Source organism: Elaeis guineensis, chromosome 11, assembly GCF_000442705.2.
Source record: "Elaeis guineensis isolate ETL-2024a chromosome 11, EG11, whole genome shotgun sequence".
Taxonomy (NCBI): domain Eukaryota; kingdom Viridiplantae; phylum Streptophyta; class Magnoliopsida; order Arecales; family Arecaceae; genus Elaeis; species Elaeis guineensis.
This window is the reverse complement of record NC_026003.2, coordinates 112,667,922-112,720,478: the sequence shown is the minus strand read 5'-3', so window position 1 is coordinate 112,720,478 and position 52,557 is coordinate 112,667,922. Positions and strand designations below refer to the sequence as shown.

The window sequence follows — 52,557 nt, the reverse complement described above, 5'->3', positions numbered from 1 at the left end:
GTGTGCACAACACCGAGCATTCCACATCGATCATGAAACATACAAAATAGCAATTTTGAATTTTATAGACGACATAACATTGATCAGAATATCCATAAGTTTCAACAAGAGAAAAACTAAAAGCTCATATAAAAAAATATCAGCAGCATAAGCCCAACATTGCAGTGCAAGAGTACAGCCAATCATGAGATGATGACAATCCTCTACTTCAGAAGTATACAGGTCACAGTATTGCATGTCCATCGGAATGATTTGTCTTCTGCATAAGAGATCTTTGCATGGAAGTCTTCTCCACGAGAGCTTCCGTAAGAAGTTTTAACTCTCATAGGAATCTCCAATTTTCAGATTCACTGAAATGGTTTTTCAGTATGAGTAACATCCATGTTGTGAGATGTGTGCGATATATCTTTCAAAGACACATGGTTAGCTCTGATTTTTTAGGATAAAATATGAGGCCAACTTCTATGAGCCACCGGCACTTTACAAATAGTTCTGACCAACTCTTCCGAAAACACACTACACAAGATGTTAGTGTTCCAACCATGATCAAGAGACGTTAGCTGACTAACTTTCATATTACTACATTTTTTATTCACATTAATAAATGTAGGCCAGTAACTCAATGGGATAGGAGTGATCCAGGGATCATTTAGGGTGTCAATACCTCCACCCGATCCAATCGAGTAGATAAACTGAAATTGAATTTCATGCCCACAGTTAGTAATTTTTGCCCAAATATCCGAGCATTTTGCAGGTTTCTTGTAAAATTCAAATTAATGATTGGCGGATGGATGGTCGCCTCCATGAGAATAGGAGTTCCGTCGACACAGTTTTCGGTACCTCATCCAATTATACGTTCGTGAAATACTGAAATCTAGAGAGGCTATACTTAATTTGCATCTGAATCTTTATCAGCACTCCTACTAATGATCAAATTTTTTACGTACAATTGTTGTCAGTATGTCATCAAATATATATAAAAACTATTATCTTGCCCCAAAATAGAGTAGCATGGAAAAACTAGAATTTGTGAGTCCTCTCACGACTCATTGTAATAACTTTGTTAGTATGTAATTCAAACAGATATTCTAAGATAGAAATTCAAAAGTTAACATGTTTTTCTTGGAAATTTTCAAGTCTGAGATAGATTCATCCCTTCAATATCCTTATGATATATTTTAAGAGAAAATGAGGGAGACTTACGTTGTAACTATGTAGGGTCAGACTATAGAAATGCAATATTTAAGACTTAAGCCCAGAATCTTTAATTAGATAACATTAAGTAGTTGTCCTATCTTTTAAAAATATTTTAATCTATGCCCCCTCTTTATCTTTTTTTTTTTTTTTTTTTGACAGAGATCAGAAAGACGTTTCAACCTCACCCATTGCTCTATTGAGCTTCTCCTTCACTTGAGTCAAAGTTTAGGTTCGGTGAGTAGACCAAGCTCAATACTTACGAAATTGGAGTGCTAAAATGGAGATCAAATTGAGGATCAAGCACTTATATCCCTTGTCATTTTGGTGAGTGCTTGTACCATCTAGATCAAGCTCTGATCGTACTATTGCGTTGATCTTAATTTGTGCTAGAAAGTCTTTTATACAGACATAGCTAATATCCTGACAATGTATTTATTTTCATATTGTAGGTCACTGGTTCGGATTATATCTTTCGAGTAATTGATATTCTTTAGCGATGTCAACCGTTGGATCATTATTTGTATAATTTTTAAAACTCTTCAATTTTTTTTTTCCATAATCAGCACAGATCATAAAGCAGATTTTATATTTTGAAAATTATATAAAATATAACTAAATAGTTCACACGGACATCAACCATAGTTTTCCGTGAAAGATACAACCCGCACCCACAGGCGACACCTCATATCGGCAGTGTTTGTTAGAAGCCTTTAAGCTTAAGCTACATAAAATTGGTCGGCGACGAGCAATTAATCCCCTGCACCAGATAGGCTTATTTTATTGTATTTTTGGCAAGCTGTGGTTGGTGCCCAACTGCCAACCTTCTCCAGTCGACTTTCGTGTCTACGCGGTTTCGGCCACCCCACCTTTTTTCAGGAGACCAAGTACACAGTAAACTCTTCTTTTGTAAACCTAACTCAGAAAGAACGACTTACTTTTTTTGTCATCAGTATTATTTGCCAACTGGAAAGGACACTTAGCATGCTTTAAACAAACAGGAAAATTCCGTAACATTATATTGGCTGTTATTGTTGCTTTAGAGGAGATTTATTATATTTAATACAATTTTCCAAGCACATGTATGCAGGTACAAGAATCCCGGTATCTTTTTCTTTTTATGACAAAGGTGTGTATTAAGTTTGACTTGCTTGAACTCATTCCGGCTATGTTTGCAGCGTGTCCGCAATATATTACAATAATTCAGATTTTTAGCAGTAAAAAAGAACTACTAAAATTCATAAAATTGATACTAAATAATTATCATGATATATTAATGGTAAAAAAGAAAGTCTCCTCAGCCATTATCATTATAAATTTAGTAACAATATTTGTATTTTGATTTCCTAATAGCTATTTCAGAAGAAATGTTTGACAACTGCATCTTTTGTTGTTGCATGTGCACATAACTTTATAGAGCCAATTATTTTTTCCATTATATATATAAACTATAATTAAGGATATATATATATATATATATATTTTATTGTTGCTATCAAAATTATCATTAATATCTTATTTTCTTGTAGTAAAAAAAATAACTATGGACAAAAAATATGTTTAAAACTATAGGATTGAGATTAAACAAACTTCCATTATTAACACCAATGGATCTATATGATGTATAAATTTTTTCCTCTCTTTTTTAACTATTTTTGAAATATAATAATATGAGAAATAATAAGTTATAATAAATAAAAAATTAATAGCTAATTTTTTTTTGTATATTAAATAATAAACTTTAATGATAATCGAGTACATTAATACCAACATTATTAATATATATTATAATAATAAATTTTAATGATGACTGAGCATATTAATATTGGTATTATTAATATCTATTATATATTAAAAAATAAATTTTAAAAATATCAATATTGATATTAATAATCTTGATATGAATATGACTGATGAAGAGCTATGTATAAGATGTTAGATGTATATAATAGTTAATAAATATGAGTTATGTGCTTAGCTCTTCATAACATCAATTCTAGTATAATATCAAATTTTCAAACAAAAAAATATATATTTAAAAATATATAATAATTATGTAATTTTTTTATCAATTTTATTGTAGTCAATTATCGAAATACTGGAATAACACTTCAATCATATTTTATGATTTTATTTATTTATTTATTTATTTATAAAATACAATGTTATTGAAATGTTTCCGATTTCAACTTCACGCGGAAGTTGTCATTTTAAGCCATTGCCAGAGCTCGATTCTTACAAAGTTTTTCGACCAGAAAAGGAAAGCAGTTTTTATTTCCACAGTACCATAAAGCAACGAAAAAATAAAAAACAAAGAGAACCACCGTCAAACAATGATAGGCTAGCTCGTACTGTGTGAATAGAAACATCCAATCATCGACCGCCTAAAACTTCTCGTACGGCCACCTCCTCCATGATCCAAATCGATCGGGACGTCAAAATATTCATATTTATTTTTATTTTTATTTAATAAATATAAATATAAATATAAGTCATTAATCTGATACGAAACTTTAAATTCATAATTATTTTTAAATAATACAGATATATATTGGATAAGGAAAACACGAACATATATCCAGAAATAAGGTGACAATCTTATGACCTTCAGATCAGATCAAAAAGATAGTACCATATAGGAAACAAATGAAGTCAATAATATATCAATAAATATTATGTAAGATTAAGTAAAATTATAAATAAAATCAAATTTTTAAATACAAATAGTATAAAAATCTATATTTTTCTTAGATATGAATATAAGCACGATGCAGCTGCACGCTCATGTAGATGTCAGTTGGGAACAACGGTTAATTATTTTATTTTATGCTCTCCCAACGGTCAACGTCAAAGACAACCGCACAGGAAATAATATGCGATCCTCCGTTCGTGACGTTTGTCCTTCCACCTCCTCACCGCGTCGACACGGTGTTAGAGAGAACACGGCAAGGTGGAGCGAACCCTACCAGCCCTGAATTAAATTTATTCCTTACGGCAAAAATAAAAAGTTCTCTCCTTTCCTCTCTTCTTCTCCTCGGCTTCTCCTCATCATTCCTCCCAACCGATCCTCTCTTCTTCTTCTCCTCCTCCTCCTCCTTCGAAGCCAAGCAAAAACCTCTACAAGTCTCCCCACCTCCTCCTTCGATAAAGCTATTCGCCTATCTTCTCTTATCGCACTTCTCTGAGATCAGCAGAAGCAGGGCAGCGGCGATGTCCAACGTCGACGTCGAGAGGGGCGGCAGCGGCGCCGCTGGAGGCAAGGGAGGGGGCGCCACGGGGTACTACCATGGTGGCGGAAGAGGCGCGGCTGCTGTGTCTCCGTTCTACTACGACATCGGGTCGTCGGCAGAGCGGGAGTGGACGCCGTGGATCGTCCCCATGATCCTGGTGGCAAACGTGGCGATGTTCGTGGTGACCATGTACGTCAACAATTGCCCCCACCACCCCAACCTTTATGGTTCGTGCGTCGCTGGCTTTCTCCACCGCTTCTCCTTTCAGCCTCTCCGCGAGAATCCCCTCTTGGGTCCTTCCTCCTCCACGTAAGTCTCTTTGACCCTGTCTGCGGTTTTTTCTCGCCAAATTTGTGATAAAGTTGCAGTTTTTATTGCTTGAGATTTTTTTTTTTTGTCACCGAATTTGTGATGAAGTTGCGATTTTTATTGCTTGGGTGCTCGTATGGAGCAGATCTGTGGGAAAGACAGGAGACTGAATGGTTGATTTCATCCAAATCCTCTCCTTATCGTTTCCTACTTTCAGTGCTTTTGGAAAGGCAACTTGGATATTATCGAAGTGTTGGAAATGTGGAGTCCCAATTGACTTTCTTTCAGTACCATTATTTCTTTTGTGATTGATTTTGTTCGTAGAGACTGGAGGTGGCATGGAATTTGAAGTTTTAGTTTTTTTTTTTTTTTTTTCGAGCTTGTGCTGACGTTTATTATTTCTCTAGTTTCATATTTTAGCCTGTTCTTTTGAAGTTTTATTCTAGCTTAGGATGGTAACCCGTATACTTCGTCAATGAAAGTCTTCAAATGTAAGGGTAAGAGAGGAATTCCACACTGAAGAAGTTGAGAGATAGTAATATCCACCTGGTGGTTGGATCAACCACTCTTGCTTCATTTTTAGACAAAGTCAAATCAGCATGACCTTCTACAAACCTGATCTTAGACCCTTTTGTCATGGTACCATAATGTAGAAGAATCTTATTTTGGTCAGTTCTGAACAATTTTTCTATGGAATATTGTGTTATATGATCCTTACTTTTGAACTAAATTGGTTCTATCACTTTACTTGCATTAATTTGGCTTATGAATATCCAGAGCAGGTTTGTTTACAAAGTGTTTATATGCTGTTTTGTTCTTCCAGATTGCAGAAGATGGGGGGTCTTGAATGGGAAAAAGTGGTGCATCAGCATCAAGGATGGAGGCTGCTGACATGTATCTGGTTGCATGCCGGTGTTGTACATCTGCTTGCTAATATGCTGAGCCTTCTTTTTATTGGAATTCGCCTGGAACAGCAATTTGGATTCGGTGAGCTTAATTCCTTTTAGTCAATAGTGTCATTTTATCATTTTACACCTTGGATTTGTCTGAAATCAAATTGTTGGCAAAAGTGTTAATGTTTTTACTGTAATCTTCAGGGATAATTCTTATTTTTTTTGCATACACAATTAATAATGACTGGATCCTGAATGAGAATATTTTTGAATGTAGTTGGTTTCAATTGTCCCTGTTTGTCTCCACAATTTATAACGATTTGGACATTTATACTTCTTCTCAGATGCAATAGCTTGTGATTCTTGGTATCACAAAATTGTGTTGGTTTAAGGATCTTGTGTAAATTGCAATTGGGTATGGCTGAATGATTTCTGCCTTGCCTCTTGCAGTGAGGATTGGGACAGTATACCTTCTATCAGGATTTGGTGGTAGCATCCTCTCATCTCTATTCATTAGAAACAGTATTTCTGTTGGTGCATCCGGTGCTTTGTTTGGACTTCTTGGAGCGATGCTGTCAGAACTCATCACAAACTGGACTATATACGCAAACAAGGTGGACAAATTTTCTGTTCGAGCTTTTGTTTAATTTTTTGGCTTACGAGTCTCATTGCACTGATTTGCTTTTTTCTAGGCTGCGGCTCTGTTAACTCTATTGGTCATCATTGTGATCAATTTAGCTGTGGGGATATTACCACATGTTGATAATTTTGCCCATATCGGAGGATTTCTAACAGGATTTCTCCTAGGCTTTGTACTACTGATCCGGCCTCAGTTTGGTTGGTTGGAACGCCATAATTTGCCCCTGGCAAGCCAGGTCAAGTCAAAGTATAAAGCTTACCAGAAGATATTATGGGTGGTTGCACTGGTTTTGCTGGTAGCTGGGTAAGCACTGCTTGGACTATTTATTTATCAAATTTGATTGCTAATGCAGAATCTTGTGCAATTTATCATTACTTTCAAAGTCATGAACTTGATTGTTTTCTTACCTGTAATTTTTTAAGATCTTGGGTTTCAAGATTTATGTCAAACTTATTTTACATAATACTTGTTTCCATAAAAATAGGCATTCGAAAAACATTGGTGTATGAAAAAAAAAAACAGAGAGAGAGAGAGAGAGAGAGAGAGAGAGAGAGAGAGAGAGAGAGAGGAGCACTATCACATGCTGCTAAATGATTTGGCCCAATAGGTGAGTGTTTGGTGCTTAGATGTGGTTCATGAACGAAGAATGTGGCATCATGTATCATTGAAAAATCCTTCCATATGCAGAATTCCAAATGTCAGACCCTTGATCTCTTGTCTTGTAAGATTTCATGGGGGGAAAAAAAAAATCAAGTATAGCTCACCAGTAGGCATGATAGTTAGCCAATCAAAATATTCTGCTGACGCGAGTAGTATATTTCTTCGTATCCTCTATTTTTGGAGCCTAAATATGATCACTTCACTAGTAGTGCAGCGTAAATTGCCACCTGTTAAATCCATCTTTCCTTTTTCTTGCAGATTTGTTGTTGGCTTGGTAATGCTTTTCCGTGGGGAGAATGGAAATGATCGTTGCCATTGGTGTCACTATCTAAGTTGTGTGCCGACATCCCGATGGAAATGTAGTAATTGAAAACTGGTTTCATCATGCATAGGCTGTGGAGCAGATATTAAGCTTTACTTGGAGGACAGTTTCATATTACACTTGAGTGTTACACTACCTTTTATTCTTCTGTGCATAGCTATAAAGCTGGTTGCTTGTTCAGTGGATCTTAGTGATCTATATCTAGTTTCTTCAATTATTTAGATTTAGGTGCCCTGGTTTTTGCGATATCTACCATTCTTTTAATATATCAATATTTTCATATACTGTCAGCTTTAATAAAACCATAAGATCTATGTTGATGAAAATTTTGGTTTTACTGCTGCTTTCGCTGTTTTATCTTTTACTGTTGTTTTGCTGTTTTAGATTCTAGGGGAACTTTCAGACTTTTCTTCAGGTCCATTGTGGAACATTTTAGAATGCCTTAGATTGCATGGCAAGCTAAGAACAACCTGTTTTGTGGGGAGTCGCATGCTCTGGGTCCTTAATGTTTTTAAGTCGTGGTGACCTGAAAAAAAAGCAAGAGCCGTGGATGTGTGGGGTTTAGGTCGGAGTGGTAGCTGAATTACGTGTTTTCAGGTGGGACAAACAGAATCATGGAAGATGTTCTATTACCTTTTGGCAGGGGTAATTTGAATGATTAGCTATTGATGTTCTGGTGGGTTTGTAATCGACGTCTCGAGATTGGCGTGTTGCTAATCAGCCTTTTCTATGGGTGGTGATCTGAACTATCAACCCTATCCAATATGCAACAAGTAGGTTTGGTATTTGATATATATAAATAGATTTGGATCATAAATAAATTGATCTGTATAGATTTGTTTATTAAGTGGATTGGGTTTAGGTTTATATCTTTGATATGTTTAATCTATTTTTATTTATTTAACAATTGGATCGGATAATGATCCTTAACCTAACTTGTTCATTCGGTTTAACCTATTTAAATACATTCAGTTGGTACAAAATCTATTTAATATGTTGAATCTTTTTAATCTGATTTTGTCTATCTAATAAATAGGTTATGTGGGTTGGATTGGGTTGGATTATTTGTTTATTAAATATATCGGATTAGATTTGAATTTTTGATTTGATTAGTAGACAAGTTGGATTCAAATTGTTGAATTTTTGATCAATTTAGGTCCAAACCGATTCATTTCTGACCGACCGGGCACAAATAGCGGTCTTTTCTTGGCCATGCCGGATTGGAATAATTGACCTTTTCTTTTTCAAGGCCACGTGAGAGGCAATTTTTGCTTTCCCACGTCTTTGATCTCATCATTGAACCATTCCATAGACTGGGTCTCTTAACCAGTTTTTATTGCACTTAGCTATGACTGCATGGTCCAAAGCCACAACCGCATGCAACATGTGCAAGCGATAACAAAATTGCTTGAGGAGATGATCAAATTACAAGTGTATTCTCTTTCATTGAGTGAATGGAGAGTACTGCAAACTAAACAAATTATAAACTAAGGGGCTATTTGATAAGAGATGATATTTCATATCACCCTAATGATGTAAGCTAGATGATGTGATCATCTTATTTGGTGTTGCAAAATCTCATCCAGTGATGAATGATTCGATGATAAATTCAATGCAGTGATGCTATCACTATACATACCCTAGGTGATAGCACATCATCGGATACTGGAGAGAAAATAAAAAACCTCATCGTCTTTTTCTATAGATGTCTATATCTACTAGATGTCAATTTTATTTTTATTAACAGATTTAGTTAAATGACATGGATATCTTTTATTTATTTATTATATATCTATTTTATTTCTATAGGTAAATATGGTTAATTGGCATAGACGGATTATGCTAAATCTTTCGTGCTTTTCTTTTTTTCATTTTATTTTGGTGTGCTAAATCATTCATAATGACAGCCCTGATATTTATGATCAAAATTGGCTAAGCCTAGTCAAAACTGATTATATATAATATTATCACAATATTATTTTAATAACTTCATCAAAATAAATATCTATAATAATAATAAATAAATAAATATTATTAGTATTACTACTGCTATATGTACTAATGTATAAGGCTATTTATGATATTTTATACATTATCACTATTACTATTTGGTGATATATCAAACATAGTGAAATTTTATTTTTAGTGATATTCTAGTGATATACTAAACACGGAGATCACATATCATCTCAGTATTTGCACGTCACCCTAGTATTCATATCATTCCAGTGATTACATCATCGATGATATATCAAACAACACCTAAAGAGTTGATGCAAAGCTACATCATCACAAAAAGAAACAAACTACAAAATGAGTATAGAGTTCTAGAGAGAGAGAGAGAGAAAAGGATAGAGAGAGAGAGTACTGCACCTAAGAGTGTCATCCCAGACCGATCGTGACGACAAATTTAAACATTCGAATGATATTGGACTGTGTGAATTACTCACAACAATAAAAAAATTACTGATTTTGGCAATTATTTCTAAATGCTACTTTATTATTTCTCAACCAAATCACTAGCTTCTTAAGTTCATATTGGATCTTTAGAGAATCCAACACTAATATCCGCTCCCAGCTGTATATGAGATCTCCTGTTTTACCTATCACATCAGATATCTGTAACTCCTGTTCATGAATTCATGGAGTTACTGGGAGAATTTCTAAACATGGTTGAATTACAATGGCTGGATGCCACTTCACACCCAACCACAAACCAAGACATGGTTGATCTGATGAAACTTTTCAGGTGTGCTTGCATTAAGAATATACTTCTTTAACTTGGACTCAAGACTTCAGCATAAATATGTACCCAAGTACACATACTTGGAAATAAACATCAAGCTTTTACTTATAAGAAGAAAATAAACCTCATGTGCAAAAACTTTCTGTTGGGACATACCGACCGATCCCTTTCACACCGACTCACCCTTGGGCCTGCCCGACCGACGTCCAACTCTACCGATCGACGACTGCCGACACCGTCCGACCGAAGGTATGTCGGTCAGGCAGACCCATTCCGTTCCCGACTAGCCGAACGGCGGAGCCCGACTCTACCGACTCCCGTCATGTGCCAGACCAGCCAACAGTGTTCCCGATCTTCGCCCAACGTCCCGCAACCAAATGCCGACGTACGGTCGGTCGGCTCCCCCAAACGTCGTACGATTGCTGTGGGCCGCTGTCTTGACAAGGACGTGCGGCGTAGCCGCCCTGGGGCATTGTCCTGCCAAGGACATAGATTACTCCCAGTGATTTGACAGTCCATGGTGATTTGACAGTCCGCGACGACTCTGACAGTCTCCAGCGATTTGACAACTCTCCCAGTTGTCTGCGCCATTAATGGCGGCACCATGCCGCGCTCTACTATAAAACGGAGAAGGCAACAGTGCTGCAGAGGTTCTTTTCGAAGCCCCTGAACTCACTCTCTCTCTAACTCTCTCTCTCTCTCTAACCCTCTCACTGAGTTCCCCTGATTCTTTTCTACTGTTGCCTAGTCTCCCTTGACCGTCGGAGGGTCTCCGTCGGAGGCATCTTCGGTCAGTGTGGACTTCTCTTGCAGGTGTTCATTCTCGACGACCAGTCGACGAGGGGATTGGCCGCAACAGATTTGGCGCGCCAGGAAGGGGAGGATCACGACCTCCACAGAACTTGAAGAAATCCTTTCGAGATGACAAGAATCAGGGCTCAGCGATTGAGGGCCACCGGATCGGCGAGGCACTCTTCCCATGAGGAAGAGGCCTCTCCTTCACCCTCCATGGCGGAGCCCAGCTCTCCGCATCCTGTGGTAACCACGGAGGTGCAAATCACGGTGATTGTGCAGCAGATAACTGTGCTGACGGATGCAGTCAAGAGCCTTCAACAACAACCAATCCGGTTGCCGTACTCGCCGGTGGGACAACCGACGGCACACCCGATGCCGTCCAGGAGCAGCCGTCGACGCCCGCATTGGTCTCCGTCTCCTCTTCAGGAGCAACCATCACAGTACTCCCACCGAGAGGGGGAGAGGCGGCCACGGTGCGACATCCACCGGTCTCGACGACCTCTCCTTCCCAGTTGGAATGAGCAAGGAAGGAGAAGCGACCGCGGACATCGTCCACCTTCCTCTCAGATTCGTCAGGAGACTCGACCCCCGGGGTCTCTCAGCATCGACGGGCCGACGACTACGAACGTAGGTTCGAAGAAATCGACCGTCGGCTTGCCCAGCTCCAGGTGGACGGGCAGAAGTCTTCGAATGACGTCGACTTTCAGACCGTCCAACCTCTCTCCCGATTCATCCTCGACGAACCGATCCCTAGTCGGTTCAAGATGCCTCATGTGGAGCCCTACGACGGCTCCACTGACCCAGTTGACCATCTGAAGAGCTACAAGGCTCTCATGACGATCCAAGGGACAACCGATGCCCTTCTCTGCATCGGCTTCCCCGCCACACTCCATAAGGCCACCAGGGCCTAGTACTCCGACCTCCGCTCAGGAAGCATCCACTCCTTCGGACAGCTCGAACATACTTTCGTGGCCCATTTCAGCACCAGCTGGAAGCCACCACGAACCTCAGACAGCCTTTTTTTCCTCAAGCAGGGAGAAAATGAGATGCTCCGACACTTCGTGACGCGATTCAACGGGGTCACGCTTGAGGTTCGGGACCTCAACGAAGACATGGCTATCTCAGCCATGAAGAGGGGGCTAAGGGGGTCCCGATTTACATACTCCTTGGACAAGACCCTCCTCCGGACATATGCCGAACTGCTGGAGCGCGCGTACAAATACATACGCGCAAACGAAGGAGATTTCGACCGGCACCTGACCGAGACCAAGGGCCCGAAGGAGAAGCGAAGGAAAGGTCGGGCTTCTGTCGAGCCTAGCAGGCCCCCGACCGACAAACAGGTCTCACCCCGACGGTGGAGCCCGAGATCACCTCGACGGTGAAGTCCGAGGCTGATGCGTCACAGGTATGACTTCTATACTCCTCTCTCTGCTCCTCGTGCGTAGATTTTGATGGAGATCGAAGGAGAGGAATATCTGCGACGGCCTTCGTCTTTGAAGGCAAAGGGCCTCGACCGGCGAAAGTACTGTCGATTTCATCGAGGCCACGGCCACAACACCGAGCAGTGCATCCAACTTAAGGATGAAATCGAGGCCCTCATACGCCGAGGGTATCTCAAAAAATTTCAAAGGAACAAGCCCACTCGACCCATCCCCGACCGACGACCCCAACCGACTGAGGAGGCAGCGAACAATCAGCCCACGGTCGGGGTCATCAACATGATCTCCAAACAACTGGACCGGGGGACGACCGCCGGAGGGGAGTCAACGAAGAAGCTGCGCCAAGATGATGTAATCGCTTTTATAGATGAAGATGCTCGGAGAATCCAAACTCCCCATGATGACGCTGTTGTTGTCTCGACAATAATAGCAAATTATGATGTAAGAAGGATCCTTATTGATAATCGAAGTTCGACTAATATTTTGTTTTACTCGACCTTCTTCCGAATGCGACTGTCGGCTGATCGGCTCGAGAGAGTCTCCACGCCCCTGGTGGGTTTCGCCGGGGAAGCTGTCATAGTGGAAGGAGAAATTACTCTTCCCATAACAACTAAAATTGGACCGCGATAAAGCACTATCCACCTGACCTTTACGGTCGTCCAAGTGCCTTCGACCTACAATGCCATACTTGGAAGACCCGGACTAAACGCCCTCAGAGCAATAGTCTCGACCTACCACCTATTGGTTCGGTTTCCGACCAAAAATGAAGTCGGAGAGATGTGCGGAGATCAACAGCTTGCTCGACGATGCTTCCAAATCTCTGTCCGAAGTAACGAAATGAAGGACTCCCTGACGGTCGACAAGTTGGACTAGCGGGGAGAGGAAGAACGGGGCGAACCGACCGAACAGTTGATTTCCGTCCCGATAGCAGAGAATCCCGAACGAGTGGTCTGGGTCGGATCCCAATTATCCGACCCTGAGCAATGACAGCTAGTAGAGCTGTTGAGGGCCAATGTCGACATATTCGCTTGGTCGGCAGTGGATATGTCCGGCATCCTCCCGGAGATGATGACTCACCGACTCAACATCGACCTTAGAATGAGGTCGGTGAGGCAGAAGAAGCGGTCTTTCGCTCCTGAAAGATAGAAGGCCATCGACGAGGAAGTGGACAGGCTACTCGAGACAAGCTTCATCAGAGAAACCACGTACCCCGATTGGCTCGCCAATGTTGTCATGGTGAAAAAAGTGAACGGGAGGTGGAGGATCTGCATCGACTATACCGACCTAAATCGTGCCTGCCCGAAGGACAGCTTCTCACTCTCAAAAATCGACCAGCTGGTCGACGCGACGTCCGGCCATCGACTGCTCAGCTTCATGGATGCCTTTGCCGGATACAATCAGATTCGGATGGCACCTGAAGACGAGGAGCACACAGCCTTCGTGACCGCCAAGGGCCTTTACTGCTACAGAGTAATGCCCTTCGGACTGAAAAATGTCGGAGCCACCTACCAGCAACTCGTCAATAAGGTCTTTAAAGACCAAATCGGGTACAACATGGAGGTGTACGTGGACGACATGCTGGTGAAGAGCGTGCAGACTTCAGATCATGTCCAAGACCTCAAAAAAACTTTTCACACCCTTTGACGACATCAGATGAGGTTGAATCCGACTAAGTGCACCTTCGGAGTGACTTCGGAAAAGTTTCTCGAGTTCCTCATTTCTCAACGAGGAATTGAGGCTAACCCTGAGAAGATAAAGGTGATCATCGACATGCGGCATTCGGGCACCAAAAAGGAGGTACAACAGCTTAACGAAAGGATCATCGCGCTCAGTCGATTCATCTCTCGATCGGCAGAGAGTGCCTTCCGTTCTTCAAAATCCTGAGGCAGGCGAAGGACTTCTCTTGGCCGGACGAGTGCCGACAGGCCTTCAAGGATCTGAAAAGATATCTGGCCTCCCCGCCACTACTTGTAAAGTCAGAAGTCGGAGAAATGCTGTACCTCTACTTGGCAACCTCCCCAGAGGCGGTTAGCTCGGTGCTCATCCGGGAGAACGAGAGCCGACTTCACCAACCTATATACTACACTAGCAAAGTGCTCCACGAAGCTGAAGCTCGGTACTCAAAGATGGAGAAAATGATATTCACCTTGATCGTGTCTGCACAACGACTCCGTCCGTATTTCCAAGCGCACGCTATCGTGGTCCTCACCGACCAACTCCTGAGGGCGATTTTGCGTCGCCCCGATACATCGGGACGACTGGCGAAATGGGCGGTGAGGCTGAGTGAGTTCGACATTCAGTACCGACCGTGACCTGCCTTGAAAGCCCAGATCTTGGCCGACTTTATTGCGGAGTGCCCGACAACCGACCAAGGATCGGAAGGTGGGAGCTCCAAAGAGGCTGCAATCTCCGAACCCGACCCCGGGTCTACCTGGGTGTTGCATATCGATGGAGCTTCCAATGCTCGAGGGAGCAGGGCCGGATTCCTGCTCACCAACTCGGAGGGAGTGGTTACCGAGTACGCCCTCCGATTCGACTTCAGAGCCTCCAATAATCAAGCCGAGTATGAAGCACTCCTCGCTGGCTTGAGAGTAGTGAAGGAGCTCGGGATCGACAGCCTCAGAGTTTTCTCCGACTCTCAGCTGATCGTGGGACAAGTCAAAGATGAATTCGAGGTGCGAGATCCGACCATGGCAAAATATTTTCGAAAGGTGAGAGACCTCGTGGCACACCTTAAGTACTTCGAGATCTCCCACATTCTCAGGTCGGAGAACGCTCGGGCCGATGCATTCTCTAGGCTTGCGACATCAGCCTACGACACCTTGGGTCGGACATTTGTGGAGAGTCTCGAGCAGCCGAGCATCGACAGGGCCAAGGAGGTGCTACAACTGACGGCCGAGCCGAACTGGATGGATCCGATCGTTCAGTATCTGACCGACGGAACCGGTCCTGAAGACCCCGTGGAAGCCAAACGACTCCGATGGGTGGCCTCCCAATACGTAATGATGGATGGCCGACTCTACAAAAGATCGTTCTCCCTTCCCTTGTTGAGGTGCCTGGGACTGACTGACGCAGATTACGTGCTCAGAGAAGTACATGAAGGGATCTGCGAGAATCACTTGGGGGGTAAATCCTTGGCCTACAAAGTCCTACGGTAGGGTTACTACTGGCCCACCATGAGAAAGGATGTGGCCGAGTTGGTTCGGAGGTGTGAGCCATGTCAGAAGTACGCTAACATACAACACCAACCCGCCAACCAGATCACTCTCATTGTTGCCCCATGGCCCTTCGCCCAGTGGGGAATCGACATACTCGATCCTTTCCCTCCAGCGTCTGGCCAAAGGAAGTTTATAGTCGTCGCAATCGACTACTTCACTAAGTGGGTAGAAGCCGAACCTCTGGCGCAAATCACCAAGTGAAAGATGGAAGACTTCGTTCAGAAGTTCATCATCTTCAGGTTTGGACTACCGCACACCATTATCACCAATAATGGACGACAATTCGACAATCGAGACTTTTGGGAGTTCTGTGCGTGATTTCATATCACGCACAGACTGACCTCGGTCGGGCACCCATAATCCAATGGTGAGGTAAAAGTGACCAACCGAACCATTCTGCATGGACTAAAGACCCGACTGAACAAAGCCAAAGGCCTCTGGGTCGAGGAATTGAATTCCGTCCTGTGGGCGTATCGAACGACACCCCGTGTCCCGACCGGAGAATCTCCTTTCAGCTTGGCCTATGGGACGGAGGTGATGATCCCGCTTGAGATCGGGCTACCATCGACTAGAGTCGAGCAGTACTGCGAGTCGGGCAACTCCGAGTGTCAGAGAGCCGACTTAGACCTCCTACCCGAACTCCGATGGGAGGCTCAACTCCGCATGGCTTCCTACCGACAAAGAGTAGCCCGATACTACAATGCTAAGGTTAAGCCAAAGTTTTTCAGGCTTGGGGACCTGGTCTTAAGAAAGACGGGAGTTTCGAAGCCTCTAGACTAAGGAAAATTGGCTTTGAACTGGGAAGGACCCTACAAGATAGCGGACACCTACAGGTCGGGAGCCTACCGACTGGAGACTCTAGAAGGAATGGCCGTTCTCCAGACTTGGAATGCCGACAACTTGAGATTGTACTACCAATGAACCCTGTGTACCCCGTTCGGAATACAAACTCAGTTTCAAAACCCCAGAGTCTAGAATCTCGGCCCTCCGATTGTGGGCCGACGCTCACCAGTAGTACGAGCCCCGATGCCCCGACCTGGGCCCGACATTCTGTCAGGAATCTGCGACGACATGTCGGACTCTTATGAGGACCGACTTATCTATGCTGGTGGAAGGCCGGCGATGGCGATGAAACCCCCTTAAGTTGAAGCCACGCTCCTTCCATAGTCAACTCTCGAGCAAGACGACTGGCTAACTTACCGACTTGGCTCCGGCCAAGAAAAGCAAAATGCCAATGCGACTAACGTCGCGTTCGCGACATATCGACCAAGTCACGATCGGTTGAAGGGTATTCGGCTTACCACTGTTTATCACATGTCGCGATGCTTACACCCGACAAAGCACCGGGCAACGGATGGCCAACTTGTCATCACCAAATACGTCAGACACTACTCGACTATCAGACTCTACGGGATGATCGGGTCAAAGACGACACCCGACTCGACAAGCATGTCCGACTCAAGTCCGGACGATGGACGCTCGACTTAAACTCTCGACTGTCGGATCGAACGACAGCGGGGACGTCGACTTAAAATCAGAGCTCGCTCTGCCTTTACCATGGCGCGTGCTACCGACTGTCCCGGCTAGCTACTCGGAATCTTACCGAACGTCCTAGCTAGGTACGTCGGGTCTATGACTCATACGCTCGAGGGTGTTTCGGCGAAACATACATTCCGAGATACATTTTAAAATCTATTAAGAAAAAAAAAAGTTGAAAATTTTTTAATTTCATTCAAACATGAACTGAGCTTACAAAATTGGACCGAAGCCCGATTACAAGTACGCTAAATAAAAGCAAAAACAAAAGATGCTCCGACTACTCGCCGGAGTCGGCTTCCTCTACTGGGAGAAGTTCGGGGGCGATCGGCATGTCCACTCAGGTCGAAGTAGCATGGGGGGTCGGAGCCACCTCACCTTCGGCAACCTGGTCTGGGACGGCTTCCTCCACTGCAGTATGATCTCCCGGCAACGGATCGGTCACTTCTTCCGTGACTTGGTCCTTCGACCCTGGGGGAACGACGCTGCTGAGATCAAGCTCCGGATACAGACCCTGGACTGCGCCCCGGGTGTCCTCGTGCCCCACTCGATACGAGATGAAATCGCTCTCCAAGAGCTCCTCTCGATATTCGTCGGAGCCGCGGAAGTCCTCCACGGCCTGACTTATTGCCTCTTTCGCCAACTCTGCCTCCGCCCTCGCTATGTCTGCATCGGCTTGAGCGGAGGACAAATTCTCCTCGACCTTGGCGAGATTTTCCAAACTTACCTGGAGTTGCTCGCATTCGGCTTTGAGTTCACCGACATAGTCATCCCGCTCGCGGTGCAGCCGGTGAACGGTGCAGGACTTTCGTTTGGCTTCCTCGCGAGCCGACTGCAGCTCGGCCCTCGAGGCAGCTAGGGCATCGGTAAGGCGGGAGACCTCCTCGGTAAGGCGAGAGATCTCCTCTTCGAGCCGGGCCTCACGGTCGACCGACTGTTTCAGCTGCTCGACCATTATCGCCTTCTCGACCTCGACGGTCGCAGCCCTATCTTTCTAGGCCACTCGGAGATCACCGAACCTCCGATATCCGGCCTCCAGCTCGGATATATTGTAAATCAGCTGCAAATAATAGGCCGACCGTCAGAAGACCGAACTGATAGAAAGCAATGACGAAAATGAAAAGTGAAGGAGAGAAGCTCACCCGGATCATCGTCGGGTAGAAGGAAGAAAGCATATCAGACACCCGCTGATTCTTCATGATCTCGTGGTCGGCCGGAAGGATAGTCGTCTGGCATAATCTCCTGGCCAAATCATGGTTGGCCAGGGCCGACGCTCCTTCGGGAAGCTGGGCGTCGGACGATGCGCCGCGACTGGCCGACCTTCTGTCATCGCCTGGCGCCATTGGGGCCTTCCCTCGTTCGGACACCCACGCCCTGACGTCAGAAAAAGAAGGGAGGCTCGAGCCCGACTGGGTCCTTCCCGAGGTCGCGACGGCCGCCGACGCAGGTCGTTCGGGCTCGCGTGTCTCTGCCCGAACCTCTTCAGCCAGCTGTGCAGCCAGCACATCTTCGGCTGCTTCCTCGGCCGCCCATTCCTCGAACGGGGCTGCTCCCTCGGTCGCCCGTTCCTCAGACGGGGCTTCGGGAGGCACCGTCGGCACCGACAGCGCAATGATCGGCTCACGGTCCGATGCTCGTTTGGAGTCGGGCTGTGCTCCCATCGCCGTAGGCTCGCTCGACAGTGCTACCTGAGGCCTCTTGGGAGGCCGCGATGGTTCGGCTCCGTGCACTGGTCTCTTCCGCGCCGCATGTTGCTGAACGTCGGCTTCCGTCAGCCTCACCCTCAGCGGCATGCCTGCAATTTCAACAGAGGATCAGCACCAGCCAAAAAAAAAATGAATGACAGACTGAGATGTACCTAGACGAGGAATCGAGCTCAGACCGGCATCGTACAGAGCTTGTTCGGTGACGAGCTCCTTTTGCTTTGGCACCGAGATATCCTTCAGGCGGTGGAAATCCTCTCAGTCCCCGTCGTCCACCCGACTGTTCTCATTCGGTTGAGTTCGGGGGTCCCCCCAGCGGAAAGGGAATCCCCAAGGAAGTGGAGAAGAAGCAAAGAAGAACTGATTCTTCCATCCATAGATTGACGATGGAAGACCAGTGATGAAGGAAAGACCCTTCTGAGGGTTGAAAAATCACCACCCTCGGGCTTTAGGGTGGGGTTGGAGAACAAAGAATGCTCGAAAGAGAAAAATACGAGGATTGGTCGGCAAAAGCCGACACAACAAGACAAAACTGACTATCAGCCAGACTGAGTTCGGCGCCAGTTGCGCCGGACAAAGTCCGTAATAGTCCAAAATATTTCGAACAAACTCCGAAACTGGAAAACGAAGACCGGCCTGGAGGTCCTTAACATAGAAAGCCACTTGGCCCGGGGGCGGGTTGTTAACCCGACCGTCGGCCCCAGGGGTGAACAGCCGAAACTGCTCCGGGATGCTGTACTGCTCCCGGTGTCGATCGACGTTGGATCCCGAAAGTGAAGAAACCTCCACCTCCGGGGTCGACCGAGAATCGTCGGTCGGGTTTTCCGACTGACTTCCTCGTGGGGATGTTCTGGCCATGACGCTAGAACCAAGGTCGAAGGATGAAGAAGAAAAAGAAGGAAGAAAATTTCAAGGAAGCAAAGAAAAAATGAGGAGACAAGACTTTCCAAGGAGGAAGGCGGGGACAACTACCTGAGACAAGAGGGACCACTCGACCAGAGTCTCGGCAACAGGGCTACGAAAAGTGGAGTTTTGGATGCAGGTGACCCTATATATATAGTGCCCCTCGACGGTCGGGATGAGAGCGCGCCCAACGAGGGTGTCTCAGATCGTGACATGTGGCGGCATCTGGGCCTTCCCTCAGTCCGACGATTCGACGCACCTACCCCAGATCAGGCCACGGCGCCTCCATCCGCCTGAACGGATTCGGCCAATGGCCCCCTGTCATGTGGCGAAAAAACTGTGGCGGTTTGCGTTCCTAAGAAGACGATGGAAACGACGATTTCTGTTCCCGATGGGACGTCTGACACCGATAGAACGTCTGACATCGATGGAATGTTTGACGCTGGACCGTTCATTGGTATGGTCGCCGGAGTCGAAGCATGATGCGACGGGTATCCACTTCTTTTGCCCGAAGCCGTCGCCCACGCGAAGATGCTGGCCAGCACGACATCCGACTCAGGAGTGGGGGGGCAACTGTTGGGACATACCGACCGACCCCTTTCACGTTGACTTATCCTTGGGCCTGTCTGACCGGCGTCCGACTCTACCGACCGCACCGACCGATGACTGCCGACACCGTCTGATCGAAGGTATGTCGGTCAGGCAGACCCGTTCCGTTTCCGACTAGCTGAACGGCGGAGCTCGACTCTACCGACTCCCGCCATGCGCCAGACCAGCCGACGGTGTCCCCAGATCTTCGCCCAACATCCCGCAACCAAATGTCGACGTACGGTCGGTCGGCTCCCCCAAACGTCGTACGATTACTGTGGGCCACTGTCCTGACAAGGTCGTACGGCGTAGCCATCCTGGGGCATTATCTTGCCAAGGACATAGATTACTCCCAGTGATTTGACAGCCCACGGCGATTTGACAATCCGCAGTGACTCTGACAGCCTCCGACGATTTGACAACTCTCCCAGTTGTTTGCGCCATTAATGGCGGCACCACGCCGCGCTCTACTATAAAACGGAGAAGGCAACAGTACTGCAGAGGTTCTTTTCGAAGCCCCTGGACTCACTCTCTCTCTAACTCTCTCTCTCTCTAACCCTCTCGTTGAGTCCCCCTGATTCTTTTCTACTATTGCCTAGTCTCTTCTCTGACTTGACCGTCGGAGGGTCCCCACCGGAGGCTTCTTCGGTCAGTGTGGACTTCTCTTGCAGGTGCTCGTTCCCGATGACCAGGCGACGAGGGGATTGACCGCAACACTTCCAATTCTGCAATCAAAAAAAAAATATATCACAGCCTTACCGATGTTAAGCTCATTGGCATATTTACCATTTCCAGGGGAACAGGTGATTCAGGTCCTCATTGAAGTGAAAGGTTTTCAAGATTCAAAGAAATAGATGACTGATTAGCTTAAGGAATGTTTGGTTGCCCGTAATGAGGCATCCAAACTTAGTCATGGCCTGCAGATGCCCACTTCAAGCATTTGGTTAGCACCAATTGGAGATGCAGCAGATTTCCATTTTGACCTAATTCAAAGAGGAGTGACCTGAAATGCCTTTACGGCTTAGGAAGCTCAAGTACTTCAGCGAAATGCCCTCGCTTAACTTACACCAAACCAAATGACCCTTGGACATCAACAAGATCGATGATTTTCATTTGGCCTGGTCTAAAGCCAACCAATACCCTAAACTTGATTATCTAATAACCACAAATGTAGTAAATGTCGAATATATTTTGAGTTTACAAGCTCCAGAGAGATCAAAAAGGATCTTTTTCTGGAGTGAGTGAAATGAGCGAAGTAGAGTGTAGTGCTAAGAGTAACTTGTATCTCAGGTTTTCAAATTTTTTTTAACAAAAAGGGAAACAAAAGAAAAAGAAGGTGATAACGTGCCCGACTTCTAATCAGGCCCAACCGTGCGCAACTTTAAAAGTGTTGCATCTGTGATCCCTCTCACAAATGGTGTCGTGGTGTAGTTGGTTATCACGTCAGTCTAACACACTGAAGGTCTCCGGTTCGAGTCCGGGCGACGCCATTTTAAATTTTTTATCCTTTTTTGAGCCGAAAGCATCCACCTTTTTTGAGCCAAAAGCATCCACCGAATCTGTAAATTGGTACGGAAGCGGACGACGCCATTTTAAATTTTTTATCCTTTTTTGAGCCAAAAGCTCCACCTTTTTAGAGCCAAAATCAGCCACCGAATCTGTAAATTAGTACAAAAGTAATTACGCTAACTCCCACCGTGTCCCAGATCACATTCCGTGAATCGAAAGGGGAAGCCGAAACAGTGGCCGAGAAGAGACGTTTGGACATTTCTGCATGGTTGAATTGAACATACGGTAGGATTCATGAATTACAACATCCATTTAAACATAACTCTACATCAACTAAATAACACCTAGCTCAAAACCTATGGAAAGAAAAAAAAAAAAAAATCTCCATAGACTTTTTCTTCCAGTGATTTAAAGGATAGAATTCGAACTAAATTTGAATAGACTCTTAAAAAATGTATGATAAATAATCTAAAAGATTCAATTTCTATAAGATTTTCAGTCTAATTTTGTAAAATTATCTAAACCGAGTTTAAGAAAAAGTAACACTATTCTTTCTCTTTTTATCAATTCAGTAATACTAATCTTGTGGACGTGCGTGCGTGCGTGTGTTGGGTTGGGGGCCGGCGGAAGGGGGGCTTGGTTGGTAAAATAACATTATGATTGGGTCTGGATGATCACTTTTAGAGGGAATTTTGAGGTGAAGGGAGAGATTTGTGCCTAATACTTATTTTCCACGACACCCCAGAAGAAATTAATTTTCCTGTATTGATGTTTTGAGTACAGATTCAGAGAAAACCAACAATTCAAATCTGCCTCACAAAACACACTGCTTAAAATTCATAAAACTGGTTTGCTTCAGCAAAAAGCTAAGTGCAATAATCAGAAAACACGATATCCTTGTTATGGGATTTGAAAAATGAAAAACAAAAATAAGATGGGCCCTCGCATAGTGGTAAAGAGCTTCCACGTTACAACTTTTCAGACCACCCGGACCCTGACAAGCATAAATCACGACCCTAATATAAAAAATTTACATGGAACTTGAAGTTAATATTTGGTTCTTTTCTTACACTTTCAAGCATATAATAATAATAATAATAATTGAACTAATTGCATTGTTTTAGTTGGCATTACAGCCAGAGAAGACCTGCCCCTAACCCAAGCCTCGCGTGTCAAAAAATTGAAAAAGAGAAGCTATCAATGTAATGTGTCAATAGGAGGCTGACGGCAACTTCCAAAAGGTCTTGGTTGCTACAAGAATCTTCTCTCCACCACGTGTTTCTGGCTCGCTCTCATGCACCCGGGGTGTCCATCGTATTGCATGAGCAATACGTGCCACCTTGTCAATGACTTCTGGTGAGTCTCGTATCACAGTTGTCCCTTCTGGACGTAACATGCGATCCATCTCTAACATCCAATCGAGAAGGTGACACCTGCAACAAAAATAAAAGGAGGATTGGAAGATATCCATCCCAGTTAGGTAACATGGGATGCCGATCAGAAAACAGAAATCATTGTAGTGCTCTGAAGTTTCTTTTCTAGAGGCTTGCTGAAACCTAGACCCACAATGGTCTATTGTTCCATAATTCTAGGAATCTCAATCCTGAAAACACTAATACTGAGTATGATGCAGTTCACTCAACCGTAATTGCATACTGTGTAAGAATAAATAAAAAGGGAAAAAATGGGCAACCCTGCAGGCAATTTATTGCTCTTCCTTGTTACTCTGCATGATCAGACATTGATTGACATGTAAGAACTCCACAACGAACTTAAATGCCATATTAAATATGAGTTTCCCAGATGTCACCATTTCAGTTCAAAACTACCAAACTGAAAACCCTATGAGATTCAGCTACCTCGTGACTATGGCAGCTATAGATGATAATTCATAATAAACAGAGAAAACAAACAATCACTAACGTTCTTAGGAGGGGAGGTTTAGTTGGCAGGAATCAGGTTTATGGGGTGGCAATGGTTAAATTTGCCGACTGACTCTTTGTAGTGTCAACTAATGAATGCTCGGGAAGAGTTCATCTTGAAAAATCTAGCATAAGCAAAATGGCAGTATATACAACAGCTATTCCAAGGTAAAAATGTTCCACATACCTGCTCTTGCCAGAAGTCGGGTCTCTTATCAAGGAATTGATTCCTGCTACATGAATGAGATCGTATGTCCGAGGATATGTAGAGAAAGCCTCACACCTAGCACCATCAAACAAACACCCTTAAGCATCTAGATTTGGTAGCCCAATAATGCTATATCCATTGCCAAAAGATATATGAATAACAGGAAAACAAAAATAAAGGACATTTGGATGCAATACAAGATACTGATAAGTATCATGCCACATAAATTTCAAAATTTTTAACGTGCTTCCACAAATCCAAGTTCATTAATTAATATCAGTGTCATAATACATAAACTCCTTGATGTTAATGGAAGAAAATATTAATCATGATAATATAACGAGGAGTTAGTAATTCTGTATGTTTAATTGTTTTTACATCGAAGGTGGACAGAATCACACAGTATCTTAATCTTAACCCTACAAACCCAATCCCATTTAAACAGCATTTCCTTCAAGGATCAAAATATGATTAACAAAGAGTATAACGATACCTATAAGGACTAGCCTCAACTTGATGCCAAAACCCTCAGAAATGGAAATAGGTTCATAGCCTAAGCATCTTGGAGAAAATAGGAGCTTACCTTAAAACCTAAAAGGCCAATTAGCAGGTGGAGACCCACCGTTTTGGTTCCACAGTTTAAGTCAGTGAAATCAGGGAACAACCCTCTAGAGTTATACTGGACTTTGGAGGAGTTAAGACAGGCAAGATAGATAAGTTCAATATAGAAGTGGAACCACATTCATCTTTAAGGCTCATACTATCAAGCACAATGGAATGCAGGAGTATGGAAATCTAAAAGCTTTACTTCTGAAAGAAAAGTATAATAAATACAAATTGTCTTTAACATGTGCATAATTTGGACATGAAAAGTCCAACCCACAACACTGATTGAGCCATACAAGAGAGTTCCAAAATTTGTCAAGAAATGAAAACCCAGCCCAGAAGTCTCATTCCACAAGAAACTCCAGGAGAAAACAACTTTAATCAACAACTATGCCTGCTTTCACTCTGTGGTTACAAGAAGTAAATAACCAGAAAGCAACATTACAAAAATCTATGAAATTATTTTATAAAGCATTTAGTTCCTTTCAAGTCAAAGTGTCATCAAATCACATTAAGTATTGCATCATCTATGTGACTGTCCTGGATATGTGTTTGAATTGGTTAATTAACACTCACCAAATCTTTGCTTCTATAGTGTCATCCATAAGAACAAACCTGAGCAACCTTCCAAAACCTTCCCACCAGCCTCTTATTGCCTAAGAAAAGGATATGGTATTAAATTTCTGCTGTTTGCTTGCAAAATTACGAAGTAATTACTGCCTTTCACTCTTCTCCTCTTTAAATCATCCTAGTAATTCTCTTGCACAATACCATCTGGTGAGGACCTAAACTTTGAAAAGTTGCTTTCCTTTTTTCCTTTTGAGCGTAATGGTGATTTCGTCACCACTATTTGATTAAGTAACGCTTCTTCATTAAGATACTGAAAAGGTAGAAGGAGGAAAACAACTGGGAATAAAGTACTGGCAGCATATATCAGGCTCCTTACCACTTTCCGTCTAACAAAAACACCCCTCACCCTCAAATAATTCACCATATCACCACAAATGCACAGCAGAAGCCAAGAAAAGCTAAATAAGACTACTGACCATCAAGGAAAGCTACAAATAAAAACAAATATGGCTATTGTCACCTGATCTTTGGAGTCTCCATCAGACTCTGCCATTCTAGGGTCACAAGCGGCTAGAACATAGTATGAGACAACTGCCTTGCCCTCTTCTTCAGTGCCCCCCTTGGCCATGGATCCATAATGAAGAAGGCAGATATTGCCTTACTAAGAAAATTCAGGCATTTCTCTCCCATTACGCTACCAAAGCAACTGCTGCAACCAAGGTACAGCGAACCAATACTTGAGGGGTTACCAGCCAGTGACTGTTTGGCATAGTATGAGTCAGTACCACGCCATTAGTACCAACATAGAGAGAGCTAGAGAGAGGGGGAGAGAGAGAGAGAGAAAACAAGGGAGAGACAGAGAGGGAGGAAGCAAGAGAGGGAAGACAGGAGGGAGAGAAGGAGGAGGGGGGGGGGGAGAGAGAGAGAGAGAGATCGAAAGCCTTTGTTATCGGGGGCGGGGGCTCGAAAGAGAGAGAGGGCTTGAAACCCCAATCCTAACCATGTGCGTGTGTGTGTGTGTGTGAGAGAGAGAGAGAGAGAGAGAAGGGAGGGAGAAGAAGAGGGACATGTACCTTTCACACTGGTAAGGGCAGGGGGGAAGTTCTCTATCAGTTCAGTTTGGTACGCCTTAAACTGGATGGTTCTTGACGGTATGATGAACCTTAGTTGCAACCACAGTGGTGTAGTTGCAGTCTAACTCTTGGCCTAGGCTACCATCCTCTCCCACCATAGTCCAAAGAGACCTGATAGACCCTAGAGCATCCGTCACCTTGAAGAGGTGCTTGATTGGGAGATACAAAGGTTAAATACAGAAAAAGTAGAGAAATAAATGTTCTCCAGTCTCATCCACTACCTTGCATAAAATATTTACTTAGCCATTCCCCTACCTCCACTTGTGGTGGCTACCAAATATTCTCCCATTCCACAGTGTTTACCTACCAGACATATAAGCCCATCATCATTAATGAAGCAGTAAAATCTGCAGACAGAATACTCTGCTTCTACTATCAAGCCTCAAAACAGATTACGTGGTATGGGGATGAAGGTTGGGGCTAATAAGAGAGCATCTCCAACAGTTAAGTTCATCTTCATTCAAAATCTTGCTAAATTTGAGCGTCTAACATCATCAACTTCAGAAGCATAGATCTGATAAGATATCGAGGAATCAGAATTTCTTGCTATTTAGTAAAACGATGGGAAGGCCGCAGCTAAGGTTAATGTCCACAACCACCAATCAATTCAGAGATGCCTACCAACATTTCTTTCGGGACACACATTTGAAAGCAGCTCCAACTTTCATAACCCTCCTCCAAAATGGGGAAATCCAATGATTAACTAACAAGCCAGGTACAGCCACTTCTCTGTTCTTCTTTTCTTTCCCTACACAAGGATTAGATCTCACTAAAAGACTAAGATTATGATGGTTAGCCTGCTAACATGTGCAGTGTCCTGCTGCCCACCATATTACCTACAAGAACTACTATGTTCTCACATTAGGCCACTCATATTCAATCAATATTCTATCTATTCAACATATTAACTTCTTTACCTTTAATAACCCCCAAAACTATCCTCTTATAGTTGATATAAGTTATAATCCATATTATCAACATATATTCCGAATATGTACATATACAAATTTAATAACAACAAAAGCTCATAACCTCTAAATCCTACTCGATCCTGGGCATTATTTTTCCCATTATATCAAGAGTACACATTGCTCATGAGTTGCCCCATGCTCATGAGTTGCCCCATGCAAGTCAGCTACCTTCTTTTAAATACAGCATCTGTTGGTGGCACATCTCCCATCAGTATTGCCTACTTGGATATCAGTAACATCAAATCCTATTTCCCTATGGCATTACCTTGCCATCCTTTGCCAGTCCTAATAGTTACACTTAACTTTATAAACTCAGATCCACTGCACCTTTGACGCTCTCAGTCATTGCATTCCACCGCTATTCTACGAAGTTAGCCTCTTAGATTACATTTCACTATTGAGGTGTTCATGCCAGTGCACTGACAACTGCAGCTTAAGGACCTTTGTCTCAATAGAACTATGATTTCCATTGTTATGACTCAGGGTTCGTTTGGTTCATGGGAAAAAAATTCTCTCCGTGGAATATTTTTCCTGAGAACTTGATTCCTCAGAATATGATGCTTGAGAAAGTGGCTTTGGCATGTTTGGCTGATCATGGGAAGGTGGCATATTCTAGAGTGCCATATGTTTGGTTGAGCATCTATTTTCTTACAACAACTGTGCAAAATACTGATTATATCCTTAATAAAGAAAAAGACCTAACTCCATTCTACTCATGGCTTCAAAGATACTTTGGGGGAAAAAAGTATTTCAATTCTCTTCCTATGGGAAAGCCAAAAACATATGTCTCACATGGATTTTTCTTTCCCATAAAACATGAAAAGTTTATTTCCATTGGAATGCCATTTTCCAATCTCTCAACCAAACAAGAAGGGTTCCTTCATTTTCTTGGTGACCACACTTCATCCATCCTATTCCTGTCCACCAAACAAGTCCTCAATGACACTGCTTCTTCCAGTGAAACTCAGCCACTCCATTTTAACCAAATAATTGTCATTCCATCTTCCAATGTCATCTTGGAAAGCTTGTAGTTTTACCATGTCATTAATGTTATACCACCATCACTTTGACCCAGGAGTTATTTTAGTACATTTTTCTTTTGCTCCAACCCCTCCTTCATGATCATTTTGTCCGTCGTGAACATCTAATCTAGCAGCAAACTAAATTCCTTGTTCCAATTTCAACTAAAGCCATTCAATGTCTCTATAAGAATACTTTCAGCTTCTTGTTTCATTTATAAAAAAAGTTTTAATAGGTTCCTTTAGTCAGAGCCATATTAGCTCTGCAGGTGTGCCACTTTTTCTTGGCATCCTTGAAATTTTCTGGACAAAGAAACCAATCACTTGTCCACCGGTATAGCAGGCTAGCTATTTGAAGGCAACAATGGAAAGTGAATATAAGAATAACCAACTGTTATATGAAGTGCTTGGGCCTTGGTGTCTCTTGATAATTTTGTAAATATTTTCTCTGACCAGGGAAAGAGCTGAAAAATTTTATTTATAGATTGATTGAGGAAATATAGGAGTCAATCATATTCAGAGTGGTTTTAAGTGTTTCTAACTTTCTACACATGTGGCTACATGGAATATGAATTGTTACCAAAGTTTTGATTAGTAGCTGTCTTTCTTCCATGGAAATTAAAATGTAACAAAGACCTTCTTAACCTATTTCTTTGATTTTCCTTTTACTTCATAAAGAAATGTCTAAACCAAAACATTGTTATCATGAAAATAAACAAGGATGCAAGCTACAAAACTGAGAAGATACACTTGTCTATCCTTAGAACTACACAGGAAGAAACCACCTAGCCACAAGAAAAGCACTGATTGCTTACATAGTGCAATTTGCAAAATCATAGTTTAGCAGCAAACATGCAAAAACTGATATATGCAACGTGTCAAAAGTTCCTCATATCCACAACAAAAAAAAAGGCAAATGAATGCAACAAAAGCTTACCCATCATGATAGGCTCCAATAAGACCTCCGTCATAAATTATGCCTAGGGTTAATGGCTTTCGAGCAGAAATGACATTCATAACCCAGACTGGGTCAGAATTTAGTGCTGCTGCAAAGCCTCCAAAAAATGCATTCATGTCCATAACATTGCGCATATGTGGCTTCTCTAGCTTCAATCCAAGCGATATCTTGTAATATGCAACTCTTCTAACCCAGCGCCTTGTGTCAGCTTCAAACACATCAAACTCATTCTTAATGAATGAGACCCTTGCAGTTGGTTTGGAGAGTTGATATGGCCACTTAGGAATGGACTCAACAGCTATTTCTCCCGCAAGGGAGGGTCTACTGACACACTTTTTCAACTTGAAGTACCTGGAAAACAAAATCCTAGTTCTAACTTTGAAGCATGAAGTCGAATGCAGAAAAAGATCTTTTTTTTTTTTTTTTTGATTTTGTCCTAATAGAGTGATACACAGGAAAGAAGTTGCACAGTTTACCATGCATCACTAGGATCATCAGTATCACTACATAGCTCAAGGAGAAATTCATTTTGGTTTGGGAGACAAGAAGCCCCAGAAGGCTTCTTCCAGATGGCAGTGTTACCATCTACTGTGATAAGTTCATAACACAAGGCACGTGCCATACCCTGGAGATCACCCCATTCCTTGTCCTGACCAGTCCATTGCACTGGCGGACCAGATATAACCAGAAATCCTCCCAGTCGAAGTAAACGATCCACTTCAATAAGATACGTTCCATCTGTACCCCATTTATCAGATACATACAGATAAAAAGCAATTAGTGAATGCAGATGCAGGTGACACAAGTAAAAGCACATGAAGAAAAGAGCACTGACTATATGCAGTAAAGGGGATCAAACACCGAGAACAATGAACCAGGTCAAATAAATATGCTGGACAAGGAAGACGATGAGTGCCCAGCATGGCAACAAATGCAGGTATTCCCCTTTCTAAAGCAAATTGTATTTGAGCTTTATGTGAGTCCCTTGGAGCAAAAGAAAGTGTCAAGATATTTTCTTTAAGCAAAAATCCCCCAAAGCTGGCAACCTTCATGGAGGGATGAATTGTGCATCAAAATGATTTCAAAATGAAGGGGAAAAAAAAGCACTGAAAGAAACTAAAAACTGCAACACTGATTGACCTCTTACCCCACATCCCATATCCAAAGCCGTCCTTAGAAGACCACTACTTAGAGGGATAAACTATCCAAGCTTTGCAATATATTGTTCAGCTCCATCAGGAACATTGTGCCACCACCTGGGAAGATAAAATATGAGCCTTCTTTTTCATCCAGCCCTGATGACCTTTTCTTTCCGCAGTTTTACCATATGGCATGTTGTCATGCCAAATCTGCATGCGGATATAGAAAAGATATATGAAAATTTAGCATGTGAAAGACCAAGTTTTAACATAATATATGTCGAGCTCAATCAAAAAAAAGCCCCTTTTTATAGTTTTTTTAACTGAAAATGCATAATGTCATATAACGAGATCTGGAACTGTGCAGATGCAAATTTCATATCACTACAAATATTGAGTGATTCCGACGACTCCATACACGTAATTACTCAACTAGAGATACATGAATTACTGAGAGCGAAACTAAAGCATTCAGCCAATAGTTGAGTCATTCCCATGGAGATCGAAGTCAAGACCCAGAAAGACAAAAGTTAACCACAAAGGGGGATACCTTGTGAAGACTCTCGGGCCAGGGGACGGGGATGCGGTAGCTTTGGGGCAGGGGGATGAGGCAGAGCAGGGACTCCTCGGGCGGGGCACAGTGGCGCTCGCGGTAGAAGTTCATGTGGCGGCTGAGCTGGCTGGTGTGGTGGGGATGGGATCCTCGCAGGGCCTGTGGTCGACCTCCTCGGCGAGGCAGGCGTCGACGATGGCAGCGGGCGCCGGATCCCGTGGCCTCCGCGGTCGAGGGGGCCGTCGAGGAGGGCGACGAGACGTTCGCGCAGGCGGGGGTCGGAGGGGAAAGAGCGGGCGAGGACGCGGCGGCCGGAGGTGGCGAGGGTGTCGCCGAGGGAGGTGAAGACGAGGACGAAGAAGACCAGTACGGCGTCGAAGAAGGAGGCGGAGACGAGGTCGAGGAGGGTCCACTGCCGCCCCGGGCTGCGCCTCGACGGCGGGAGGTTCACGTGCTCCATGAAACCTCCACGTCCCCGGATCGGACCAAGAGAGATCTCGGATCCCAAACATCGAGGGAGAACAGGTAACGGATTTTGGAAACTTTCCTTCTTGTTCCTTCTTTGCAGCGAGAGTGAGGAAGAGAAGGATGGGGAGGTTTTTAAGAGCCGCAGTGGAGAGGGTGAAGGGGAACGAGATCTGATACATATCACTCGAACATTAGAATCAGATTTCCTCCAGCCGGGTTGCCTCTTTTATCGGACATATATCCAGTAATTATTTCTTTGTATTTTAAATTATTTTTATAAATAAACAGAAAAGAAAAATCTTTCATGAGTGATTTTATTGGTTCTTTTTCCCGCCATCTATGTTTCTTTTTGTGTAATTATATGATGCTTGTACCAAGAAAAAGCACTTTGCATCAAGCATGATGCATGAAAGGAGGAAATTAGTGCAATTCATAGAATTGTGATGATTCACATGAGATTTTTAGATATAAAGCACCAATAGGATTTCCGGTCTAATTATCCAGATGCACTAGAGATATTTTTGCGATAGGAGAATGGATATACGGCAAAGAAAGCGAAAATAAGAAATGCCGTGGATAGAAATAATAGTTTAGTAAACACAAAAAAATTGGTTAATGATGGCATGATAAATCAATTGGAGTGACAATTTTAACCGACTCATCGAGTATCTGATCCGATCCAATCCAAATGAAATAGATTTTTTCAATTTGATTAGAATCTGAAATGGATGCGAGTTTTTGAAATAATATCCAAAGTGAATTCGGATCGGATATGGATAATGGAATGTCTCGATCCAAATCTGATTCGATATAATTTTAATATACATCATTCTTTCAAAATTATAATAATTTTATATTATTTATATATATTCAATCTGATCTGATTATCTCTTTTTATTTATCAACTTGATTTGATCCGCATGTCTATTTAACTTGACCTGAGATGAGTATGGAATTTTTACTTATGGGATAGGTGTGAAACAGGCTGACCCAACCCATATCTGACCCTCATTGCCGTCCCTACAAACCAAGCCACTTATAGTAGCAATAAATGATTAGTTTTAAGATAATAGGCTTCTTGAATATTTGAGGATTGTGAAGATAAGTTACATGCATATGTACACGCATATGCATATATATATATATATATATATATATATATATATATATATATATATATATATATATATATATATATATATATATATATATATATATATATAATCCTAATAGCTTATAAAAAATCATATTTATGAGCACAAACAACTTTTTTGTCAAAGGTTAAGCAGACAATGAATGACCACAATGCCCAAGAATCAAATTGTTGCAATCTATGAGAATAGGTATTCTATTTTGGTGGCCTTTTATATTTCAATTATGCATGTCATGGCCAATGAAAAGTTTTATGGAAATAGTTGTTGTTATATCATAATGGTTTTGAGGCATCTCTTTATGCTAAAAGATGATTATTAAAAAAATTTATTAATATAATAATTTTATAACAAAAATAATAGTAATTGTTGAAATCCCGATTGTCCCTTGGATCAACTAATATTTTTTAAATCTTCGGAGCAGTAATCATTAGTTAGGTTTTGCTACGGTGCTCCAAAAATATTTTAATCTTTTTATTTTTTATTTATTTTTTATTATTAGATTAAATATAGATCATATAGATTTCAACCAAATGAAGGATGATGCGCATAGTTGGTCTGATAAATATTTCAAAAATTAAAATTATTTCAGCATTGTAAAATTTTTTTTTTATCTTGGCTGCCACCTCGGAAGGTAGAGAAGTTGGAAGAGATGACGGCAGAGGCAGAGAATCTAACGGACGGAGGTGCATCGGGGCCGTCGTGAGCGAAGGGCCGAGCATCGATGGGTGGAGGATCCATCGAGAGTGATGGAGGCACCATGGGCAAGGGAATGGGGCACGATGGCGGAGCCGTACGGGCTGGAGAGCACTGGTTAGGAGGAGAAGAGGGGGCACGACACGAGCAGAGAAGCGTGGTCATGGCACAAGCATGCGGGGCCAAGAGGCGGGGCCATGGGGCACGAGCGCCGATGGATGGGTGCGATGGGAGAGAGGAGAGGGAAGACCACATAGAAGGTGGGGGGGGGAGGGGTGTTGTGGGAGAGTGGGTGGCTGTGGCAGAGAAGAAAAGAAAGAAGACAGGGGAGGGCCACAAGCAAGGAGGCGGCACAGTTAGGGGAGAAAGGGGGGGTCGGCGGCACGAGCATCGGTTGGGGGGAGTACTGCAGCACGAGTAGGCAAGCGGCATTGTTGGGGGGGGAGGATGGGGTGGGGGAGCTGCTGCGGCACGACCAAAGAAGCAGCACCAATCGGGGGCAGGGGGTGCGGATGCGGCAAGAGCAAGAGAGGTGGGGCACAAGTGCGGGAGAGACACCGAGAGGGAAGTGGGGGAAGCGGTGCAAGGGGTGGGGCAGATGAAAGAGGAGAAAAAAAATAAAATATCTAAGATATCTTTTATAATAAAATATTATAAAGAAGTATCCTAGTAATTTTTTTTTTTAATTCAATGCTTTATGCAGCTAGCACTATAATTTTTCCATTATTATTACTGATAATAATGGCTATAATTATCAACAGCTTATTGTCAAATAAAATAAATTCAGATTAAATTGGACGATTGTAACAAGAGATAGTGAAGGGCCAATTAGTTGAAAATAGCAGCATTATTTAAATATTAATCTATGGAGGCATATCACACAAATAAAAATTCAATCTATTATTTATTTTCAACTCCTGTGAAATTATTTCTTTCTAATATTGTAACTATGTTACCGATTCCTTTCACTTTAAGTATTACTCTAAAAATCAGGGAAACTCCTCCGAGAGGAGGTAACCAGTCTCAAATGGTGCACAAAAACTACCAATCCGTTACCTATGAATTTTACCCACACCAGCCGAGAAAGTCAAAGTCACCAGCAAGATTACATGTGAAAACAGCCAGGCTTTGCCGTATATCTTATTCGGGGTAAACTGGGATGCATACCGACAGGTAATAAAAATATTAGAGTAAATTATAATGATCTACTTTGAGATGATTATAAATTTTCATTCAAAATTTTAAAAATATATATTTTATTAAATTTTTACTATATTTATGACACATAACCCACTATTAATATATTTTTATTAAATAAAAAATATATTTAGTTAGTCATTAAAAAAATATTTTTTATTTTTTAATTTGTAAAAAATAAAAATTAAAATAATTATTCTATATGCAAAGCAAAAATTTTTTGCTTTTCAATTTTTTTCATTTTTATATATTTAAAATATCAAATTAAAAAATAAAAAGCTTGAATTTTTCTTCCATCTCCTTCTCCTTCTCTTTCTGAATTCTTCTCTCTTATTGAGCTCTTCACCTGCCGTCTCCAAATATTACTTTTTGCTTTATAGCAACATAGTTATCAAACATATTTATTTTATTTTTTTATTTTTACTCAATAATAAAAATAAAAAAAATATAAAAAATATTTTTTTAAAAATTAAAAATAAAAAAATACAACCAAATGCATCCTAAACTAATGATTTTACTAACACCATCACTATCTAACTTATTTAAATTTTAAAATATCTTATATTTTTTATTTTTTAAATTTTTATTTTTTATATTTGATCAGAAAGTTATTTGTATATTTTTAAAATATCAGATAAAATAATATAATTATCACAAACCTCGAGAAAGACCAGAATAATTTACTCAAAATATTAAAACCGACCCTTGGCACTTGAAGCCAGGAAATGACTCGGAAGCTGTCCAGATGGGAGGTTAAATCCAACATGATCCCGGCCTAGTCCATATTGGCTTCTAGCCCACATATTGGGCCCGAGCCCAAACCATGTATGGATTTGGGATCCAAACACACAAACCATGGCCCTGGATTGAAATTGTTGAGTAAAGATGCATTACCATCCACTCCCCAGCCCACTTGCATTCTCTAGCTAGCCTTAAAATGGTTGGACCAGCTACAACTTAACCTTGAGTTTGTCCAAATAGTTGAGGAAAAAGTTTGTTGGACCCCAAAGCATCCATTTATAACTGGCTGTCTTCTGCATTAAAACAAAAAAAAAAAAAAAACAACACTATTTGCGTGCCTTCAAGGATTCAACTGTAGCTGGACAGAAGCACAAACATTTTGGTCTACCAATATATTCTCAATGTCAAAAGAAAAAAAAAAAAAAAAAAACGGGACCCTCTTGGTCACTTTTTTTTTATAAGAAAAAAAAAGTAATAAATTGCTTGACTTTGGTCACTTTCAAACATTTATGTGGTTGCCGTGTGCAGCATTCCTTGACTTTGGCTTCGAAGGAGTTATCCTCTGCTCGTTCGATAAATTGCAGGATAGGTGGGGATGGGAATTAATGATCTCAGCTATCATGTACCATATCATGTAGAATAACTTTATTCAAACTTAAATAAGAAAAACAAAAAGGCTATATTTGATACCTCTACCATTTTAGTGGGAGAAATTTTCTAAGACCGAACATTTCTTTGTTACCTTCTACGGTTGGGTACTTTAATTAAAAGTATGATTAATAATACTTTAATAGAATCATAATGCAATTAAAAAAAAAAAAGATAAATAAGTCTCAATAAATCTCTTGAGATAATTAGCAAATTAAATAAGAAGAAATTTAAGGATCATATTTTTATCTCTATCTCCAACAAGGAAAACGACAATCATCACACATTTTTGAATTTCTTCTATTTTTAAAAATATTACTTTCGATGTATCTTATCATAAGTAAGTATGGTACGTGCGGGTGGGATTTCGTGGATAAACAACTGGACTTTGGTCATGAAATTTTAATTCCTACCTCGAGTTTGTGCAGTTGAGGAAATTAATTTGGTGGTTGAGTCGGGCGTGGGGATGCAAACCTCCATACGTTATAACTGCGTCATTCGACCTCTGTTACTGGGTAATGATCAGAAATTCCGGTATGCGAACCTTCGTACTCTAATTAACCTTCATCTCCTGTTCCACCAAGCTGTCACAATGCTAGTATGCAATACATAACGACCATATGATAGTCCACAACTTCTACAGTAAGGTCAATTTTTCTTTTTTTTTTTTAATATATAAATAGAGGCTACAGTAAGCCAATATTGTCATCATTATCATCCATCGTTCATCAAGCCAGTTATTTTGATAAGGGAACGGATCTTCTACGATACTCAAAGAGTATTGTGCATGCTTCAGAGACATCATGAGTGACTGTGCGAATACTAAGAAAAGAGAAATGGACAAATTTCAAAAATATTTGAATAATTTAGATAAATATCACATGATCGTTCTTTTTTTGATGGATGTCTCAATATGTGCACAGCACCGTGCGGTATTTTTTGAGTATCATAGAGGATCCCATTTTTTTTGATAAATACATGATTATCAAATCTCATCGGCTTATAATCAGATTCTTCAGATGAAAGAATGATTCACCTTCATTCGTGACATCAATGGTTAGATCGCAAAATGGCTGCTTTGAAAACTTTGTAGACAGAAAGATCTTCCAGCTTTCTCATCTATCTGCATGGATTTTCAAGATAATTTTACAATATAATAGTTGATGTTGTGAAAAAAAAAAGGATTATTCTTCCGTGCAAAAGATACAATCCGAATCCTCGTAACTAGTTAGCTTTAGAAAATTTTATTCAACAATATTTTTTGATAAAAAAAAAAAATGATGACTAGTCCAATACAATGACTATTTTTCACCTTTTGTCATCATCAATTTGTATACGTTCTTTATCAATATCTTTTACAAATCAAGGAGTACTCTACGTATTTGCACAGAGTCATCAAATTTTATTCAAGAAATCTGTATATCCGAGAATTTACGTTCTCCACCAATATAGCTTCCACGGAAATAAGTCAGATTCCATACGATGGATACCAAAGTTTAGCTCATTTCGGGCACACTAATAGACAAGTGAGTCTAGTTGAACTTAGCTCTAGTTTCCTGGGTTAATTAGTGCTACGCACCCTTCTAAATTTCCCCCGTGTGTGGACCTTGTCAAGCTTGAGCTAGCCACAATAGCATGCTAAGCTCGCATGCCACATCCTGATCTCTTTTTTTTTTTTTGGTGCAAATCCTGATCTCTTTTCACATGCAAGCCATTGTACCAACTTTGGGACATTCCTCTGTCCACTTTGTTGCTCCTTATAATAGGTGCAGAAGACTAATCGTCATGGCTAATGGTTTGAACACATTTTACTTTATTCCATGTTCCATGTGAAGCCATCAAGATTAACCCGACCATTAAGAGATGGTAGGTGGAATTATTAATTCTGGGCTACTTGGTTAAAGAGGTCCAGTGACATCACTTGAACAATGAATTGACCCCCTTGCTACAAAGTTGGCCCACCTAATAATAAAGTAATATTAAGCTCGTTATTGGCTTCCTAACTCGGTGGTCCTGCATCTTAGCTTTCATATATAGGTTACATGGTCCAAACAAAAAGAATTCAAGCCCACGGCAACAACCTAAGTTTCAAATGTTAAAGTAGAAATAAATTAAAAGCAGCTTCCTTTCAAAAGTTTCATAGTTTATATGCCTCATATTTGTTCCCACTCTACTCAATGGGGTTTCTAAGCTTCCTCAGGGGATCATGTGCAACCAATCTCCTGCAAGCGCCGTAAAAGTGTAAAGTTTAGGCATTTTGTTTTTGCTGAGTTTGGTAGGACTTCGCCATCAGTTTATACTGTAAAGATACATTATAGTTTTATTCGACTAGTGCTCGGTGTGTGATCTAATAATAACAAATTTAAGCATGGAATCTTAACCTATATAGAGACAGAACGAGAGGTTAAAGAAACAATTATCAGGAATCTTATTATGTAATCATTGACCTAGGGATCTAAATATATAATAGGTAATTAAGGTATGATAAATTATATTATATATAGGTTGCAAGGTTCTGATCATTTATGCCCCTACTTCACCACCATTTTTTATTTTGTTTGAGGATAACGACTTGCATGCAATCCAAGGACAGCTTGCTAATTGCTATAAAATCCATAAGCAAGTTGAACCCCTTTTGTTAATCAATGAGTTTCAGATTGGCTTAGACGCAAGCAATTATTCTCAGGTCATCCTACTGAAACATTTTAATGAGACTCCGACATTATGTTTTCATCTGTGTATGAGGCATCATAAGTCGCTTTCCAAATTAACCATGACATCTTTTATTAGCAATGCCCACCCATGAATGGATAATATATACCACTCACCTAGGTTGTGAGTTTACAGTAGTGCATGCATGGATAGTTTGGTGCGGTATATATCCTTACGTGTAGCATAAGGCTTTTGAATTTCCTATACTTATGCTATCTATATAAATATATATCGAAGATGTTCATCAGATGTCGGTCGTATGAGATCTCATTATGACTAAAGAGAAACAAGCAGTTCAGCGTTTTGATAATCCAGCAGTGGATAAATTCTATTCCAAATATGTGAGACTCTTTGGCACCGGGAAAAGCCTCGTGTTTAATACTTAGCCAAATGCCTACACACCTTGCTCCTCTCTCTCTCTATCTCCCTTGAAATAGTTCTTCTATTCTCATTTGATTGAAGCTTTTTTTCCATCATAACTCTGGAATTCAAGTATTTTGTCTACGTCAAAAAAAAAAAAAAAGAAAAGAAGGAAAAAGAATAAAAGAGAGCCTTATTCTGGAAATAATGTAGTTATTCCAGTCCCTAAACCAATTATGAAACTTGTTTGGCAAAAATAAGATTTATTAAAATTTTATTCACAGTTCATTTTTAAACCCGGATGAAACGAAGAAGTAACATCTCATGGATGAAGCGCGTATGGAACAATGATGTGCTCACCAAAAAAAAATAAAGGAACAAAAAAAACTTCTGGAAGGTAGTACTGTGTCCTGCTTTAATTTAAAGCAAACTTCTCCCTTTTTCTTGGCTTATAATATGAGCATGGCAGCCATAAATACATTACATCGGCCTTTAGGCATGGAGGCAAAGGATCGGTCAGGAAGAAGAAAAGAGAATGGAGAAGAAGCCGCCCCAGCCTGTCCCTCTCTCGTTTATATCCAGCTAAAGCCTCCAGGGGCATGTTTGTTGGGCTCGTCGGGAAACGTGGCATCCACCGAAGAGGCGCATGTGGCTTGCTTTCCAACCTGGCAGCATGGAATCCAATCCCAGATACCCACCCAGGTGCCACCACGTGGCGTCCTGTCACCTGGGTAAACTCCTCCCACGTTGACAAACATGGGCCCACATGATATCCTGTAGAACCGAACTCTTCTCTCGCCAAAAAGATGAGAGATTATTCTATTTGAACCAAAGTTCCGTAGTAATATATATATATATATAAAATATTTTATAAAAGAGTATTGGGATGGTATCAATTCAGTTTTTTAAATAAATTTTGTTGTATCGTTTGAAAAAAAACATCTTTTTATATTAAATTATATTATTAATATATAATTAAAATATAAAAATATATAATAATTTTAAAAATTTAAATAAATATTATTTTATTATTTAAATATAATTTTTTTTAATTTAATAAAATTTAAAAAAATTATTTTTATATATCTGATCCGTATAATTTTGGCTAGTTATATAAAACATTTTGACCCTAAAAACTGAAGAGGGAGAGAGAGAGAAGGGGAGTGGGGGTGATATCATCACCCATCAAAATTTGCCATTTAAAATGTTATATTTGATCTTTGTACAACATGAGAATGGTAGGTACATTTTTGAGCAATACATTAGGTGTCAGGTCTCGTCGCTTCCAGTACCGCCCAGTTTACTAGCTTTGATAAAGACAAGATTTGAACACAGATCTCTGGTACTACAATCCTGTTAACCAGCAATATTCCAGCACCTCTGAAATTTTTGGTTGCAGCATGTAAAAACTTTATCATGAAACGTCTACATTGCTTGTGGAAGTCATTGTTCGTTTGGAGATTTTGCACCCAAGGAACATTGCTTTCTCTATTTACCAAAAAAAAGGAGAGGATTACATTCTTTCCATAACTAGTTTCTCTTGGAACATATTGTCTCGGGATTGCCAGCCAAGAATTAGTCGTCCAAAGCTTTATACAAATCTCACGCACCAGCCATCAACTGGAACTATGAAGAAAAGCATAATTTGTTAAAATGAAAAAAAGTTTTTTTGGTTGTTTATTGTTGTTGCTTCTGCGGCTACCTATCATTATTTTGTTCGTTTTCTCTACACTCATGTTTTAATATACACCATATTAGCCGATCGAGGCCCACAACACATACATGCATGTTTGTGGACGAGAGGCAACTCTGTAATCCGAGTCACCAGACCTCACTGTTGCCTGGATCCTATCTAATCATGTTATAGGATTGAACATTTTCAGTAAGTAGTATACAAACACCATGATGCTCTTCGCCAACATTGCATGGTTGCAGCTAGCACTATTTGTGGCTTAAATTTTTTGATGTGCGATCATATCTGCGTAACTACATAAATGAAGTAATTAGCTATAAACTCACTAAATTGCTTTTATATGAACTATAATTTCCACCCACCCACAAACAAAGCTCGTTGCCTTCAAATTAATAGCATACTCCTGAAATCACCGCTTGCCAATCAAAATACACCCCATTATTTGCATGATCAAACCATTAATTGAATTATTCAAAATAATCATAACATTAAATCACAAATCAAAAAATATAAAGTAAAAAATTAAAACTAACATCAACCACCTTTTTTTTTTTTTGGTGTGGGTGGGGTGGGGGGTCCCAACCACCAACTTCCATACGCATTAGTGCTAAGCTTGTCAGTGTTTTTACCCTCCAACAGTCACCAACAAGCGTCCAATCCTCATCCATGCCGACTCCAGGTGCCAGCCCAGCCTTGTGCGCGTTCTTTTACGGCAGGAGACGACGAATGCTGCCACTAGCAGTCCGGCACATATCCTATTCCTCCTCTTCCTTGCCTGGTCACCACGCAAAGTAGGACCAATCTGATGACGGACCCTACCATATCTCCCAACACAAACACGTCACGGTGTGATAAAAACAGTGGGGAGAATAGCGCAGGAACAGTTGAGATCAGCCGTCGGTTGGGTGATCCATGGTGGGGCCATAGGATCCTTGGATTTGGACACGATAGATTAGGTTCACTCGTTATGCAAGACCCAAACCGGAAGGACCCAAATACACCACAATAATAAGTGCAAGAAAACACCAAACTCCAGCGAAAACCGAGGCCACAGCATTCATTGTCCCTGGATGGTCGACCCAGAACCGTCGCAATGGCCGGCTCCCGCCTACCTACTCTCCTCTCCTCCCTCTCCACCGACAAAAACACCCCATTTCATCGGTCGTCACCCTTCTGTTTCCCAGTTCTCACCCATTCCCTTGTGTTCTTCTCCACGACACCTCCCTCTGAGCAACCCAATGTTCGATAAAACTCTAGCGGTTGTTGACCTTTCTCACCGAATAAGCTATAGAAAAGCTTAAATTTTATCCAATGGATGACACCCAACACTCTACTTAGCTTTAAAATAAGGGAGTTAGATTAGACCAATCAACCATTCAAACAAAGTCAAAAAAAAAAAAAAAAAAAAAGCACACACAAACGCACACCAAAAGTATGATATTCTGATTCCATTGCAAGATTCAAAAAGCAGAACATGACATTGTCGATGACTTGAGAGGCAAACATGACTAAAGACTGACTTGCGGATGGTGGAGGAGGAGGCAAAATGATATTGAAGGAACACAACTATAGGAGAGTACTCCATGTGACCCAAGAACACAAAGTACACAATCCTGCAGTAATTTTTTTTTGGGAGGTCGGTCAAGTTCATCACATTCTAATGGGCATCCCTAGTCTATCCAGCCGGCCGGAGCCTGGGTAGGCCTTGTTGGTGAACTTTGCATGCAGAGAAGATGACCTCTGGGCTGATGTCCCGGAATGGTGCTGCCCGAAACCCTGACCCGAGAGCCTCTTGATCGAGCCCGACTTCTCAAACTCGGGCCTCTGCTTCGGTGCGCTGTGAGACCGCACTTTTGCCCTTGATGACTCCGTGTTTGCCATGTAGTTCGGGTAATCCAAGTACCCGCTAAATAAGCTGCGAGAGCACTCGCTCTTCGAAGGAGTGAAGGACCCCCTCCTCGAGCTTCCAGGCCGAGATGTTGCTGAGTAAAACTGCGGGCTTTCGCCGAAATCCCCGGGTTCGGCGAGGTGGAACCTCAGGGGGCTGAGAGATTGCTGCATGTCGACAGAGGATGGACTGGGAATGGATAGTTGAGCAGTTGTGGAGTCCTTTGATGGTGAATCAGGCACAGCGGCAAAGCTGCGGCTATTCTGATCAGAGGCCAGGGTCGAGCATGAGGACTGGAGATTGTTGCCCCTCCTCTTGGGGTTAAATTGTGGCTTTCCCGGGTCTACCTCCAAGATTTTAGCACTCTTGTCATCATCCACTGCAGGCCCAGGTTTTGCAGCAGCTTCTCGGCTGTCCCAGTAACGCTCCTCCATCCACCGATCCAACCAGTTCCATCCAGAAGAGTGTGCTCTTTCTGAATCTACAGCATCAATACTGGCTGGCTTTGAAGAATTCCTCTGAACATAAAAACATCATGAGTTGGTAGGTGCGCAGCATTTCCAGGTTGCAAGAAATTGAACTGAGACGTACCTTGAGAGTGCAAGACCTATCGGATCTTGAACCACTTGGTCGAACATCTTGTTCATATTTCTCTGGTGTTGGAGGGCCCTAGCAGCACACAACTTTGTGTCAAGAAAAACCTCCAGTTACCAGCATCTTTTGTTCTCCGGACCCATATGATATGACAATATATAAAGAAACAACTATGGGTGATTTCTTTTACTTTAATCAATCAAAAGGCAGCATTTTGAATCATTTGATCAATATGCAATCTCATCAAAGATTTTCAAATAATGCAAAAGTATTTTAAGGCAAATTAAACGAGTGGTTTAAGACTACAAGAGAATGGACTTACAGCATGAGTGCGGGAGCCTCTGCCAGACCTGCACATCTCCAACCGGAGGACTCGGCACGCCCGGGTCCGGGCCTGGACTCTCACCAACGCCTGCATGCATCGCAGCGTCTCGGCCGCCTGCTTCCTCACAATGTTGCCCCTGACCAATGCCTGCAGCTTCACCAACCCCTTCAGCGCCTTCAACGCCCTCCTCGCCTTCAACACATCATTAAACCAGTTTACCAAACAACTGAATTATCGCTAAAACTTGTAGATTCCTTTCACGTGGGAACACTGGTCTAACCCACCACTTCCGAGTCCATAGGGGCAGCTAAGAAACCGACATCAAACCCCCCTAGTTTTACCTCTTGGTCCATCTTTCAGGTTGGAAGGAAAGAGAATAAATATTTCACAGCATGAAGAACCTAATGAAGTAACGATAAGAGAGAATAGAAGAGGTATCATCCAGTCCCAATTCGAGCTATTACTACCCCTAGCTGCTACTAAATAGGGAGACCGATCACCATCAACTTCCAAACTGTCCAATTAAATGAACCGTGTTGGAAGGAGCGGATTAATGCACTTAACTACCCTTCTCGGTTCTTCGAGTACCGCTCCCGGCCTGGTTTTTTTAATGAGAAAAGAAAGGGAAAAAAAGAATCTTTTCTATAGTAGGGAATTAATGAGAGTAAGAGGAGGCAAGAGAGCGGTAGGAGGTGGTGGTGCATTGAAGGAAAGACAGAAAGGCCGGGAGGACTCGCCATCGAAAGACAAGTAGGGAGGGAAAAAATTGGGCGGACTAGAGCTTTAGGTGGGGGGAGTATAGGCTGGGGAAAATGGCAACTTTGAGGTGACAGGCCCCATTAGAATCACGCAAACCAGCTCACTCCACCAAAGAGAATTCAGAACCTAATCCTTTAGCCATTGGAGGAAATTGCAAAGATTTTGTTTACGTGATCGATGTTTGCACTTTTAGAAAGATTAGATCTTGGGGACGGTGGAAGAACAGCTCATAACCCGACATAATTTCGTGATTTTACTGGTTTAAAAGCTAGAAAAACTGGAAATATATTAGGAACTAAACTAGACCAAGAAGAACACAAAATTGCTATGCTTCTAGCTTAAAAAAATGATTTCTTTTCCTTTAATTCTCCTTGTAGAAGAGAAACATCTTTAGAATGGCAGAAGTTTCGGATTAAATTCGCGGTTTTAAGTTTCCTTTTCTTGTCATCGGTTAAAACTGCTGCTTATTTAAGAGTAGTAAAGTAAGAGTATGAGGAGAGGGAGAGGAAAAGAAGATTTACCAGATAACCCCGGAATGCGGCCTGGATCTTAACCGCCGCCCACTGCTCCTGCTTCCCGGCGCCGGCGGCGAATCCGGCGACGCTCCGCCCGCTGCTCGTCAGACGCACCACCGCGGCCGCCGCCTGGGCGGCCGCCACGGCTGCTTCCGCCACCGCCGCGGTCGCTGCGGCGACCGCGATCGCCCGCTTGTTCTGCTCGTCCTCATCCACATCCACCCCCTCCGCCGGCGCGGTCGCCGCGTACGGCGGCGCCACCTCCCTATATGACCCCTTCCGCTCCTCCAGAACCGGCGCTGCCGCCTCCGCTCGCGGAGGCGGTGTCCCTCCCCCCCGCTGCTGCTGGTGGTGGCCCTTCTCCCGGAACGACTTGACGAAGCCCCATCTCTTCTTCTCCGCCCGGGGTTCTCCGCCGGAATCCGCTTTCTTGCCGCCAAAAAGTCCCCGGAACCAGCGCGCCGCCCTCCCCATTTCCTACCGCTCCTCTGGCCACGGTTTCCCGGCCCGCCACGGCACCCCCACTAAAAGGCCCATCCTCAAAAATCAATTCATTTTAGAAAACGCCAGACCAAAGAGCGGGAATTTAAATCAAAGAAAAAGAGAAGGTAAAAATGTGAACGGAGGGAGAGAGAAGGGATGAGGAAAGGAACGAGAGAGAGAGAGACCCAGGAGTCAGAGCGAAGGGTAGCTCCTGTGACTCTAGAGCGAGCGGACCTTATATATAATTTTTTATTATTATAGAAAAAATATTCGCAATTTTTAAAAGTAAGAGATCCCGTGTTCCGCCGGCATGAGATAAAGCTATCGTGATGCACAATTACAACTTTACCCCTATATATTTCATCTAAGGACCCAGTCCCAGTGATTTGCGCCACCTCTTTGCCTTCCTCCATACCTTCGCTGTCACGTCCGTACGAAGGACCACAGCTCCTTTCCTTTGGATTCACGGGACGGACATACGTGTTCAAGGTCAGTGAGGGACCTCAGCCGTCAGATTTTGATCGGAGGGGTGATGGAGCGATGTGGGTCCCGAGACCAGCTGGGTTTATGGATAGAAAAGGCCGTCGACATGCAGTACGGGTTCAACGCCTGGGTTCTCTTCTCGGAAAGTACACTTTGCCGTGGTAAGAAGAAAAGATAAAAGAGGGGCTCGGCGATCGGATGACCGACGACGTTTGATCGAACCATTGGAGGATTGGACGGCTGCGATGGACGTGAGATTAGCGGAGTGGGCCCCGCACGCCCCTGGCGCGAGACGGTGACAGGACGCCGGCGGTTGAAGAGGTTGGCAACCGGACTTTATCGGGGCGAGGCAGGCTTTCACCAGGCAGGCAAAAACAGAGCAACAGAACGGGAGATGATGAGATCCCCGCGCAACTATAAGGTTTGGGTTGTGTCCACAAGAAAATAACGTTTCGGGTCTTGGCGTGGTTGCTGCGATTAATCTATTTTCTTCTGTCATACATTACTGGAAAACAAAACTTTGCGTACCCAAGTGTGTAACCATGGAAATAAAATGACTCACGTATTCCCATGGGTGGCACGCAAAACGGAAATGAGCACGCATCCGAATATACGTTGGGGTACGCAAAGTACTAATTGGAAACATCTCGGTGGGTTATCTACGGGACTACGAAGAGCCTTATTAGAGTATTCTTGAGCAAATATGCTTCTCTTGAATCTCATAAATAGAAATAGAATCTAATGTGTGTGTGTGTGTATATATATATATATATATATATATATATATATAAAATTAAGATTTGACTCTTCGAGATTCAGTCCACAATGAGCCCACAGCAAGGTTCGCAGCGAAAAACAGAGTCCAACGAGACTAAGATCACCCCAAACAGAGCTCGGATGGAGGAAATACGAGCTTTTGAAGTCGGCACGAGATTCGAGGCGGCGAAGGATCGCCGGCGGCCGACGGAGTAGCCCAGGCGGGGCCAATGCACGGGATGCGCAACCCAAGCACGCGGCCCAAGCGGGCGGGCGGCCCAGGTGGGCGTGCGGCCCAGGCGGACGCGCGGCCCAGCCCCTTTGCGGGACCGCGTGCGAGCGTGGCCCAGGCCCGCACGCGCAGGCCGGCCCAGGCCTAGACGCCGTGCTTGGGCCTGTACCCCGATCCACGACTGGGCCTGTTGATCGCGTGGGCATTTCCCACGCATTTCTCACGGTCCACAGTACTATTCCGTGGACCGATCACGATCGGACGGTCCAGGGAGTTTTCGATCTTGATCCGACGATCCAGAGGCTTGATTTGGACTGATTAAGATGTCTTAAACCTAATCTAATTGGGTTTAAGCCCTATAAAAGGCTTGTGATCAGGGAAAAAACAGAGGATGTGATCTTTTGGATTGGTTTTCTCATGGAGACCCGTGAGTGCCTGTGGTGGCGTGAACCCGAGAAGGAACCCGAGGGAGAGAGAGAGCTGCTTGACATTGAGAGAGAAGGAGCATGGCTCCTAGACAGTGGATGCCAGTCGCTTCAGATGTTCAGGGGTCTTCCAAGAGAGAGAGAGCTTTTGTGAGGAGAAGTTCCTGTGAGTGAGAATTGGGTGTACAAGGGTTGAGGGTGAGGTCTCTTGTAAAATTTTTTTTCATAGTGAAGTTTGCATGCCCCGTGGAGGCGAGCCCTTTTGTGGCTGATCCACGTATTTTTGATTATTTTGTTTTGTTTCTTCTTTTTTCCTGCTGCATCGCGTGGTACTGAAAAGATCCTGAGAGATGGTATCCTGGCTAGACATCCATCCAACAAGTGGTATCAGAGCAAGGTGGTACAAAAACATAAATTACAGCGGTGGTGAGCAAGACTGAAGATGGAAAAGACAGGATCAATCAAGATGGAGATCAATAAGTTTGATGGTAAGAGCAATTTCTCCTTGTGGCAGGCAAGGGTAAAGGACATGCTCATCCAATAAGGATTGATCGATGCTCTCTTGTGCGATGAGAAGCTGACCACCATGGAGGTGCGGGATTGGAAACGGCTATAGATGTAGGCGGTGAGTACCATTTGCATGTACCTGATGGATGAGGTGGTGATCCATGTGCTGAGCGAAACTTCTCCGACGGTGCTGTGGTCGAAGCTCGAAGAGTTGTACATGGCGAGTCTCTCACCAACACTCTTTTCTTCTGGATGCAGTTCTACCAACTGCGGATGGCTGAGGGACAGAGCGTGCAGGAGCATCTCAGCCACTTCCAGAAGATCCTCACCGACCTCCTCAACATTGGTGAGAATGTTGAGGAGAATACTAGGGTGCTGGTTTTGCTAGCATTGCTTCCACCTTCGTACGAGTCCTTGGGGAAGAGCACTATCAAGATGGACGAAGTCACCGCGGCGATACTCCAGAATGAGGTTCTCAGGAGGGAGAACCCGGCTTTGAGCTCAGGTGGCGGTAGCTCAGCTTTGGTGGCTTCTGGAGGAGCAGGAGGCAGTAGATGGAGCGACAGAAGATCGTAATGAGGGCGGTCTAAGTCCAGGAGGGACTTGAGCAAAATCAGGTGTTACCGATGTGAGGAGTTGGGGCATCTAGCTAGAGATTGTCCTCAACTCAAAAATCGGACGGTGGATGCTGTAGCGACGGCTGGCAGCGATTCAGATGGAGATGTCCTGGAGATATCTGACGAGGTATCTACTTCTTCCCAGTAGTGGATATTAGATTCTGCATGCCCCTATCATGTATGTTGCAGAGAGGAACAGTTTGACTCCCTGGAGAACAGTGAGGGCACTGTATATCTGCCGAATGGATCGAGCTGTGCGAACAGAGGTATTAGGACGGTCAGTTGGAGGACATATGATGGTGCAGTGAGGAGATTGGGAGAGGTCTGATACATATCCGATTTCAGGCAGAATCTTATCTCACTTAGCAGACTGGATTCGAGAGGCTACAGGACGGTAGCTGTTGAAGAAATCCTGAGGGTGCTACGCGGCGATAAGATTGTGCTGGAGGGGAAGAAGGGGAGCAGAGGACATTATTACCTGATGGGGAGCCCAGTGCGAGGTGAAGCTTCAGGAGCCAGGCAGAGCCCAGAGCGAGATGGAGCTCCAGATGGAGGCGGATCGGACACAAGACAGGAGACTCGGGAGGACGAGAGGCGACGTTGTAAGGTGAGATTCCTATTGCCGTAGGATGATGCCCCGAGCAGATCTCAGGTCAGGAGGAGCACAGTATACGATGGAGATGGGATCGAGTAGCTTGGCTCGACTCCCATGTTTGTCCATCCATGATCAGCAGGCGATTGCCTCAGGACATGGAGACGAGGAGATCCAGAAGCTCTCGGAGTTTGGAGGAGATCGAATATCGAGTCGAGGTGGAGATTGTTAGGATTTGATGCCTCAAGATTCAGCCCACAGCGAGGTTCGCGATTAAAAATGAAGTCCAACGAGATCAAAATCACCCAAACGGAGCTCGGATGGAGGAGATACGAGCTTTTGAAGTCAGCACGAGACTCGAGGTGGTGGAGGACCGCCGGTGGCCGGTGGTGGGCCGACGGAGTGGTGGCGGCGCGCGGCCCAAGCGGGGCCAACGCACGGGACGTGCGACCCAGGCACGCGGCCCAGCAGGGCGTGTGGCCCAGCAGGGCGCGCAACCCAGGCGGGCGCGCGGCCCAGCCCCTGTGCGGGCCCGCACGCGCGAGCCGGCCCAAGCCCAGGCGCTGTGCCTGGGCCTGTACCCCTGTCCACGGCTGGGCCTGTGGACCACGTGGATATTTCCCACGCATTTTTCACGATCTACGATACTATTCTGTGGACCAGTCACGATCGGACAGCTTAGAGAATTTTCGATCTTGATCTGATGGTCCAGAGGCTTGATTTGGGTTGATTATGGAGTCTTAAACCTAATCTAATTGGGTTTAAGCCCTATAAAAGGCTTGTGATCAGGGAAAAAATAGAGGATGTGGTTTTTTGGATTGGTTTTCTCACGGAGACCCGTGAGTGCCTGTGGCGGCGTGAACCCGAGAAGGAACCTGAGGGAGAGAGAGAGCTTCTTGATGTTGAGAGAGAAGGAGTAGGGCTCCTGGACAGTGGACGTCGGTCGCTTCAAGGGTTCAGGAGGGTCTTCCAAGAGAGAGAGCTTTTGTGAGGAGAATTTTTTGTGAGAGAAAATTGAGTGTACAAGGGTTGAAGGTGAGGTCTCCTCTTGTAAATTTTTTTTTTCATAGTGAAGTTTGCATGCCCCGTGGAGGCAAGCCCTTTTGTGGTTGATCCACGTATTTTTGATTGTTTTGTTTTGTTTCTTCTTTCTTCCTGCCGCATCGCGTGGTACTGAAAAGGTTTTGAGAGGTGGTGTCTTGGCCAGACATCTATCCAACATATATATACACACACATATACACACGAAAGCAGAAACTGAAAGAAAATGGATTAGCTATTTAGGTTTTCAATATAAGCAACATATTATTATCTATGAATGCCATTTAGATCAAAATCAACCTACAATATACCACATATCTGGACTCTCTTACCTAATAATTCTTAAAGCATCAAATATATATATTAGAAAATAGAAAGTGAGAAAAGATTGATTTGCAAATGAAGCTGTCCACGTAAATAGCCTATTTTTTTCTATGCATACCATGTGGACTCTTCTATCTCAAAGTATTGAATGCACATATTTTATTCTTAATGAATAAAATTAAAAGTCATTTATATTCGTTAACTGGTGTTATTAAGATTTTCAGTTATGAACATCAAGGATATGAATGGACATGTTATTCATAATTTTTTTTATAAAAATATTAAAATTTGTTTATATCCATTAACTGATGTTATTTAAATCTTCATGGACATTAAGAATATGAATGGACATGTTATTAAATTTTTTTTACAAATACAATCAATTATATGAATATGATCTACAAATCTGCGCGCAATACGTAGGCTTAAAAACTAGTTGAATTAAAGCATAATGTTATTAAAAGATTGAATTAAAACCCATTTATGTAATTTAATTGTTATTTTTAAAGTCAGATATTATTATCTTTTTATAAAAAAAATCTGTGTGCATATATATATAGTTGAAAATATGGATGGACATCAAGAATTTGGATGGATATTATTTTATTATTTATAAATAATTTTTTTTAAAAATAATTTATTATATGATTTAGAATCCGTGTGCAGGCTCAAAATTAATATAAATATACAAGTGTGCATAAGAAAAAAACATAATCAAGGGACAAAATGGGATTTTTGCATATAGAAACATGGCCCTCATGCCTCATTTCTGATGAACTGCATTTATTCATGTAACTATTTCATTTGACGATGGAACTAGAGTGACGTATAAATGCTCATTAATAAGACTTAAGCAAGGATTGAAAAGCCATACAGATCAGTCTGAGCTGTTTGATTTGGACAGAACTAAGGCACGAGGTTGAACCCGTTCGCGCAAAGCCAATTCAAGGGCAGATTGGGTGGATCAAGCTCAAATATTTGAATCGCTCGTGGATCAAATAATCAGGGTAAACCACTATTGATTCACACTCCAAATTGATCGGTTCGGATTGGTATGCAGGAACTGCTCATGAGTCCTTGTTCTCTCCATTTTACAATTCTATGGATAGAAAACGAAGGGAGAGGAAAAGAGGGCTGTCGAGTGATTGATTAGTCTCTCAAGCTCTTCCATCTTAAATCCATGTATTTAAGCTTCGAAAACTATCTCACCAAGGGAGGAAGTTTACTCCCTCTTTTTTAAAATTTTCTCTAAATCAGATCCTAAATCTTTAAAAGATCACTAAATCTAATGATATGCTATCAAAATGTCTGCAAGCCTGCCCGATACTCAATAATGGCAATAAGGTGAGGGCTCATATGAGGATTTGAAGAATCTAATTCTCTTAATGAAAGATATCGACATATTGATTTTTCAACGCTATATAAGTCCAAGATACAGTGGAGATATTTTCGAACTTTATAATGATCATTATAGTGTAGCATATTTAACATCATTCCTATAATGATTAGTCAGGTGAATTAAACGTGCAGCACATGTAGTCAATTATCCTCCTCTTTTTTTTTTTTTTTTAATTCTTTTAGGAAGAATAAGGCATGGAAGCTGATTGAGTCTAAGCTGAGCATATTTTCCAGTTTGGTTGGCCTGATAAACTAACTCAAAATAATAGAAAATCAAATCAAGATATGCCTCATGGCTGGCCAATTTGAATCCGTATAAAGAAGCTTCATGATATCTATGCGACTAATATTGTATGAACCAGACTCATGCAAGACGCTCAAACGTCCACGGAGATGTTTTTATTGTTCCAGTCTTCTCATGTAGCTTCTGCTGCCTAAAGTATTCTGCACCAAGTTTTGTTACATGGTCTTGTAACAGTTTTATTTAATCCATGAAGCGTCCAGCCCTTCTCTTTACCCAAAAAAAGAATAAAATGAATTAATGATCGGAAAGGGCCTTCTCTCCCATGCCACTCAGGTCCCTTGAGAAACTGACCACTCACCATATCTTGGAGGGGTGCAGTCTTAATTAACACTACTTATTAGCTGTTTTTCTTCCATCCTAAATACATGGGCCAAGGTGGGGGCATACCAACCTTAATTTGCAGCTAGACATCTGGAGTAAAGTGGCTCAGTGGACCACAAATATGATTGCCCATGAGGAAAAACCAATCAAGCAACGAGCTTGTTAGGCATTATAAATGGGCAAGCTTGCATGTCTGTGAGTAACAAACAAATCACTGCCATCATTCCAGTTTTCAGATTTTCAGTTTTCCTCACAAGAGGGCAGGGATCTTGGTGTAAAGTAAAGTCTTCTATTATGACCTGAGTTCACGAGAGTTTGAAAGATAAGAATAACTTCTTTGTACACTGGGTAAGACTCTGTAGTTTGTCTGACCTTTCTTAGATCATAGTAGTGGCAGGAGTTTCATGCGTTAGCATGCCTATTTTTTATGGAGAAATTTTTACTGCACTGTGGATGGTGCAGAATAATACATATCACCTATGATGACTGGCTCGTATATAAGAAAAAAATTTTTTTTTTCATATATTATGCTCTGACTTCATGTATGAGCTAATCACTGGAGA

The 52,557-nt window shown here is 42.6% G+C and overlaps 2 protein-coding genes, 1 non-coding gene and 1 pseudogene across 3 annotated transcripts; 2 read left to right on the top strand and 2 right to left on the bottom strand.

Moving 5' to 3' along the window:
- The first annotated feature begins 4,211 nt into the window (after positions 1 to 4,211).
- Positions 4,212 to 7,530, top strand: LOC105054127 (RHOMBOID-like protein 2). The gene is made up of 5 exons (XM_010935568.4): positions 4,212 to 4,733; positions 5,557 to 5,720; positions 6,077 to 6,240; positions 6,319 to 6,569; positions 7,185 to 7,530. Exons 1-5 carry the CDS (start codon positions 4,405 to 4,407, stop codon positions 7,294 to 7,296), a joined length of 1,020 nt encoding a protein of 339 aa, XP_010933870.2. The 5' UTR covers positions 4,212 to 4,404; the 3' UTR covers positions 7,297 to 7,530.
- Positions 7,531 to 21,592: 14,062 nt separating this feature from the next.
- TRNAV-AAC (transfer RNA valine (anticodon AAC)) lies at positions 21,593 to 21,666 on the top strand. The gene has a single exon. It is a non-coding gene; the product is annotated as a tRNA-Val (tRNA).
- Positions 21,667 to 22,469: 803 nt separating this feature from the next.
- LOC105054128 (probable pectin methyltransferase QUA3) lies at positions 22,470 to 31,436 on the bottom strand (annotated as a pseudogene).
- Positions 31,437 to 41,852: 10,416 nt separating this feature from the next.
- LOC105054129 (protein IQ-DOMAIN 22) lies at positions 41,853 to 45,169 on the bottom strand. The gene is made up of 4 exons (XM_010935569.4): positions 44,518 to 45,169; positions 43,235 to 43,429; positions 42,910 to 42,987; positions 41,853 to 42,836 (listed from the first exon to the last, which is right to left on the bottom strand). The coding sequence occupies exons 1-4, from the start codon at positions 44,983 to 44,985 to the stop codon at positions 42,081 to 42,083; spliced, it is 1,497 nt and encodes a 498-aa protein (XP_010933871.1). The 5' UTR covers positions 44,986 to 45,169; the 3' UTR covers positions 41,853 to 42,080.
- Between the last annotated feature and the right edge of the window lie 7,388 nt (positions 45,170 to 52,557).

What these genes read in the sequence shown, in the direction of transcription:
- LOC105054129 (XM_010935569.4), bottom strand. Translation starts at nt 44,985, where the DNA reads ATGGGGAGGGCGGCGCGCTGGTTCCGGGGACTTTTTGGCGGCAAGAAA. An exon ending in CCGCATTCCGGGGTTATCTG is followed by an intron (nt 43,430 to 44,517) that starts GTAAATCTTCTT and finishes GATGTGTTGAAG; the next exon opens with GCGAGGAGGGCGTTGAAGGC. An exon ending in GAGGCTCCCGCACTCATGCT is followed by an intron (nt 42,988 to 43,234) that starts GTAAGTCCATTC and finishes GTGTGCTGCTAG; the next exon opens with GGCCCTCCAACACCAGAGAA.
- LOC105054127 (XM_010935568.4), top strand. Translation starts at nt 4,405, where the DNA reads ATGTCCAACGTCGACGTCGAGAGGGGCGGCAGCGGCGCCGCTGGAGGC. An exon ending in GGAACAGCAATTTGGATTCG is followed by an intron (nt 5,721 to 6,076) that starts GTGAGCTTAATT and finishes TGCCTCTTGCAG; the next exon opens with TGAGGATTGGGACAGTATAC. An exon ending in CTGGTTTTGCTGGTAGCTGG is followed by an intron (nt 6,570 to 7,184) that starts GTAAGCACTGCT and finishes TTTTTCTTGCAG; the next exon opens with ATTTGTTGTTGGCTTGGTAA.